This window comes from Haemorhous mexicanus, chromosome 14 (genome assembly GCF_027477595.1).
Source record: "Haemorhous mexicanus isolate bHaeMex1 chromosome 14, bHaeMex1.pri, whole genome shotgun sequence".
NCBI classification, from domain to species: Eukaryota; Metazoa; Chordata; class Aves; order Passeriformes; family Fringillidae; genus Haemorhous; species Haemorhous mexicanus.
Window position 1 is genome coordinate 2,043,248 of NC_082354.1, and position 55,536 is coordinate 2,098,783.

Here is a 55,536-nt window from a genome sequence, read left to right on the forward strand (position 1 = left end):
TGGCAGCGCTGTCCAAACCCTCCTGGAGCTCTGGCAGCCTTGGGGCCGTGCCAATTCCCTGGGGAGCCTGGGCAGTGCCAGCACCCTCTGGGGGAAGAACCTTTCCTGATCTCCAACCCAAACCTCCTCGACACAGCTCCAGCCATTCCCTAATTCCTGTCCCTGCTCACGGGGAGCAGAGACTGGAGCTGCCTCTCAGGAGGAGGTTCCAGACCCTTATGAGATCTGACCTCAGCCTCCTCTTCTCAAGTCACCTCAGCCACTGCTCCTGGGCTTCCCCTCCATCCTTCACCACCTCTTAGGCCTCCTTGGGATGCTCTCCAACACATTTATGAAGGGAGATTTGCCCGCTCTGGTTGGAATGCCCCTCCCCATCAGGAGGCAGGATGGAAGATTAGAGGTTCATGGCATTAAATCCTGGACTGGAACTCCTGAGGGCAGGAAGATCTCCCCGAGGCACTGAGATGGGATGATTCCTGTGCAGGGATGGATTTTTAGCTGATGGTTCCTTGCTAAAGCCAGCTCTGCACATGTGCACTACATGCTCTTCCCACCTCTCCTTCCAGGATTCCCTTGAAGCCGCCAGGGAATTAAAGGTGAGACACTTGTCTTCCTCAAACGTTTCTGGAGACACTGATCTCAACAGCCAGTGCCTGACCTGGAGGCAACTGTCCCAGGCTGTGGTGGGGCTGCCAAACTTCAGGGCTCTCACCTTCAGTAGGAGACATCCCCTGGCAGGATTCCAACACCCCTAAAGCAATTTCCACACTTCCTTTCATTGTCTCTCCGGGGTGGCTCCAGTGGGCAGAGCTCTAAAACTCAGCTGGTTCATTCCAAGCCTCCTCCAGGTCCCTGCCGGAGGTGCCCCTGCAAAACTCATCCAAAAAGGCTCAGATCTTCTTTAGGCAGCAGGGACTCCCAGGGCCAGGGATTCTGCCTTTTCTTGGATGGCATCCATGTTTTTCTCTTCCCGCAGGGCCCAGGCTCAGGGGTGAGTCTGAACTCAGCAGTGCCCAGTTGTGATTTTGCCACCACCTGTATTAAATTCTGGTTTTTCCTGGCTCATCCCTTAGCTGGCCACCGAGGTGTGGAAGTCATCTGGCAAATCCCAGAGTGAGGGCAGCCTGGAATTCCTGGCTGTTTCACCCTCCTTCCCCAGGGATAACCAAAGCCCAGACCACGGGAAGGATGGGTCCTCTCCCAGATGCCAGGGAGGGGATCCCCACTGGTGTTTTCCTCTCCTTGCTTTCATTCCCAAGGTACTTTTTCCACTGCCAATGAGGCATTTTTCACTTCCCCACTGCCAGCTTTCTCTGCGAGCATTGAGGGGGTTCCATGGGCTGAATATGAGGAATCTCAGCAGTCCTGCCTTTCCCAGAACTTTGAAGACTCCAAATTCCACACTGTTTACCCAGCCTGTTTCCTGCTGCCTTTCCTCATTCCCGTTTCCTGGAAAGGTCAATAGCACTTGAAGCTGTCGGTGGCTCTTCGAGGAGAGGCCATTAATCTCTCTATAATTATCTGCAATCATTTCACGAGCAATAACCCATTTGTCCAAGCTTTTCTCAGAAGCTTGTTAAGCAGAAGGAGGGAATGGAAGGTGGGAGACACTGGGAAATAATCCAGGGAATGTCCCACTGAACTTCTGGGTGCTGTGGCTGTGGGAGCTCCAGTGTTGGTGTGGTCCTGACAAAGCCACTGAGGATCTGCCCCAGCTCTTCAGCCACTGGAAAGATCTGGAGATCTCCCCAGATCTTCCTGGGTTTCACATGAAGTGTCTGGATCCACTCCAGTACTGACAGTGCTTGGATTTACTTCAATTGCAATTTTTTAGGAAGTTTGGCCCTGAAATCAAAATATTCACAGTTCTGGAGCTGAACTACTTAAATGAAGTAGATTTACCAAAATGAACAAAGATAATAAACAGCGCTCAGAAATTAAAAAGCCCAAATGCACTCCCATTTTCTATCAATTGATAATAATATTTTTTACATACATAGGTGTATGTAAGCAAAGGATTAATTAAAGGTTAGAGCAACTACACAAGGCAGGGGAGTTTGCTCAGGTTTAAAGCCCACAGTACTTAGGATTCAGTCAAAGATCTGCTAAAGAGAAATTAATGTAATAATTCTGTCCCAGTTCTGCTGCAGGAGCCAGTAGCCCACCTTTAATCAAGCTCATTAGCAAATGGCATCAGTGCTTCCAACGGAGGGAGGTTTGTGGGAGACCTCCTCAAAACACCTCAGGGAAATGCACCTTGTGACACATAAAGCCCGGGCAGAAATCCCATTTCTGTGTCCATGGGCCTCGCTCGCATGTCCAGCCTGGCACCAGATCAGCTGTGGAGCAACCTTTGGACCCTGAGGAGCCACAGTTCCACATCCAGGGGAGCAGGGACCTTCTTGGGAGCCGTGGCAGAGCTCAGGGTGAGGAGGGACAATTCCACCAGCACTTTGGGGGATCCTCTGTTACTTGCAGTCACCAAGTGCCTTGAGAGCAGTAATCCTGACCCTGTGAATACCTGGGAGGTGCCTCCCCTCTGCCTCTGAGGAGCCCTTAGGACTTGTGGAGTTCCTGGAGAAACCAAGGAGGGAGCAGCCAGGTGGGATTGGGCTCTGCTCCCAGGGAACAAGGGGCAGGATGAGAGCAAACAGCCTCAAGCTGTGCCAGGGGAGGCTCAGATTGGAGACTGGGGAAAGATTCTTCACAAGAAGGGCTGTCTGGCCCTGGCACAGCTGCCCAGGGCAGTGGTGGAATTCCCATCCCTGGAAGTGGGTTAAAACCACATGGATGTGGCACTTGGGAACAACGTTTAGCAGCGCTCGAGGTGGTGGCTGATGGTTGGACTTAGTGTCCAAAATGTCTTTTCTACTTTAGCAGTTCCATAATTCTGAGATGTTAATCCCTCTTCCCACCAGGCCAGGATCAACATTCTCCCATCGCTGGTTTCCACATCTTTGGGACACAGAGCTGTCCCCAGCCCCTGTGGCTTCCTTAAGGCTCCTGCGCCCCAAGGGACACAGCCACCACCCATCCCCAGCCTCTGATCCTTGCCATCAGGGCCATCTGCAGACAGCACGAGGCCCAACAGAAGCCCCGGTGTACCCGGTGTGGGGCAGGAGCCCAGGCACGGCCACCGCCGAGCGGTGACACGGGGACAGGACGTGCGACCCCCGGCAGCAGCAGCGGCGGCGGCTGGCCCGTGTCCCGCCTGCTGGCCCGAGCTCCCCGCGCCGCCCGGGCGGGGCTGCGAACGCCCCGTCCCCTCCGAACAGCTCCAAACAGCTCCAAAGAACTTGACTTCCCTCGGCCCCGGCTGATAAGAAAGTTATGAGCAAAAAAAAACCTTCAAGTACGGGGTCAGCGCGGGCTCGTGGGAACAGCGGGGATCTGGCTGCGCTTCCCGAGGCATCCCCTCCCTCCTCTAGGGAAGGGAAAGTCCCGTGGGGCTGAACAATCCCGTTCCGGCACCCACCCATCCCGGCTGCAGGGAGGGATGGGCTGCAGACACTGCAATAATCCCTGTTTCCCAGCTCTTTGCACAGGGGAACATTCCCGGGTTGGGGGATCCAGCCCGGAGTTGCTGGAGGTTCCAGTGTTAAATCCAGGGAGCATTCCTGGGCTGCTGGGGCTGGATGGGCAGCAGGGCAGCAGTAGGGGACAAATGGGGGTTTGCACCCCACTGCTCCCATGTTTCCCAAACCACCGGGACATTTTTCCTGGCTCACCTGAAGGGCAGCTCTGAGGCTTCAGGCTCAGCTCTCCATAAGATAGGAAAGGAAAGGAACAGAGGGCAGGGCAGGAACTGGCACCACCTCTTGCTCTCCTCACTCTTCCTTGCTGCGCTGCTGGGTCGCTCCAGGAGTTAAAACCGGGCAATATCAGCCTGGAGGGGGGAAGGAGAAGGGGAAATTCAGAGACCAGAACCTGATGTGAATGAAAATATTTGCACTGCTGGAAAGACGCCAGAGCTGTTCTCCAGCTCTCCAGACCCCTCTGGCATAAGAGGCAGGTCAAAGGGAATCCTGGCAGCAGGACTTGAGGAGTATGACCAGAAATGCGGGCACAATCTTTTATTTATTTATTTAAAGTGATGCCAGGGGAGGTGTTGGGCTGGGAGGCAGTTTCTGAGCTTTCCACTTCAGCATTCCCAGTGCCCCAGAACTAAACCCAAGCCTTCCCAGAAGATGCCTGAGCAGAAACACACCCAGCATCTCAATCAGATGACACCAGGCCTCCCAAAAGCAGGATTTGCCAGCTGACAACCCTAGAAAAACATCTTCCTGAAGGATTTGTCCCTGCAGATCCCCAGCAGTCACTTCTCTGTAATGTTTTACCTGTCTGAATTCCTGAGGGACTGTCTCTGAGTTTTCCTGCTCAGCTCCCAGAGGAGAGGCTCTGTTTGTGGTGCCTCCAGGGATGTTCCCTCCTGCCAGGCATCCCTGATTTCCCACAGCATCTGGGATAACACAGACCCACACCTGGGCACTGGGGCTCCTCCAGCTGAACTGAAATGGGGTCTGGGGCCAGGCTGGGGGGTCAGGGCTGTGAAGAGCAATTAGTGCCCTAATTAGTGCCATAATTAGAGCAATTAGTGGGGGGTCTGGGAGGTGCCTCCATCCCCTCCTGTGCCCATCCCTGGGCACACAGCTGCATTCCCCCTGCCGTGGGGTGAGCACCCAGATGTTGGGAGGGGACAGGACAACCTCCCAAATGATTCTCCCCGATGTTTCTCTGCTCCATGGCCACACCTGTTGTTCAGATTCCTCTCAATCTCCTCAACCCAAAGCAGAGCCCAGCTGAGCCTCTGTGGGGCAGCTCCACACCTGTCCACTGCAGGTTAAACCCTGTGATTCCAGCTGGGAGCAGCAGCCATTTCCCTTCACCAACCCCTGTCTGGCAAAGCTGTTCCCGTGACTTGGACTACAAAGCCATTGGCACATTCCCACAGCTGGCAGAGAGATGAGGGATGGATGCCCTGGGCTCTGGCTCTCCCCAGGCCTCAGGGATCCCTGGGCTCCCCAGAAAGCTGTCCTGCTTTCCTGCTGGAACACAAAGCACGGGACATGGCTTTGGGGTTTCATTCTCACCATTGCAGTGACTCAGCACCAGCCTCGGACCCCAGTGTGTGTCAGGGCCACTCTGGCTGGCCAAGGTTGGGTTTTCCTGGGGGTCTCCCAGGGCTTGGAGCCATCCTTTGTCCCCAGCACAACAGAGAGAGCCATTCATGCCCTGTCCTGTGCAGGAACGTGACTGGCCCAGAATAGGCTGCAGGACCCCCCCGGGGGCAGGGAGGGTGCCCCTGCATGCCCCAAACCCCTCTGTTTTGGGAAGAGAGCCCAGGAAAAGCTGCAGCTCCTCACAGAGGCCAAAGGGTTAAAGGGTGGTTAAATCATGGATTCTGCCCCGGGCAGAGGAGCCCTTTGAGGGGCTGCTCCCTGCTCTGCCTGGGATGGGGCAAGCAGAGGGGACAGGGCCAGGTCACCTCCTGCTGCCCTTCAGAGCCTCCAGCTGGCAATGGACTCGTTTGCTCCCACATGGGCCAGACCAAAAGTCCAGCCCCAGAGTCCCAGAAATGCACCAAGGTGCAGGAATGATCCATTGAGCTCCAGAGTCAACTCTGGGACACAAATTTCAAGGTGGAAACAACTCTGGGTTTTACTGGACAAAACGGGGCAGCAGCTGAGTGTTCCAGGCAAGGCTGGGGATGGGCTGTGTCCTTCCAGCCCAGCCCAACCCAGCAAACCTGGCTTTTCCTGCTGTCCTTCCCACTAAACCTGGCTCTACCTCTGTGTCCTTCCCACTAAACCTGGCTCTACCTTTGTTTGCTTCCCACTAAACCTGGCTTCATTTCCATGTCCTTCCCACTAAACCTGGCTCTACCTCCGTGTCCTTCCTACTAAACCTGGCTTTATTTCCATGTCCTTCCTACTAAACCTGGCTTTATTTCCATGTCCTTCCTACTAAACCTGGCTCTTCCTCTGTGTCCTTCCTACTAAACCTGGCTTTTCCTGCATATACAGATGATTTCTACCCTATTTACAAACCCTGCCACTGAGTAAAGACAGGCTGGTCCAGTTGTCATCAGCAACTTTGAATAATTCTTGAGATGAGAATCCTGTCACTCATGGAGCAGACAGTGCCACCCCCTGTGCTGCTTTATTTGTTTATTATTTTCACTCCTTCCCAGAGCTATCCCGTGTTTCTCCCGCCTTTCCCTGCTCCATCCCCATCCCGCCCTCAGCCATTGGTCACAGGGGCTGTGCTGGGGGAGCCCTGGGATGTTCTATAAAACCACCCACGGGAGGAAGGAGCATTCTCCGCAGCTCCAGCCCCCTCACAAAAGCCAACTCCAGCATCCAAACCAGTGCAGCTCCCCCAGGACATGCCAAGCGTCCCGGGCAGGGGGAAGGAGCCCTGAGGAGCAGCTCCCACATTCCAGGGTCAGCAGGAAGGTAACGACTCCAAGGAAAGCTTTGCTCTTCTGTGCATTAATCTGCAGACAAAACGATTCCTTGTGTCTGGGTGAATTTTTGCAGCCCCCTCTGGGGAAGGTGTTGAAGGGACCACAGTGCCTGGACCAGGTCCAGGATGTGGCAGGGAGAGGAGAAATCTGGAACACCTGGGGTGGGAATTCCTCCTGCTCCTGGAGCAGGCTGGGCTCAGGGCAGGGAGCCCTGAGGATGGGATGTGCCACTGTCACCTCTCTCTCCTCTCCTCCTTCCACAGAGATTGTGCTGCAATATTTATCCACAGAAAATCTGTGTTTGGTGTCTGGAGAGATGAGTCTGGAGAGGTGGAACTGCTCTGGAAGGGAGGGAGAGGAGGAGGAGAAGGAGGATGGAGGGAGAGGCTGCTGGATGTGAGGATGGAGGTGCTGGGCTCTCCTGGGCTCCCAGGGAAGAGGGATTCCAATTCCACTCATGGCACCTTCCAGGCAGAATCAGGCTCTGGAGGGCTGAGGTGACAGTTTTCAGTCCGAGTTTCCCTCTGGGAGTCTCTCACTGATTCCCTGAGTCCATGTCAGGATTCCAGTGGCTTCAGCTGCCATTTGGGCTCAGCACAGTTAAAATTCCCCCTGGGATGGGTGAAAGCAGTTCGGGATCTGGGGTTTAACTGTGCTGGTGCTGGTTTCCCATCTGAATAAGCTTTTTGATGCCCCGTGCCTCAGTTTCCCTCAGCTGAGGAAGGGCTGTGCTTCCAAGCACTCCAAGATGAGAAGAGCAAGGAGTACATGGGCAGTTAGACAGGAGAAAACAGTTTCTCTTTGACTAAATTTTGGGTTTAATAACAGATTTGATTGAGTTCAAGGCGAGAAGTGGAGGAAGTGTTTTTCCTCTCAGTGCTTTGCAGCTGTGCCGTGGAGGGGCTGGGCAGGAGCCCTGTCCTTGTGATCCTCCCTCACATGAGCTCCTCTGTCAAGCCCCGGGGTTTTTATGCTTCTACATTTTTCTTTACCAGAGCTCTGAGGTCAGGCTGGGCTCATAAAACAGCCCAGGGCTGTGGGGGACTCTGGGCACCTTCCCCGTTCCAGGGGTGCTCTGGCACTTTCTGCCAGCGCCACCTCTGTCCTCCATCCAGGAGTGGCTGTGCCATCACCCAAAGCTGTCCCTGAGAGCCCTCAGGGACCTCGGGCAGGAATTCTGAGCCGAGTCAGCCGAGAGCTGAGCCCTCTCCTGAGAGCTGCAATCCTGTGGCCATGGTGGTGAGGAGAGCTTGGGACACCCCCAGTGGGCACCTGCGCCCGGCGTGGCTGGGGGAGTTCAGTGAGGCTGAAATCCCTGGAACGGGTCAGAGCAGGGATTTGTGCCCAGGTTTGTGATCCTTTGGGTATTTATCCACCTCTCCCTTCCTTTCTTCACCCTTCCCAGCCCAGCCCAGGCATTTCCACAAAGCCTGAGCCCCTGGGGAGGCACAGCTGCTGTCCACAGGAGCTGTGGTCAGTGCTGGGGGCTCCTGCCTCGCCTGGCCACCTCCTCCCAGGGTGGGAGCTGTGCTGGGCCCGGGATTCCCCTTGCCATGGGCAGGGAGAGCCCTGCTACAACTGGGAGTGCCTTGGCTGGCTGCTCCTGGAAGCAGCTCCCGGGGTGCAGCGGGTTTGGGATCAGATCCCAGCTCTGCCTGGAGGAGTCAGAGCAGAGCTTGAGACCCTGCTCTGCTCCCAGTCAGGCTCCCTCGTCCCTGCCTCACCTGTTCCCTGGAGCAGGGAAATCCAGGGACTCTCACAAAGGCTCCAGTTCCCAGTTCAGTCTCAGCAATTTCTTCTTCCTTCAGAGCTGGGAAATTTCACAGTTTGACAAAAGTGTTCCTTACTCACTCCAACCAGGAGCCCCCAGATTTATCCCTATTTGAGAAACACGTTGGAGTTTGCTCCTTCTCTGGGCTCATTTCTCAGCCTGGATCTCCCAGACCCCCTTCCTCAAGCCCACCCCCTGGGATGGAGCCACCACCACCCTCAGCTCTCTCCTGTGGTTGTGGTGCAGCCCCTGGGCTCTTCCTCCCTAGTCAGAGCTGAGCAGAGCAAAACCACTCTGGGAATATTCTCTGGTGCTCCAGCCCTGGAGACCTTTCCCTGTGTCAGCAGCCAGGGCTGGAAAGAGCCCAGGGAGAGTTACAGCCCTGGGCAGGGAGCAGGGCAGGCAGGGGGGTTGGGGAGGAAGGGGTTCAGTTGATGGGGTGAGGAAGGGCAAGGAGGGGCTGTGCTGCTGCACATTGATGGGGTGAGAGCTCGGGAGTCAGTGTGGCACTGCTGGAAAAGCCCTGCAGTTTTTCCCAGTGTTTTCCCAGCAGGGCTGTGCTGAGCCCTCCCTTTGCAGGGGCAGCTGTGGGACCAGCTGGGCAGGGGGATGGTGGTGAGGCTTCAGTTTCCCCCTGGAATGAGCTGGAAAAGTTCTGCTGGTTCTCTGGACCCCGAGGTGGGACTGCAGAACTGCCCAGATGGGCAGGCATTGACAGAGGTGCCCCAAAACTGCAGCCTCAACCTGTCAGGAACTAAATGCCCCAAAACTAAACCCTACAGCTCCTGCCAGGAGGGGACAGCCAGGGGTCAGGCTCTGCTCCCAGGGAACAGGGACAGGAGGAGAGGCAACGGTCGCAGGCTGGGCCAGGGAAGGTCAGGGTGGACACCAGGAGGAATTTCCCCATGGAGAGGGTGGTCAGACCTTGGAAGGGGCTGCCCAGGGAGGTTTGGAGTGCCCATCTCTGAAGGTGTCCAAGGAACACCTGGACTCAGAGCTCTGGGCTGGTGACAAGGTGGGGATTGGGCACAGCTTGGACTCAATGATGCTGGAGGGCTTTCCCAATGTCAGTGATTCTGGGATAAGTGAGGAGTGGGATGGGCACAGAAGGGAATTGGGACTGTCCACACGAGCAGCAATGCAGGAGGTGCAGTCCCTGCTCCCACAGTCACTGAGCACAGACAGGTGTCCCAGCCACTGCAGGGCCACGTCAGAGGCACAAGGGACAGTTTGTTCTCCTTCCAGTTTGTTCTACTCAACTGTTTAAATTTAGCAGCACAAACCCCACCCTCAGGGTCAACAGCTCTGACCTGGTGGGATCCAATCTGGCATCGTTTATGTTTGCTGGGATGATGGAGCTCTCCAGAAACTCATAAATAGAATTGAATCATAAAATAGAATATCCCAGCTTGTAAGAGACCCACAAGGATCATCCAGTCCAGCCCCCGTCCCTGCACAGACACCCCAACAACCCCACCCTGGGCATCCCTGGCAGCGCTGTCCAAACCCTCCTGGAGCTGTGGCAGCCTTGGGGCTGTGCCCATTCCCTGGGGAGCCTCGGCAGTGCCCAGCACCCGCTGGGGGAAGAACCTTTCCCTGATTTCCAACCTAAACTTCTCCTGATACAGCTCCAGCCATTCCCTGGGGTCTGTCCCTGCTCACAGTGAGCAGAGATTGGGGTTGCCTCTTGTGAGGAGCTTTCAGACCCCGATGAGGTCAGACCTCAGCCTCCTCCTCTGCAAGCTGGACAACTTTCTTCTCTCCAATATACCATCTCTCCATCCTCTGCTAAACAATTTCTCTCCCTGGTCCCTTTCTTCACTGGCAGATCCCAGCAGGACCCCAAGGACATCCCACAAGCACCATGAGGACTCCTCCTGTCCCCAGCTTCACTGTCCTCTCCTCAGTAGGACCGATCCTGTTCCCAGCCACCCTGGCCATTGTCCTGAGCTGCCTCTTCTCTGGGGCACACAGCCAGACTCCCGGGGCCTTGCAGGAGAGCACGGTGCCCCTGGAGGAGCTGGGCCAGGAGCAGCCCCAGGGCCTGGTGCGGGCCGTGCCCGTGTCCAACGCGTCGGACGCTGCCGGGGGCCGGCCCTCAGAGCCGCCGCTGCTGCCCGTGTGTGCCCGGCCCGCCGACATCCGCCACGTCTTCAAGTACATCAACACCATCGTGTCCTGCACCATCTTCATCGTGGGCATCATCGGCAACTCCACGCTGCTGCGCATCATCTACAAGAACAAGTGCATGAGGAATGGCCCCAACGTGCTCATAGCCAGCCTGGCCCTGGGGGACCTGCTCTACATCCTCATCGCGCTGCCCATCAACGTCTACAAGGTGGGCTCCGCCTGGCACGGCTGCCATGGGGCTGCTCTACATTCTCGGGGGCCTGGGAGGAGCTCCTGCACGAGCTGTGCCTGCCCCTGGATCCCTGGAAGTGTCCAAGGCCAGCTTAGATGGGGCTTGGAGCAGCCTAGGGTGGTGGAGGGTGTCCCTGCCCATGGCAAGGGGTGTGATGGGATGGGCTTTGAGGTGCCTCAGAAACCTTTCTGGGGTTCCATGGTTTGTGTTGCTGCTGAGGCCCAAGGAAAGAGCTGTAATGGGTGGCTGGTTCCGGGGTAGCCTCAGGAAGGGCTCCAGGGGTCAGGGGGACAGAAGGGTTGTGAACTCAGTCCCCTCTGGAATGAGTGGCTTGGATTTCTCCAGATGTCAGGACATGTTGTCCCCACCTCTGCTTGTTCCAGCTGAGCGTGGGGCCACAGAGCCCATGTTCTGTCAGGAAGGTGAGTGTGCTTGGGGGTCAGACCCTGCAAAAGGCTTAGGACACACGGCTCTGGTGCTGGCCAGGCTGAATTTTGGCTGTGTCAGAGCATGACTTTCATTCTTGCTTTGAAAACAATCCAAAGCAGCCTAGAGTGGAGTTTAGGACTCAGATCCATTCAAAACCCCCCAGGGTCTGGAGTCAGGAACTGGTGTCTGGACCATCCTTCATCTCTGTGTCCAGTTAGGGAAATGAAAGTTTCCCAGTGTCAGCAAACCGTGGGAAAGTGCCCACATTCCCAGTGGTCAGAAGCTCAGGGAGCTCTCCCTGCTCTCCCTGAGCTCCCCACACCCTGTGGGTGCACCCACAGAGAGGAAGCTGGAAGCACATTCCCAAAGCAGCCTGGTAACCTGTGGATCCTCCCCAGCTCCTGGCCAAGGACTGGCCCTTTGGGGTGCAGGTCTGCAAGCTGGTGCCCTTCATCCAGAAAGCCTCCGTGGGCATCACGGTGCTCAGCCTCTGCGCCCTCAGCATCGACAGGTGAGACACAACAGCCACCCCTGCCCTGCCCAGCCTGCCCTGTCCCTTGGTGGGAACCAGAGGCAGAACCAAAAGCTCGTTCCCACGCCAGTGCCAAGATGGGGACAGACTGCTCTCATGTGGAGCTGCAATCCAGCAGGAACTCTCTGGTGACAGAGCTGAAATCCTGCTGGGAAAGGCAGAGGGGAGGATCATGGTGTGGGTGGGGTGGTGAGGAAGAGTGGCCAAGGACAGCCCCCATCCCATCTGAGCCCCTGCTTCCCATTCCCACACCTGGGAAGGTTCAGAGGTGGAGGAGGAAGGTGTGAGGGAAAGGACCTTCGGGGACAATTCTAACCTGCCCCTTCTGCTCCCCTCTCTGGCTGCTTTTCTCTCTCCCATCTGCTCCTGTCTCGTTCCCACACCCGGGCAGGTACCGAGCTGTGGCGTCCTGGAGCCGGATCCAGGGCATTGGGATTCCCATGTGGAAGGCTGTGGAGGTGCTGCTGATCTGGGCAGTGGCCATTGTGCTGGCAGTGCCTGAGGCCATCGCCTTCGACATGGTGGAGCTGAGCTACTGGGAGCAGCACCTGTGGGTGTGCATGTTGGCCTCGGAGCAGAAATCCCGCTTCATGAGGGTACCTGTGCATCCCAACCCCAACCCCAATCCCGCTTCATGAGGGTACCTGTGCATCCCAACCCCAATCTCACTTCATGAGGGCACCTGTGCATCCCAACCCCAACCCCAATCCCGCTTCATGAGGGTACCTGTGCATCCCAACCCCAATCTCACTTCATGAGGGTACCTGTGCATCCCAACCCCAACCCCAATTCCACTTCATGAGGGTACCTGTGCATCCCAACCCAACTCCAATCCCAATCCCGCTTCATGAGGGCACCTGTGCATCCCAACCCCAACCCCAATCCCACTTCATGAGGGCACCTGTGCATCCCAACCCCAACCCCAATCCCGCTTCATGAGGGTACCTGTGCATCCCAACCCCAACCCCAATTCCACTTCATGAGGGTACCTGTGCATCCCAACCCCAACCCCAATTCCACTTCATGAGGGCACCTGTGCATCCCAACCCCAACCCCAATCCCGCCTCATGAAGGCACCTGTGCATCCCAACCCCAACTCCAATCCCGCTTCATGAGGGTACCTGTGCATCCCAACCCCAACCCCAATCCCACTTCATGAGGGTACCTGTGCATCTGAACCCAACCCCAATCCCAATCCCGCTTCATGAGGGTACCTGAGCATCCCAATCCCAACCCCAACCCCAATCCCGCTTCATGAGGGGACCTGTGCATCCCAACCCCTACCCCAGTCCCAACCCCAACCCCAATCCCAATCCCACCCCAAATCCCGCTTCATGAGGGCATCTGTGCATCCCAACCCCAACCCCAGTCCCAACCCCAACCCCAATCCCAATCCCACCCCAAATCCCGCTTCATGAGGGCATCTGTGCATCCCAACCCCAACCCCAACCCCAATCCCAATCCCAACCCCAACCCCAATCCCAATCCCAATCCCAATCCCAATCCCAATCCCAATCCCAATCCCAATCCCAAACCCAATCCCACTTCATGACGGTACCTGTGCATCCCAACCCCAATCCCAGTCCCAACCCCAATCCCAATCCCAACCCTAATCCCGCTTCATGAGGGTACCAGTGCATCCCAATCCCAACCCCAGCCCCAGTCCCAGTCCCACTCCAGGAGGGTACATGTGCATCCCAAGTTTCCCCTGCTGCCCTTGCCCCATTTCCAGCTGCCCTCTCTCCCTGTCCCCCGCAGTTCTACCGGGATGTGAAGGACTGGTGGCTTTTTGGCTTCTATTTCTGCCTGCCCTTGGTGTGCACGGGCATCTTCTACACCCTCATGTCCTGTGAGATGCTGAGCAAGAGGAACGGGATGAGGATCGCTCTGAATGACCACATGAAACGGGTGAGAGAACCAGGGAGGAATGCTGGCATTCCCAAACAGGAGGGAGTGCTCTTAGAGGGGGGACACTTTCCATCCCTCTGAAGGACAGGATGAGCGGGCAAAACCTCACAATGGATCTTGGCACATTGGTGCAGGGATTACACCAGGGAAAAGGGCCTTCAGCTCCATAATCTCCAGCCTTGGGGATGACCCCAAACCCTTCTGGCTTCATTAGAGCTCTCCTGGTCATTTATCCCAGCCCACACCACACTGGACCAAAGGCTGGATGTGCCAAATCCCAGACAAGGGGTGCAGGGAAGAGTTCACTGTCCCCTCTCACACTTTGGGAATGATTCCCTGAGGAGCTCCAGCTGGTTGCCACATTAGCAGTGTGTTGGATGGGCGGAGGAGGCCCTGTGTCCCAGGGAACACCATCCCAGCAGAACCACCAGGAGTGGTGGTGGGAAGGGGTCTGGTCCACATGGAGCTGCTGCTGCCCTGCCCCTTTCTGCAGCCTGGACCTGATGCAGGGCTCCAGGAGCAACCTGGGCTAGTGGGAAATGTCCCTGCCCATGGTGGGACGAGATGAGATTTAAGGTTCCCTCCAATCCAAACCATTCCATGATTCTAATTTGGGACTTGCTGCCCTGTGCTCATCCTCCCCCCTGCCCCTGTCTGGCAGCGCCGGGAGGTGGCCAAGACCGTGTTCTGCCTGGTGGTGATCTTCGCGCTCTGCTGGCTGCCCCTGCACCTCAGCCGCATCCTCAAGAAGACCATCTACGACCAGATGGACCCCAACCGCTGTGAGCTGCTCAGGTAGGGCCCCCAGCAGGTGACACCAGCCTGGGAGCCCCACTGGCACCAGCACAGACCCTGTTGGGTTGGGCCAGGCTGGGGGAGCTGCCTTCCACCTCCTGCTTTCAGGAATTCCTTGCCCGGACTGCACCGCCCTCCTGATGGGCACGGAGAGGGCAGGGGGACATGGGAAGGGTTCGATTAAATTTTGGAATGTCTCTGTGAGGCTGAGGGCTCCTGGGTACAGGAACATTCCCAGCAGGGCTGAGGGCTCCTCGCTTTCTGCCAAGTGGGAGGTGCCCATCTCCCTCCCCTTCCACCCATCAGCCAAAATCCAGCCCCAGTCCCGCTTCATGAGGGGACTTGTGCATCCCAACCCCAAACCCAATCCCGCTTCATGAGGGCCAGGGGTTGCTGCTGTGCTGGGGTTTGGGAACATCAGGAGCACCAGGAGAAATCAGAGCTCCTGTTCTTGGCTTCCTCAGGGAATGCTCTGCACAAGGAAAAGTGGTTTTTCTTAGGGAAGGATGTATTTGTGCCTAGCTGTGTTATCAGTCACTGCTCCTCCACAGAAGCAGGATCCCAGGCCAGGCAGTTTGGAAATTCCCTCTGTTCTCCATGAGCTTCTGACACATCTGTTCTCTCCCTTCCCATCTCAGCTTCCTCCTGGTGATGGATTATTTTGGGATCAACATGGCCTCCCTCAACTCCTGCATCAATCCTGTGGCTCTGTACTTTGTCAGCCGGAAATTCAAGAATTGCTTCCAGGTAGGAATGACCCCCGGGCCCAGGGGCACAAGCTGTCTTATTCCTCATCCCAAATTTTCCCTGTTAGACAACTCTCTTCTCCAAGTACTCCAGAGCTCAGTGCCCTGCTGGGGGGAGGCTTTTGCTAGAGCCGGATTTAGGACAATCCCAAAAATTCCCTGTCACTCTGGAACAGGAACATCCCCACAAACCATCAGACCAGGCACTGGGGCTGCTGCAGAATTTGAACCCAAGATTTTGGGAGATAATTGTCAGGAGTAGTGAAGCCCTGAGAAAGAAAGGGAAGGAGAATGGGACGGGACGGGACGGGACGGGACGGGACGGGACGGGACGGGATGGGATGGCATGGCATGGGATGGGATGGGATGGGATGGCAGGCCAGCCCAACTGTTGGGTTGGAAGCTAAGCATCACCTATATTTTCTGTCCCCTAATGATGAGAACACACAACTACAAAAAATGCCCCAAATTTCAGTATCCTCATTTCCCACCCTCACCAGCTGTATCCTGGAAAAACTGCTCCCAGTAGAGCTGCAGGACAGCAAGGCTCAGCAATTCCCAGCCTGGCTCTGTGCAGGCACACTTGCTGGCACAATACAGGAATATTTCCTCCTCTTTTCCCATATCCCACATGTGTGACCTCTCCCCCTTGTGTCTCCCCAGTCCTGCCTGTGCTGCTGGTGCCAGAGGCCAGCCCTGAGCATCACCGCCACGGATGAGAAGGGATCTGTTGGGAAGTGGAAAGCCACGGGGCAGGAGCTGGGGCTGGACCGGAGCAGCTCCCGTCTGAGCAACAAGTACAGCTCTTCCTAAACCCGTGTCACTGTCCCGGACAAGGCACGGGAACAGCAGGACCCCTCCGATCCTCCCCCAGGCTCTTCCTGGCTGGGCCTGAATCAGCTTTACCGTCGTGTCCTCACCCAGCTGGAAGGAGCTGGAGCATTCCCCAGGACCAGCTCCAAGCCCAGCCCCTGACCCCAACGGTCCCCTCTGCAGGAGAGGGAAGGGCATTCACATCCTCACAAGATTTTTATTTCCTTGCAGGAAAACCAAGGGACTTCTGGCCATTGCCTCGGGGTGGAACGGGGGCGGGGGGATGCATGTGGGAAGGGAAGGAACATTGGGGTGGTCACTCTGTGGGGTAAGGAGGAGAGGGAGAGTGACAATTCCCAGCTGTAAAAGCCAAGCAAAGCCTGGATAAATCCCTGTGAGGGACAGAGATGTCCTTGTGGTCATGTGGAGGTGGGAAAGGCAGTGGAGAAGGTCCAATCTCAGCTGGAAGAGCCACTAGAACCAAGTAAAAAATGGGAAAAGGCTCTCTCAAATTTATTATTGGCAACAATTCCTTCCCCAGGTGATCTGCCAGCAATTCTCAAAGCCAGGTTGGACAGGACTTGGAGCACCCTGGGATAGGGGAAGGAGTCCCTGCCCATGGCAGGGGTGGGAGGAGAAGGAGTGGGAGTCCCTCCCAACCCAAACCAGTCTGAGAATACATGTGATTCCATGTGACTGAGAATCCATGTGATTCCATTCTAACGTTCTTGCCAGAACTTTCAGAAAAACTACACAGAAAAGTTGTATTTATCAGGTTTTTTATAATTTGTTGGTTTTCCCACATCTCTCTTTTCCCTCTCTCTCTTTTCCTTCTTTCCCCCTTCTACCTTGTCATAGAAAAAAATGGAGAGAGGAAAAGGTGAGAAGAGACGAGACCTGCAATTAAAACATTCTCCAGGTGTTGGGGTGGGCTTTTAGCTTAACTTTCACTGAAATGTAAATGTTTTACAAATAAATCATAAAAGACAAATGGGTTTCAAGGAAAACAGAGACTGAGGAATATCAAGACCAGCCCATTTTCCCAATGGGCTGAAATGGAGCAGAAATTTTTCCAAATTTCCCAATCTCTGGGAAATGTTCCCAAATTTGGAAAATTTTCCCAATCTGTGGAGCAATCTGTCTCCACGTTCCGTGACCTTCCATCCCTGTGCTGAGCAGAACATATCATGAGCTCTGCAGCATCTAAATGAATAAACTTTATTATTAAAGAAAATACATTTTGCAGCAAAGTAATAAAAAAACAACAAAAAACCCTCGTTTGGACACAGGGAATTCAACATACAGAGGTTACACATCCATGCCATTCCCAAAGGCTACTGCATCTCCTCCTCCTTCTGTGCCCTGAACTCCTTCATGCTCCTCTGAAACAAAAGCAAAGGACAAATGTCACCAACCTGTCCCTGGGGTGGCACAGAGCCACCACCCTGCTGTGCTGGGACTGCTCTGGCCGGAGCCTGGAAAGGCTGGGAAGTTCTGACAGAGCTCCAGGTGCTTTTGGAAGTGACCCAGCTTTACAGTCACTCCAAGGGAAAAGGAGCCAGGCCATACCATGGATCAGGCAGAGCCTGGCCAAAAAAACACCCAGGTTCTCCTGCCAAAGGCGTCTCCAACAAGTGGCCTCAGCCTCCCACTCTGGGATCAAGGGACAGAACTGACCCTGAACTCCCCAGGAATGGCTCAAGGGACAGAACAGACCCTGAGCCCTCCTGGAATGGCCCAAGGGAAAGAACAGACCTGGAACTCTCCAGGAATGGCCCAAGGGACAGAACTAACCCTGAGCTCTCCAGGGATGTCTCACCTCAAAGGTGTTGAGCACATGTTGGCAAACCCCCATCAGGTCATTCAGCCCTTTCCGGAATGGCTCCACAGCAGGAAGGGCCCCTTTGGGAAAAGATGGATTAGGGACATGGGAGGTGGCTTCCCAAGGGCAGTCTTTACCTCCCAGGGGTATGCCCCCTCTCCAGCCCCACAGCTTGGGGTGCCAGGGCTGCTCCCAGCCAGCCCAGGTGCCTGGAGCCAGGGATGCTGCTTCCCACTGCAGCTGGAGCAGAATTCTGGGAGCAGCCTCTGAGGCTGAGCAAAGGGGCTCAGCACTGCAGTTCCTGGCAGAAGGAAGGAAGAAAGGGCTTTTCTTTATTTAACAGACTCCTGGGAAGCTGGCATGAGTAGGGGGAATTCCATGAGAACAGGGCCCCAGCCACAGAGGGACAGCCCCAGGCTCACCTCTGGTCTGGATCCTGAAGTTGATCTTGCTTTCTGAGGGGTGTGTGATGCAGTAGCCACAGAACTCCACATCAGGGCTGCAGGAGGGCAGAGAGGAGAGGGAGCAGTGAGACCCAGGCCAGTCCATGGCCAATCCCAGGGAAGCCAGAGGCTCAGGGCATGCCAGGCCTGCTGGGGCTCTGGATGCTTCCAGAATGACTTAGGGGAGGCATGTGCTGAGGGGAAACACCCTGTGTGTCCTTGTTCCCTCACACCCATCTCTCTCTGAGCTGAGCTGGAGCTCTGCAGGGCAAAGACACAGCTGGCACCGTGCTGGCACCAGAGCCAGAGCAGCGCCAGCTCTGCAGATCCAAACATGAGATCCTGGATGCTTGCAATTCTCTCTGTAACCAAACCTGCTGCTGCCAGAGGCTGAGTGGTCCAGGGCACTGGAGGAGCTCCCAAAATGTTGCAGGGCCTCTCCCTCCAGCTGAGCTGAGTGCTGGAGCTTTGCCCCCAGCTTTGGCCAGCAGCTTCTTTTGTGTTGTCACAGTGATTTATCAGAGGGACCTTAAAGGCCACCCAGTCCCACCCCCTGCCATGGGCAGGAACACCTTCCACTGCCCCAGGGTGCTCCAAGCCCCCTCCAGCCTAGCTTGGGACAGTTCCAGGAATGGGAAATGAACAGCCTCTCTGGCCAGCAAATGGAGTCCAGGATCTAGTTACTCCTCAGCTCAGGAGGAACTGAAAGCCCTGGGCTGAGCTTAACTGGTGTTCCTAGGCAGGGGAGGGTGTGGGGGAGGCTCAGGAAAGGCTGGTCAGTCCCTTTAAGGGCTGTTGGTGCTCTCAAGAGTCCTGATACAGCATAAGGAAAAGGAGGAGCAGCAGGTGGGAGCAGGGCTCCATGTCTGACAGAAAGGCTGGATGGGTGTGCACAAAGGGGATTTGGGATCATTTGTCTCATCTCAGGACAGCTGAGGTGTGGATCAGGAAGGAGAAGGCCAGAGCAGGGCACGGAGGTCCCTCAGAGACCCCACTCACTTCTTCATGACCATGTAGCGCAGGGAGTTGCCCAGGGTGTGATCCTCGTCGTGCAGCACAAACGTGACACAGTTCCCGTCTGTCCCGTCCGCCTGGATCTGTCACCAGTGGGAGAGGAGAGAAGCTGTGACCTCCCTGAGGTCGGGGACACCTGAAGGGTGACGATCAGCTCCCGTGCTCAGCTTCCCAGAGTAGCTGGGAGGGCTGTAGGTCTTGCTGGGCCACCTCTGGTGCTGCTGTTGGACCAAAACACCTTCAGAGAGGAGGAAAAGCTCCAAAATTCCACCTAGTTTTAAACTAGGTTAGTCCTGACCTTCTGCTGTTCACCACAGGATGACAGGGTGTCCCTTGGAGCCACCCTGAGATGATTTGTCCTGATGCCGAAGCCACCCCACCAGCCGAGGGGGTGCCCTACCACTAATCACGGAAGCATGGAATCATTTGGGGTGGAAAAGCCTGCAAGAGCACAAGTCCAACCATTCCCCAGCACTGCCAAGGCCACCCCAACCCACGTCCCCAAGTGCCACACCACACGGCTTTGAAATCCCTCCAGGGACGGGCACTCCAGCACGGCCCTGGGCAGCTGTGCCAGGGCCGGGCAGCCCTGTCCACGAAGGAATTTCCCCTAATAGCCAACCTGACCCTCCCTGGCACAACGTGAGGCTGCTTTTCCTCGGGAGCAGGGCCCGACCCCTCGCTCCACCTCACGGAAGGGAGCGAGCAGGGCCCCCCGACCCCGATCCCACCCCCGGCTCCCGGTGCCCCCTCACGGTTTCCAGCGCGGGCCCGCTGCCGCTGCCGGCCATGGCGGTTCCGGGCTCCCGGCGGCCCCGCGGCCGGAAACGCGTCGGGGCCGGGCCGGGCGGGGCCGGCGGGGCCCGGAGTGCTGGTGAGCGCGGGGGGCCGGGGCGGCCCGGAGTCCCGGCCGGGCCGAACTGGGCCGAACTGGGCCGGGCCGGGAGGTTTGGGTGCGGGGGTTCCGGCCGGGCACTGCCCCAACCCCGCGGGCCGCAGGCGCTGCCAGCGGGAGGAGGCCGCGCTCGGCACCGGGAGCGGGGCACGGGCACGGGCACGGGCACGGCGGGTGACCGGGGATTACCGGGGTGTTATTGGCGTGCCACGGGAGAGCTGCAGGCCTGGTACTGGGGTGCTCTTGCTGTGGTACCGGGGTGTTATTGATCTGTTACTGGGATGTGTTACCGGGGGCGTTACCGGCGTGGTACTGGGATGTGTTACATGACTGTTACTGGGGTGCTATTGCCGTGGTACTGGGCTGTTATTTGCGTGTTATTGGGCTGGTTCTGGTGGGTTATTGCCGTGTTACTGGGATGTCATTAGTGTACTATTGGCCTGTTACCGCGGGTGTTACAGTAACACCCCCGGTAACTGGGGTGTTATTGCCGTGTTACTGGGGTGTTGTATCGCTGTGTTTCTGGGGTGTTACCGGGGCTGTTCCAGTATGTTGTTAGGATGTTATTAGTGTGTTACTGGTGTGTTACTGGGGTGTTACCCGTGTACTACCCACGTGTTATTGAGGTGTTACTGGTGTGTCCGGAAGTGGATGGTGTTGTGGATGTAGCACTGCATGGATTAATTAGTTAATTAATTAATTAAGCACAGGTGTGCTGGCGGGGGTTGCAGGGAGGCGGGAGGAGTCGGGCTCTGCTCCCAGGGAACAGCGACAGGATGATAGGATGTGGCTGTGCCAGGGAGATTTAGGTGGGATTTTGGGAACATGCTGGCCTGGACAGGGCTGTCCGGCGCTGGCACAGCTGCCCAGGGCAGTGCTGGAGTGCCCATCCCTGGAGGGGTCTCAAAGCCATCTGGATGTGGCACTTGGGGACATGGGTTGGGGTGGCCTTGGCAGTGCTGGGGAATGGTTGGACTTGTGCTCTTGCAGGGCTTTTCCAACCTCAACAATTCCCTGATCCCATGCTTTGGGCTGCACGTGTTCCCTTTTTAGAGAGCTGCTTACTCAATCACCGCGGCGTTGGGTGTCCTTACCCCCCTCCAATCCCTGCAATGCTGCCTCCGGGAAAGGTGATGGGGCTGGAAGAGCACGTGGATTGATTTCCTTGGTGATTTGTTTCCGCAGTGATGTGGTGGGGGGAAACTGAAGTAAATTCTGTGTGCAGAAGGGAGGCTGAACTCGGGATAAGCTGGAGCACAAATGTTGCAATTCTCAGGTTCAAAATGACCAGGAGAGCCGCAGGACTTCACGGTGGAATATTCTGTAATGAAATAATGATTATTCCAGCTGCCCAACAGAGGTTAAAGGGAAGCCTGGGCTGCTTTCTGCTGAGCTCACCCTGCTCTAACGATCTCTTTATTGCAGCAGTTTGCAACTTGCTGGGTTGCAACACCTCCCCTTGTTCCCTTGTTCTGTGCTTAAACAGCAGCGTGGTGCCCTTTGCTTTCTGTTAAGAGGATTTCTGTAAGTGCAGGCAGGGACCTCCATGGCTCACTGGCACTAAGCTGGGAATCTTCTGGGCCAGAAGAGTCGCTGGAAAATAGTAAATCATCCTTACCAGAGTTCTAAACATCATGCTGAGACTGAGCCTGTGTTTCTGATGTTCCTTAAGAGATTTTTCTGTGCCCTTGTATTGGGAGGGAATTGTTCCCTGTGAGGGAGGGCAGGCCCTGGCACAGGGTGCCCAGAGCAGCTGTGGCTGCCCCTGGATGCCTGGCAGTGCCCAAGGCCAGGCTGGACAGGGCTTGGAGCAGTGGGAGTTGTCCTTGCCATGGCAGGGGTGGCACAGGATGGGCTTTGAGGTCCCTCTTAACCAAACCCTCCTGTGTTTCTAGGATCCCTCAGTTCAGTCCCCAGAGGGACCTCAGAGAGCAGCTCGTGCATCTTGCAGGGTCTTTTTGGAAGGTTTGGTCTTGGCTGCTTGCGGCTGTGTAATACTGTAAGTTTAGATAGAAAAAAGCTCTGCAGAGGGGTTGATTTGAAGGGATTTCATTCCTGACTCCTGTAACTGCTGAGGAAGGACGTTCTGTGGCAGTTTAACAGATTTGTGTTACTAACAGGAGTAACACAGGGCTGGTACCAGGCTGCTCAGGGAGGAAAATGCTCCTGGTTAATCTCTTCTACTTCACTTAACCCCTACTGCTCAGAGCTAAGGCTTGTCTTACTGCCTGGCACAGAACTCCTGTGTCCTGAGCACAGTGAGGGCCGGGAATCTGGGGAGTCAGGGCTGTGAACTCGGGGAGTTGAGGGTGTGAATCCAGGGAGGTGAGAGCCAGGAACTCAGGGAATTGAGGACTGTGGGTCCTACAGTGCCAGTGAGTGCCACCTCACTGCTGCTGAGGTGTCACCTCAGGTTCCACCAATATCCAGTATTAAAAGAGCAGAGATTTGTAGGAAATGTCTAAACCACTTCACCGTCCTCAGTTTGGGGCTGCATTTGTTCTGCTCAGGGCACTGAGGTGTCTGTGGGCTCTGTACCCTGAGTCTCAGCTGTCCTTGCAAGGCAGGGGCAGGGTTTGGGATGTGTTTTCTGCTACAGCTGCTCCTTTCTGTGGCTCCTGGGTGACTGCAGGAGTAGACAGTGGTTTCCTGGTGCTGGACACTCAGCTGATTGCGCAAGAGGTGTTTATGATTCCAGGCTGTGCCCTGGTGTTGCTCCACAGGCCTGGGCAGCCTCTGTGTCCAGTGGCTCTGCAGGGACTGGAGGGTGCAGTGAATTCCCTGGGCTGAGGTAGCTCACAATATTATTTAAGACAGGAGCATTTCAACCTGAAAATGAGCCAAAGTGGAGATTACTCAGAGCTGAAACATAAAGGAGTAAGCAATTCCTTGGAAGCTTCCTGCAGGAGCCAGCATCTCTACCTGAAGAGCAGCCAAGGCAGAAACCAGACCCTGCAAGTTTATGAGGATGAAAGAAAACTAAACCTTGGATAAGTCACATTAAATGCTGCTCACAGCAGAGGGAAGGGCAACGCCCACAGCCAGAGCAGCTGTGGCTGCCCCTGGATCCCTGCAAGTGCCCAAGGCCAGGCTGGGCATTGGGGCTTGGAGCAGCCTGGGACTGTGGAAGGTGTCCCTGCCCATGGGGATGGTCTTGAGGCACCTTCCAACCCAAACCATTCCATTGTTCCGTTCCCCTTGGCAGTGCTCCCAGGTGGTTTTGTGGAGTCTGTCCTGTGAGTAAATCCATGACTTTATCCTTTTCCCCTCCAATGCTGAACTCAGACCTGTGGGAGGTTTGGACATGCTCTGGTTGGTGCTGGCCAAGCCTGAATTTGTGGGGCTCAGCCTGCCCCAGTGAGCCCTGCTGGGGTGGTGGTTGGATCTCCCTTCAGGGCCTTGTTAATCCAGAAGAGATCCCTAATTCTCACCAGGTAGTGCCAGGGGGATGGAAAATCTGGATCCAGAAGCTCAGGCAGCCCTCCTGCTCTGTGGCTGTTCCCAGAGAGCTCTCTGGGGGGTTCAGGAGAGGTCTGTGATCTTGCCAGATCTGTTGAGGCACAGAACAGAGCAGGTAATAAGTAGGGCCTAAGTACAAAGTGAAAAATGAGATTTTTTGGGTTTTGCAGAGTCCAAAGTCGCCCTAAGTCCTTCCTGAGCAGAAAAGAGGCTTATGGATGTGGAGGATGAGCAGGGCAGCTGTCCCAGCTGCACTCTGACATGTCCTCCATGTGTTAGATCTGGCTCTGGCCATAGATTATTGTGCTGATACTTGAGCTGATTAAGAGTGTCCCTTTCTATGGCAGCAGGTATGTTTTTCCAGCTCTGGAGACTTGGAATCCTACAATGGTTTGGGTTGAAAAGGAGCTTGAAGCTCATCCAGTTCCAACTCCCAGCACCTTCTGCTACCCCAGGTGGCTCGGAGCCCCATCCAGCCTGGCCTTGGCCACTTGCAGGGATCCAGGGGCAGCCACAGCTGCTCTGGCTGTGGGAGTTGCCCTTCCCTCTGCTGTGAGCAACATTTAATGTGACATATCCAAGGTTCAGTTTTCTTTCATCCTCATAAACTTGCAGGGTCTGGTTTTTGCCTTGGCTGCCCTTCAGGTAGAGATGCTGGCTCCGCAGCTTCTCTGGACAGCTGGTGACTTTGCCACCCTCACAGGGCACAGAGGTGATAAAAACCTTTTTTCCAGAGGGTTTTGTGTCGTTGGGAGCAGAGCCTAAAAGGGGAGATGAGAGAACTTTGTGGTTGTGGTGTCCTGGCTGCGTCCTGGCCCCGTCCTGCTCCCTGTGCCGGGGGACACTGTGCAGGTCCCTGTGGCACCCTGCAGGTGCCCCCACTGCTGATGTCACCCTGTTCTGTCCCAGGCAGGAGAGCAGCCATGGCCATCCTATTTGCAGTGGTGGCGAGAGGTACCACCATCCTGGCCAAGCATGCCTGGTGTGGGGGGAACTTCCTGGAGGTCACTGAGCAGATCCTGGCCAAAATCCCATCTGAGAACAACAAACTGACCTATTCTCATGGCAAGTGAGTAACTCTCCTCCTTGGCTCTGGGGGACTTCTGGGGATGCATGAGGGCAGGGAGAGACTGGGTGTGTTTGGGGGTTTTTCTATGATTCTGCAGGTTTTTTCCATCCAAATTCCCATTTGATGGAATGTGCAACTAGCTCAGTAGGTACTTCTGTCCCCCAGAACTCTGCAGCATAACCAGGATTTGAGTTCAACTCCAGCAGCAGCACAGAGCAGTTGATACAAAATCAAATTTTCCATTTTTATACAATTCCAAAGTGAGCTGGAGGGTGCCCTGCTTTGGAATCTTTGGAGTCGGCCTCTGGAAGCTTCCCCTGGATTTTCTGAGGCTTGAATGTGGCTTTAGGTGAAACTGTCACCCTTCTTGGGGGGCTTTGAGAGAAGCTGTGCTCACAGATCACATGGAGTTGCCCCAGATCTAGATTGCAGGATGCAGGGGTTATTCCCAGGATTTTCCCAGCTCTCTGAACCCTTGGCCAGTGTTGGTAGGACAGGGAGTAGCTGCTTCATCACCTGTGACTTCCTGCAAGTGGGGAGTGGGTGAGTCAATTGGAACAAACTAGAACAACTGTGGAAAAAACAGATTTAGAGGTGTTGGAGCCCATTCCAGCTCTTTTTTTGGAATTGGCAGCATGGCTGGATCCTCTCTGGGGCCCAAGCTGTTGTGTCAGAGCTGTTCTGAGGATGCAGAAATGGGCTGGGCTTCCCACATGCTCAGGAGCACAGCCAGTCCCTGTAAGAGATGTTTTGGAGGCAGTGCCTGCTCTGGAGTCTGACACACCTTGGATGCTGCAGCTCTTCTCTCCTGCTGGAATTTTAAGGATAAATTTTAATATTTTAAGTTATTCCTTTAAGTGAGAAGAAATAACTTTGCCTTGAGTGCTGTTCAACCAAGTGAAAAGCTGAGTTTCAGGAGAGCTGTGGTGCATTTTTGGAGGTAACTGGGCAGAATGTGGGAGCTGTGAGGCTCGATGAGCACTTGGAGTTGTTCCTCCTGTCTGGAGCCTCCCAGGGATCCTCTGCCTCCCAGCCTATAGGCTGAAAAATTCCCTGGGTTCTGTCCAAGATAATTCATCCTGTTCTGAAACAGGAAGAACTTGAGTTTCTTTGAACTTTGAACTCCTTAAATTCATTTAATGGGTTCTTTTTGTTTTTTGAACTTCTGTGTCTTTTGTATAAATCTCCAAGGAAAAGCAGCCCTCTACCATCAGGAATTCTTGGATGACTCTCTCTCTGCCCTTGGCTTCTCTGAGGAATCTACAGGGTGGTACCAGACAAGTTTCACCTCACTCCTTCCAGGAGAGTTGTGGATGTGCAAGGATTTTTGAACTTTTTTTATAGGAACAGACCTTCAGGGCAGAGACCTATGCCCCAGCCTCACTCCCTGGACATTTACCTTGAACATGTTTATCTGTCCCAGCTCCATAGAATAACTGGGATTTTCTCTTGCCAGCCTCCAAAGGCCCCACAGGCAGCAGTGGCTTCTGGAAAATGAAATTCTGGAAATGTGGCAGCTTCCAATGATGTTTTGTTTGTTCCTTTCCATTCCCTACAGTTACCTGTTCCATTACATCTGCCAGGACAGGATCATTTACCTGTGCATCACAGATGATGTGAGTACTGGGAACACAGCTACAGCCCTGGGAAACTGGGGAGTTTTGGTTTTGATGTGGCAGTTATTAGTGAGGGCTGCTCTGAGGTGCCTTTTCTCCCACTGGAGCTGCTGTAACCTCAGTTACAGCTTTGAACTCAGCCTGGAGCTCAGATCCGAGTTGTGGAATGGTTTGGGTTGGGAGTGACCTTCAAAACCATCCCATTCCAACCCTGCCATGGGAGGGAGCTTCCAGTCCTGTGGGTTGGGAATTCTGGGGTGAAGTTCTTGGCTTTGCCCAGTTTCTGTCTCAGTGCAGTGGGTTGGTGGTGCAGAGACCACTCCAGTTGCCAGTGGAATTTGCCTCGTGCCCCTGAATTCTGGAAATGCTGCAGGAAATCCTCCCCCTGAGTGCAGGAGTGGAGCTGGCCTAGCCCCCAGCCCTGCAGGCTGCTGTTGCTGACGCTGTGTGCTCTCTGCTGCAGGACTTTGAGCGCTCCCGAGCCTTCACATTCCTGAACGAGATCAAGAAGCGGTTCCAGACCACGTACGGCTCGCGGGCACAGACCGCCCTGCCCTACGCCATGAACAGCGAGTTCTCCTCTGTGCTGGCTGCACAGCTGGTGAGGCCCTGCTGCTCCCTGCCAGCCCTGCTTCCCCAGAAAGCCTCCTCGGGTGGGCTTTGGGGGGTGTCTTGGTTTAAACAGACAGGTGTCTGCTAAGGAGGGCAGGAGCCTCCCCTGAAATGGAGAATGCAAACCCCCTCCCTCTGAATTGCTGTAAGTTTTAAATTAAGGGGCTCTCAGGCAAAAAACATGGGAGCAGGGAATTACAGTTCTTTAATAGGGAAGAAATTAAAAAGATAAAATAAACAATGCAGTACACTAGAACAACACTGACAGAGTCAGAACACAGCCTGACACCCTGTGGGTCAGGATGAAGGGTGCAGTCTGCCTCTGAAGATCCAGGGGCAGAGGCAGCTGCTGTTCCTCTGGGAAATCCAGTGGAAAAGCCGTGCTGGTGTTCCAGAATCTCCAGAGTATATCCAGTTAGGAATGCTTGGCTCCTCCCTCTGGGCTCACATCTCCCAATGGGATGCTGTAGTTCTTATCAGCCATGCAGGGACATCCAGTAGCCTCTTATCAGCAGGTGTCCCCCAGAGGGAGGAGTGGGTGTGGAAGAGATGAGGAAAACTGCCCACTGAACAGAAGACAGCTGCCATACAGATGGCAAATAGATACAATGTGCTTGGCAATCCAGGACAGGTGGGGTTTGAGGTGTCACTTGGATTAAAGATGAGGTGTCCTGGGAATGGTGGCTTTAGGGCTGTCCCCAGCCTGTGGTCTGTGTCCCCAGGCTCTCAGAGCTCTGCTGGGGCTGTTCTCCAGGGAGGGCTTGGCTCTTTTGCTGCTTATCCCATGGAAGGTCCAGTTTTGGGGGTGTCACAGCTGCAGGAGGAGGGGCCCTTTGTGGGGACAGCAGAGCCCTCCCCAGTGCAGGAATTGTGGAGCAGTCTCAGCTGGACCAGCTGTGTGGTGGCTGCAGGGTGAGGCCAGGGCTCTGAGGGAGGATTTGCATCTGTGCTACTCCTGCCTGAAGTTTGCACTGGAATTTGGGGCTGTGCAGGTGGTTTGGAGCAGGCAGAGTCACAGGAGTTCATTCCAGGAGCTGCTCCTTGCCCTTCACATCAGGGAGAGAGCAAGGAATAACAATGCCAGTGCATAATGAATAGGATTAACTTCCTGTGTGTGAGGAAGGAGCTTTTCCTCTCCACCAGGCTTTGCTGTGTGGGGACTGAAACTACCCATAGTGCTGACTCATCACTTCATAAGCTGTTCAGGGCTGGAATGAGCTGGAATTGCCTTATCAGAAAAGCCAGGCTGTCTTTGGAGCCATGGGGCTGATATTCCTCTAAAATCCCAATCTTTCCATCTCCTTGAGCACAGGAGGAGCTGCCTGCCTGAGCTTTTCCACATTGCTGGGATCCAGGATCAGCTCAGGGGAGTTCAGTGCTGACAGAGCCCTTCCCTCCCCCTGATCCCATGGGATGTGAGGGCTGACATTCCCTGCTGGGATGTTCTCCAGGAGGTTCCTGTGTGAGGCAGAGATCCAGCCCCAGCTCAAGTGCAGCACTCATATAATCCTGGAGAGGGAGGCCGTGCTTCCAGTAAAACCAGTGCCCAGCTTTGACTGTGGCCAGCCTGAAACCTCCTGGGAATCTCCCCCTGAGGAGAAGGTGGAGGTGGAGGAGCTGCTGGATTTGGTGCTGTCACCATGAGTTGTGGCTGCCCAGGTGGGGGTGGCAGTGTCAGACTGCCTCCCTGTGCTGTCAGAAATTGAACTCCTAACCAGAAGAAAATCAGGATTTAAGCAGCTACGTGGGTGATCATGGAGCAGAGCTGTTGTGATGTGAACAGTGACTGAAATCCATGCAGGAATAGCAGAGCTCAGTTCCCTGATGCTGACTGGGCCTTGGATCCTGCAAGCACTCAAGCTCCTTTAACCTGGAGTTGGATTGTGGTGCTCTCACCCACCCCGAGCTGTGCAGTCACCAGAGGACCCCTGGGATCCCCAAACTGGGGGAACAGTCTGACAGAAGTCCCTGTCACTTGTGAAGGGAATGGAGGGGGAGGGATGACAGGAATGATGCTCAGGATAAACACCAGAGGGGCTGGCAGCAGCAGAGCTGTCAGTGAGGGCTCAGAGGGCTCAGCTGTACCCAGAAGGTGACAGGGGAGATCCTCTGGGATGGCTCTGAGACATGGGATGGCTCCTGGCTGCTCCATTCCTTTGGAGAGAGCAGTCAGGCCACTCAAAGTGGCCACCTTCAACATCTGGTGTGGTGTTCCCAAACTGTTGGCTTCTTGAGGCTCCTGTTTTCCCTGGCTCCTGGTTTTTGATGCTCCTGTTTTCCCTGTCTGTTCTTGTAGGAACGTGCCCCCTGTTGATGAAGTGACAAAATTATTCTTTGCTTAAAAAGCCAAAAAGCCCAAAAAGTTTCTCCCCTCAATTTAGTAAAAAGACACCTCATAACACTTTTAAGACTTCACCTCAGACCTAGAGCTACCCAGCTAGAAGAAGAAAGAAGCCAAGAGGTCCTGCCTAAGTAATTCACTAAAAAAAAAAAAGAAAACAAAAGAAATAATTGCTTTTACAGAATGTTTTAACAAGAGTACAAACCTCTTACCCCTAACTCAAGTTTTTCTCTAAAAGAAAAAGTGGTTTATTTTGCCTTTTGTTATTTTGTTATTTTGCCTTTTATTAAACTTTTTGAAACTATTTTTTATTATCTTTGTTATTTTGCCTTTTATTAAACCTTTTTCTGTTTCCAACACAACCTCAAAAACCATCCTACGAATTTGATACCATTCCAAGAAGCAGAGCTATCTCAAGTGTAACAAATTCCTCTTAGAGCTCATAAGACCTAGCTCAAGGAGTACAACACGATGTTCTCTGTTGCAGAAATACCACTCTGAGAGCAAGGGCCCAGACCAGGTGGCAGAGACACAAGCCCAGATCGATGAACTCAAAGGGATCATGGTCCGGAACATAGGTACTGCTTCCCTGGGAAATGTTCTCTGCAGCTGCTTTCATTTGGGGTTTGGCTCTTGCCAAGTCTGACCACTCAAATGGAGGATGAGATCTGGAATTGAACAGAATTCAGTCCCAAAATGCAGCCTGTGTGATGTGAGGTTGTTCCCTAAGGCCCTGGTTATCCCAGGAAGGCTGGAGGCTGCAGCCGGGAGCTCCTGGCTTGGCCTTGGGTGTTGGGAGCAGCTTTTTGCCCTGGGATTTCACCTTCAGAGCTGAAATTTTTGTCTCTTTACTCCAGACCTTGTGGCACAAAGAGGAGAGAAGCTGGAGCTGCTGATTGATAAAACAGAGAATCTCGTGGATTCGGTGAGTCTGGGGAAGTCCTGGAAGTGGGGAAGTTGTGTTACTGCACCAGGGAGCAGGGAGGTGGGGACAGCACCTGGAGATACTTAAAGGACACAGAGGATTTGAGACCTGCAGGGGATCCTTTCCCCTCCAAGCTGTTTCCCAGCTGCTTCCCAGTTTGGGAAAGCTCCAGCTTCCCCCTGCTCCGTGTGCCACAGCCAGCCAAGGGTGACACATCCCTGTCTTCATCCCTTGTTCCCAAGGTGGGGAAAACCCTCTCATTATCTGCAGTGGTAGGAGAGAGAAAATCACAATTTACACTTCCCTGGCTGCCTGGCTGAAGGCAGCTGGATGCAAATAAACTGGAAAATGTGCATCTGTGGAGTTGTTCTTCTACCAGCAGGGAAAGTATGGCTAATTTAAAATTAAAAAAACTGAGTTGTTGCATCTAAATAGTCTTATAAGACTCCAGAGCTTCTTGGAGTGTTTCTGAGGAAGTGAAGACTGAAAAAAACCCAAATAATTGTAATTATAAAGCACAGTTATCTAGCAAAGTGCTGTGCACTCTGGAAGCTTTTTGTCTTTCCTTTGGGAATCTCTGGCCCTGGCTCAGCATCCTCCTCTGCAGCATCCTGGCTTGGTGCCCAGCTCCTGTGGCATCCAGTCCTCAGGCTGGGAGAGTGCCAGGAGCTCTTGTGTGTGGCTGTGGGGATCCAAACATCCCTGAGCTGTCCCAGAGCCCTCCTGCTTTGGAGAGCAGCAGAGCTGCTTGGAGTTTATCCAGCAGGGAGCAGTCCTGCAGCTCCCAGGGGTTCAAACCTTCCCCTGTCCTCAGGTGGTGGCAGGGCTGAAAACTCAGGTAAAGCTTTAGGGAAAGGGACTGGAATTCCTTCAGCAGCTGGGCTGAGCTCATGGAGGACCCATCCCGGGGAGTGTGGGCTTTTGGAAAGCACAGGGAGATGGAGGGATGGAACATCCTTCAGTGGGAACGTCCCACAGCCCAGGAGGAGGCTTCCCTGCAGATCCAGGGCTGGTGTTCCCCATCTTGGGAATGTGCCCCAAGGCAGCACTGCAGCTCCCAGAGATGTGGTTCCTGCCTGCTGCAGCCTCAGGAGGGTGGTTTGTAGGAAAAGCTGGCACTACCCAGTGGGAGCTGCTGGAGTGGCTGCTTCCAGGGGCAGGTACATCCTGCCTGAGCTGTGTGGGGAATGGCTGTGGGAATGGCTGCACAGACCCATCCTGGGGGGAGTTGGGGTCATTTGGGGCCCAAACCCTGTTTTCAATGCATGAAATTGCAGGGTACAGAGAGGACACTTGGGATGGGACAACCACAAGCTTTCTATAACAGGTTACCCAGAACAGCTGTGGCTGCCCCTGGATCCCTGGCAGTGCCCAAGCCAGGCTGGACACTGGGGCTTGGAGCAGCCTGGGGCAGTGGAAGGTGTCTGGGCCATGGCAGGGTGGCACTGGATGAGCTTCAGATCCCTTCCAACCCAATTCATCCTGGGATTTCCCTTGTTTTCCCTTGTAGTCAGTCACTTTCAAAACCACCAGCAGGAACCTTGCCCGAGCCATGTGTATGAAGAACCTCAAGCTCACCATCGTCATCATCATCGTGTCCATTGTGAGTGTGGAGCCTGGAGCTGCTGTGCCAGGCTGAGCCCCTGGAAACTCCAAACCCCTCTCACTGTCCTGGGATCTTCGTGTGCCCAGCTCTGCCTGAGAGGGCAGAACCAGGGCAGTGCCTCCTGCTGAGCTTGTATGAGGAGAGGGTGAAGGGCCTGGGCAATCAGTACTGCAGGGAGTGGCTGGGGGGGCTCAGCCTAGAGGAGGCTCAGGGAGGACCTTCTGGCTCTGCAAGCACCTGGAAGAGGTTGTGATGGGGTGGGGATTGGCCTCTTCTCCCAGGCAAGTGGGGAAATGGGCTCAGGGTGCATTGGGGGGGTTCAGGTTGATATTAGGAAAAATTCCTTCCCTGACAGCCCAGGGCAGTGCTGGGGTCACCATGGAGGGGTTCAGAAAACAAATGGATGTGGCACTTTGTGACATGGATTAGTGGATGTGAAGGGATTTGATGAAAGGTTGGACTTGATGATTGTGGAGGTCTTTTCCAACTTTTGTGACCGTCTGAGAGGAGATGGAGGCATCCTGTCCAGGAGCTGCCCCTGCTTGCCCCAGGAGCAGCTGAGGAGCCCTGCTTGACCTGGGGTGGCTTTTGAGCTCTCAGCCCTGGTGGGATCTTGTTCTGTGACTCTGAAGTGGCTTTTTTGGTGTGACAGTTCCCCTCCAGCTGTGAGGACTGTGGATGGAGCAACTGTAGGGTCAGGGTGGGAAGCACTTTGTCACCTCCATGGGGACACTTCTCAGCTGCAGGGGTGTGGAGGGACAGGAGGGTGTTAGACAGGTTCTTCAAGGCTTTGACCGTCTGGGGTTTCCATGTCTGTGCTGTGGCAGTCAATGAACCTCTCATTCCCTGTGGCATTCCTGTTCTCCCTCCCCAGGTGATCCTGTACATCATCCTGTCAGCTGTGTGTGGTGGGCTGGCCTGGCCCAGCTGTGTGCAGAAGTAACTGGAGCTGGAGCTGCTCACCAGGAGATGAGGCAGAGTGTGAAGAAGGAACCTCCAGAGTGACTCCTGCCTGTCACCACTGCCACCTTCCACCTCCCATCCTTCCAGGACTTCAGACTTTTTGCCTTATCACCCAGACAGACCCAGCTGGTTGCTGCTCTGCAGCTGTGACCTCAAGAGTGGGCTGGGTTAATTACTTGAAAGGATTTTTGTGTTCCTTTTGCTGTCCCAATGCCACCCCTGGGAGGGTTCTGTGCATGCTGGCCCCGTGTCTGTGTGGCTTCCCCTGGGTGGGGACAGGAGTGGCTGCAGCTCTCTCACCTGGATGGAGCTCTCCCACAGAGGAGGTTCAGGGTGGGCTGAACCAAACTAACAGGGACAGGTGGGCTTGGGGTCCCACAGAGCCTTTCCTGCACATCTGGTGGCTCCCAGTGCTGCACCATGGGGAGGTCACTATGTCACCCAGGTAGGAACAAAAGGGGTGTGGGCTTTGTGCACTCATAGGTGGAGGTGCTGCTGCTGGGGTCACCTCCCTGTTCCTGCAGTGATCCTGCAGGCAGAAGGAGAGTGTGGGGTCACCTCAGCATGTGCAATGGCTGCCTCTTCATCCTCACTTCTTCCTCATTTCCCCCTGGGCTGGAGGCTGAACGGACACAGCAACGGGGCCGGTTGCACACGGTTCAGGATCTGCTTCCTCACAGATGATTTCTCTTGCTCTTCTTTGGAGGGTGGACTGCAATGAGTATAATTCTGGCACTGGCTACGGAGAATTTGGGGCCAAGCTGGTTTGCTGAGGTGCCAGGGAGCTGCTGTTTGTGCTTCTGGAAGGTGTGCACTGAAACTGGAGGACAGAGAAGTGATGGAGTTGGTGGCTGGTGACTTTCTCCAAGGTCTGAGGGAGAAAGGCTCTGCCAGAGGATGAACGTTCTCCTGTGGGAGGATTTCAAACCAAACCCAAGGCTGGTAACCAAATGCAGGCTCAGGGGTGCTGTTTCTGTGCCAGCTGCACATCTCCATCCCAAGCCAGGCCTGGCTGAGGAGCTGGAGCTGCTGGAGCCTGGGAAAGTGCTGGGAGCACTTCTGTAAAAAATGGAGACGCACTTCAGGGGGTAAGAAAACTGCTTTTGGCCCAGGGAAGTCGAGGGATGGGAGGCTTCTTTTGGTGCCTGAGCTGGAGGATGGAGTTGGTGCCGTGAGGTCCTGGTGACAGTGGCAGGGTGGCTCTGTTGCTCCTTCCTGGGTGGCACTGACTATGGAGCTTCCCAGCAGGGCCCAGGTAAAGAGTTACAGTCTCCTAGGAATAGTAGCTCCTTTGGATTTGTCTTCTGCTAGGCTGAAGTTTCACCACGGGTGATTGGATCTTGATATCCACAAAGTGCCAGTGGCCACTGGCACCTGCTTCTCTTTCTGTTCTGAATGTGAAGTTGGAGTCCCCTCCCTGCAGCTCCTGCCCCTGCAGCCCCAGGTCCAGCTGCGCATGTTTTAGGGATTGTGCTGTACCATGTTCATTTGGATGATTTCTTGTCTTATGTACAAACAATTTTTAAAGAAATTCCTTCCTTTCCTTCTGGAGGATGCACTGAGGCATTAATGTAAAAAACCATTACCTTGATTTCAATAAAATTCCTGTACAGAAAGCAGAGTTCCATGTTCTCTGGAACACCTACCTTAGGGATGCTCTGTGCTGATGCAGGGGGAGGTTTTGGAAGCAGGATCATGCTTGGGGATGAGGGAGTTGGATTTCCTCTTGGACTTGCAGAAGTTGTTGGGAGTTGTTGATTGTTATATCAGTTTGAGGCAAAGCTGCATTTTAATGGTATCAGCCAGGGCCTGGGATGATAGAGAATATTGGGAGCTGAAGTGAGATCACTTGTTGTGAGAACAGCTCAGAAAAACGAAAGGATAAAATTAAATTAACAGCTCTTGAGTGTGATGGTTCTGTCAGAGCTGTGCTGTGTTCCCTCCTGAAGTGGGACAGCCTCTCCCAAGTGCCTGTCAGCATCAGGTTTGTACTGGAAACACCTGGGAATCCCAGCAAAATCCAGCCTCAGCACCTTCCTTGCTGCTCTGCCTGGAACTGCATCCAGGTGTGCATCTCCACAGCCAGCCAAGCTGGAAAACATGGAGACAGTCCCATCTGCCTGAGAGGCTTTAACTGGGGTGCAGCCTCTAACTAGTTAATATCTGACTCTTTCAGGAAGTTTCTGTTTTTCACCTACTGCTACATGTCCATGGAAGAGCAGCAGCGCTTGGCTCAGGTGGGTGGAGAAAGGCAGTGCCTGGAAAATCCCCTCTGGAACACAGGGCACAGAAAAGGCAACAGGAGAAGCCTCCAGTAACAGAGAAATCAGATGTTGCTGCTCTTTTACCTTTCTGTGCCCTGGGACGATCAGTGTGAACAGGGTCCAGCTGTGCCAGCAGGGAGAGGTCTCAGACTAGAATGTTCTGGATGAGGGAAGAGCCTCAACAGGGCACTGCTGGCACCCCATGGAACTTTATCAGGGTGGGAGTGACAGCCAGGGACAGAGCAGCAGCTCTAGCTGAGCCTCCCGGGCCCCTTCTCTGCCCTGTGCTGCTGGTGCCAGCCCTGGCCTGGCAGGGGCTGGGTGGTGGCACAGGAACACTCCTGGGCCCCTCACAGCACTGGGGGCACAACTGTCTCTTCCTCTTTTCCTGGATCACAAGAGATCCCTGCAGTGCAGGAACTTCCCCTGTGCTGCTTCCTGCCTTTGGTTCTGCTCAGGCCACGTGTGGATGTTTCAGAAATGGCACACACTGAGTGCCTTGTCCTTCTGATCTCTGAGGAATAAAAGGTAAATCTCACTCCTTGCATCCTACCAGACTTTACTGAAGCCCTGTTTATCCTTGCAGAGCTCTTTTCTGTCAGGAGAGGCCTCATTCGTGGCACAGAACTCACTGCTGGAATAAAGCAGATATATTTCAGCACCATAACATTTTATTAAACTACACTATCAAAGTCACATTGATGGCAGGGAGAACATTGCTATCAGTGCATATTTCCTGAACTAAGACTGTATTTGTAGCATCCAGCACTTGCTGAGGAAAAGGACACTGGAACAGAATCCTTAAGAGACAGTAGAAAACTTCTACAAAAGTCAGGGCAGTTGGGAACCAGCTGAGATCTCCAATACTTCAAGACAAAGCTGTGAGGGGAGGGGATTTTTAAAAATTTACTCTTAAGTGGTGTTGAGCTGACTCAGCTGAGGTAAGGTGCTGGTGCTCAGCAGTTTTTAACTGGCATCCCTGTTCCTGCCTGTTCACACCCCACACAAATATTGTGTACTGCTCCTCGTGACCTGTGCTGACACCTGGATACAACAGCTCACTGTTCTACAGTTGAAAAAACCTGCTGCAGCTCTAGACCAAACAATAAAAAGTAGCAGAAATACATTCTATACAGAAGTAAAAAAACAAAACAAAACAAAACAAAACAAAACCAACAAACCAAACCCAGTTGAATTCCAGACAAATATCAGAGTACATCAGGTTGGGTTTAAAAAGTCTCAAATCTAACACCTATGTCACTATTTCTACTCCCCACGAGCTCTGCCACAGCACCAGCTCAGAGCTGCTTCTGGCACTGAGAGGACACCCCCAGCTCTGCAGCATCCCTGGGAGGGGATGGTGACAGACCTTCCCCAGGGCTGCAGCTGGGGTGTGGATGAAATAAGGCTTTTCCAGTCTTCCTGGGAAGACTCAAGGTTCAGTGAAGGGTGGGAGATGTGTGTCCCAGCCCCGGCTCCTGGCAGAGCAGAGGGAGGTGGGAGGTGTGGAGAGCACAGAATGAGGGATATGTACAGCAGTCTGCAGGGACAGGGGCTCAGGGCCTTTCCCAGTGAGGTCATGCCCAGCCAGCTGGGATCTGCTCCACAGAGGTGTTCTGGGCTGTCAGTAGCACCCATCCTTCCAGGAGTCATCCTCGGGGGCCTGGGGGGTCTGTGCTGCCTGGAGGAACCTGGGGGACAAAACAACACGTCAGGGACAGCTCCAGGGAAAGGCCTGTAGTGGACACAGGTTTGGGGTTTGGGTTACCAACATCTCCCTGTCATGGTTGAAGTGCTGGGTGATGCCTTGAGCATCAGCAAACACCAACTTTAGGCACTTTAAGAAATTCAATGGCTGTTACTGGATGCTTAAACACTGATACCTGCCAAATTAACACTGTTGTGACTTCAGCCTGTGACTGAGTCCAAGAGAAATATTTTTCCACGCAAATACAACTGAACACGTGAAAAAAAGGTATGTAGAGTACTGATATAAATTAGAAGATTAAAAATTCCCTTTTTCATATTTTTAAAGTAAGTAGGTACATTTCAATGTAAGGCTCCAATAAATATCAACAAGCACTGGTTCCTTATTAGTTTGATATCAGTCATATCATAATAACTCAATCACTTTAATTTCCCTCAATAATGAATTGTAGCATAACAGCTGTTAAAAAAGCAGCAATAAGAACAAAAACTCTAAGTGTTGGGACACCACTCCCCATACCCTGCTCTCACCCATGAACTTCATGGCACGGAGTTACCACAATGCTAAAGAGGTCTGCAGCCCCACTCACCTCCTGGACGGGGGCAGTGCCTTTCCCTTGGGCAGGGCCACCCCTCCCACGCCCGGCCGTGCTTTCAGGGCAGAGGCTTTGGCCACAGTGACCATGGTGGTGCTTCTGGAAGTGCAACTGCTGCTGGGAGAGCCCGTGTGGAGCTGTGGCTTGCGGACTGGGGGGACAGGAGCCGTGTAGCTGCAGGGCTTCCCCACCTGCCTGCTGGGCAGCAGGGAGTTGGCTCCCGAGGCTGCCTTGGGCTGGCGCCCCGTGAGCGGGGACTGCACGGCCCCCGAGGAATACCTGAGCTTGCTGGGAGTCAGACCTGCAGGGACACAAGAGCACCTCAGGGCTGGCTAAAGAGAGAAGGGAATGGAGGCATGTGGGAGGTGAGGCATGAGGCACTGACCTGCTGACCGCTGCTGAGTTCTGGGGATGCGGCTGCTGGGCACCTGCAGGTCGGACTCCAGGCTGCGGCTGCTCCGCACGGCCTCGAGCGTGCGCAGGCTGCTGCGGGCCAGGTTGGGCATGCTGTGCCTCAGCTCCTCTGAAAGCAAACACAGCCTCAGACCCCTGCTGCTGCTCTAAAGCTCTGGAGAAACCCATGCACTTCAAAGCAGAGCAGTCTGTACCTAGTTCTTAGCTTCCAGTGAACAGCAGTGATTTTGTAATCATGGATAAGGAGGTTGGAAGAGACCTTCAAGACCATCCCATCAACCCAGCACCACCATGATCACCCCTAAGCCACACCCCCAAGTGCCACATCCAGAAATGGTGACTCCACCACCTCCTGGGGCAAATCATTCCAAGGCCTGACCACCTGTGTAGGGAAACAATTGTTTCTAACACCTAACCTGGAACTCCCCGGTGCAACTTCAGGCACTTCCTCTTGTCCTTTCCTTGGAAAGTGGCAGAAGAGACCAACCCCCACCTAGCTGCACCCTCCTGTCAGGGGCTGTAGAGCGCAGTAAGGTCTCCTCTGAACCTGCTCTTCTCCAGACTGAACAACTGCAGCTCCCTCGGCCACTCCTGGTGCTCCAGCCCCTCAATGTCCTTTTCGTAGTGAGGGACTCAGAGCTGGACACAGCACTCGAGGTGTGCCCAGCAGAGGGGGCAATCCCTCCCCTGGTCCTGTGGCCATCCTACTCTCGATCCAGCGCCCGTGTCCCTTGGCCTTCACCCCTGGGCACGTGCTGGCCCACGCCCAGCACCGCCAGCTCCCTTCCTGCCCAGCAGCACTCCCAGCCCAGACTCCTGCAGGGGGATCCGTGTGTGCCAGAAGCGCCGTCCCTGGCTCGGATCGCCCTCACCTTCGCTGTTGGCGTACTTGAGGCGCTCCTGCATGGGGCTCTGCACCGCCCTGCGAGGGGCGCGCAGCCGCGAGGCCGCGGCCCGGCCCAGCTCCGCGCCCGAGGAGGGCGACTGGCAGCGCGGGGAGCTCAGCGGGGACGGCGAGTAGCGGTGGGCGCTGCGCAGGGACAGCGAGCAGTCGCAGTCGTCCTCGTCCTCCAGGCTGTAAGTGTCGAATTCCTGGTCGCTGTAGGTGCCGCGGCGCAGCGAGTGCAGAGAGGCGCTGGAGCTGCGGCGGGACACGGAGGCGGAGCTGGAGGCGCAGTCTTGCCGCAGGCCTGGGGACACGGGGGACACGGGCAGCACCAGTTCCAACAACACACCCCAAATTCCAAAGCAATGCTTTGGTAGTGATTTGTTTCACACTGGAAGGAGAGTCAGGTTAACACCTGTCCTCCCCAGAATCCATCAGCAGGAACAGCATGACCTGCATCAGCACTGGTTAATTACAGCACTGGTTAATTACAGCACTGGTTAACATTCAGGGGACCTGCAGTGCTCCCTAATCCCGCCTGAGATTGTGGACATTGCCATCAAGCTCCAGCAGGTTAAGTAGGTAGAAGAGTCCAATCTACAGCTATGGGAGTCTCATTTAGAGGTTAAATCTTCTAGTTTAATTCAGTCTGCACCCACCAGCATTTCAAAGGTGGAAACAAAGATTTCAAGTCTGCCTCCCATGAAAATGCACCTGCCTGGGTGGCACCTGGGTTATTTACAGCTTCTCACCAGCTTATGCCTTTATTGAAGTTTTCCTGTCTGACAATATATAAGCAACTTAAAAAAAAACCAAACAAAATCAAACCAAATAAAACCCCCCAAAAAACCCAACCATCCAAACCAAACAAACAAAACTTACTCTCTTCCTGCAGCCGTGCCATGACCTGGACATCAGTGAGGTCCTGCAGTTTGTAGCCCATGGAGATGGAGTCGTCTGAGGTGCTCAGCTCACTGTCCACCGAGGACTGGGAGCTCAGGGCCGAGTGCATGCTCAGGTACCCTGGGGGAGAGGGACACAAACCCAGTCAGACATTCACAAGCCCATCAGGAGCAGCAGGGATCTATCCCAGGAATTCAGCAGTGCAGCTGGGAGCTTCAGGTCCAGCTGTGAGAAATAAGAATTTAGGAATTCCAACGCTCAGTTTTTAACCTGCAGTTTTCAGGTGCTTTTCAAACAAGGAATGTGAGGCTGACTGGCAGGAAGCAGCTTGGTCAGTGCTCATGTAAGAAATTAATTTTACACCTGAACTTCACACCTGTGCTTTCCATGTCAGCAGTTAGTTCTCTTCCAAGCTGGTTGAAGAAATCATGTTGGGAACCTGCTGCTTTTTCCTGCCTGGCTGGATTTGATCACAGTTGGAAAGGGCTGCTCAGCTTTGCTGGGAAATGGTTTCTTTTAACATCATTGCTGAGTATTCAGGAGGTGTCCTGCCTTCAAATCCTCTCAGAACATGGCAGGAAAACTGTGAGCTTCAGGATGCTGAAATAATACAGTGACACAAGTGTGGCTGTACCTTAAAGGTGCATCTGGGTGTATGCTGCACAAATACACATTCCAAGTCAAGATACTGCACTATAAAATCTCATTTCTTTCCCCCTGGTGTCAGGAAAAGTCTGTAAGAGTTGAAATAAATCCATCCTGAGCTAGGCTTGCACCTGTAAGATGTGGTGGAATGAACAAGCACAGGTTTCCTGCTGTAATTAACAGCACCTTCAACACTGATTAAAAATCCAGCTGGACTTGAGACCAGCTTTCTAAAAGGCAAAACTCCCAATCCAACTTTGTTTAGTTTGGCTGTTGCATTTCAAATTTAAAGTCTAGTTAAAAATAGCCAAGGAGGGGAAAAAACTGCTCCTTCTTCCATCAGTAAAGCTGAGCTGACGATGGTTTTCAAACAGAAACCACATCTGGGCTTTGTCAAAGGGGTTGGTTTGGTTTTCAAGGGAAATCAGTTAAACATTTTCCATTTGAAGGGTAGAAAAACTGTTTTTTCTTGGAAATAAAATAAGATTTGGGTCAGTCAGGTTGACAAGAAACTTTAAACTTGTCTTAGCACCTGCACAAGGCACAGGGAAGAGGCACCTGAGATGAAGTGAACTCATCATATGCTCTGAAAGGACAGAGCCTGTCCTGGCCCTGCCCTTCCACCCAGCACATTTGCAGAAGCCAAAGACACTTTGGTTTTACTCATCAGGAGCTGCTTCTGGGTAAAAAAGGGGCTCAGACACCTGGATTGCCGCCCACCCTCATATGAAAAACAAGAAATTGCCTTAGAGATGTTTCCCTGCAGAGCTCAGCTGGCAAAAATCCTCAGTCCTACGTGCATCCTTTTGTTTGCAAAACAGAGATAAGTGTTAATTTCTATTTATAGCAGAAAATCAGACCTATTTCTATTTATAGCAGAAAAACAAACCTGCACCTGTGAAAACAGCCACAGGCAACCTTCTTCTTTTTTCAGAGGGAAAAAAAGTTCATTTAACATCAAGTTTGGAGGCAGAGACTGTTAAACATACTTTGTGTTTTGAAACATGCAAAGTAGGGTTTAGCAATTTCCACACAAAACAAACAAACAAAGACGAGTCCTTTGATAACAGAGCCAAAAGGCAAAGCCTTTGTGCTGGGAACAGCAGGAACTGCACCAAGGATAAAAAATGGAGCTCCTGGAAGGGTGTTCCTGGCTCCTCAGGCACACGGAGGCTGCAGGCCACAGCATTTTGGAGGAGCTTCATTATCAGGCTGTAACAAGAGTCATGGTTGAGCTGCCTCTAAGGTAGGGAATCTTCTCCACACACAATTAAGGCTGAAGGAAAACTTCTGGTATTTTGTTTTAGCTGCAGACTCAGGCAATTGAAGGCTTTACCCAGGAGGCTTTGGCAGCTTTTTGTTCCCGGCATTAATCAATATTCCCAAGAGAAACCTTCCCCAGAAAACTGAATCTAAGTGACTCTATAAAGATCACATCTACAGTTTACAACATTATTCAAGAGCAATATATTTTTGCCCCAACAGCTGTCTTCTATTTTAAGCCACTTAAAATTAGTACAATTTATAAAAATATATACATAGAAAGAGACAGTAGAGAAACCCAAACCAAGAAATAACTACAGGACATTTAGAATGCAAGGAGGTTTTCCCCCACACAAATGAAACCTGGGTGAGGAAGGGAGCAAATGAAAAGGGGAAAACACTTCAAGTGGCCATGAGAACTTTTCCCTGTGCCAATCCCTACACCTCCTTGCATTTTAAAGAGCCCAGTGCTGCAGTGCCATGCCATACCTGAGCTGCCACAGGTTAGTAGTGCTTTGTTAGTCGATTTGAGGTGCCCAGGAGAGTTTAGTGCATTGCTACAGGAGCCTGCCTCGGAATTCAGGTTATGTGCGCTGGGAGATGCCAGGGGGCTGCAATACAGGTTTTTCCATCTACTGGCTAGAAGGAAAAATACAAAAAAGCCACAAGGGTTAGCAAATTATTTTGGAAACAGAGAGCAAGATCAAGAACAGGATTCAATTCTGCAGCAGAGGTACTTGGTGCTCCCTGCCACGCTGCAGGGAATGCAGCAGTGCCCAGGCCCCCGCCCGTGTCCTTCCAGTTTGTCCCAACTGCTTTTGTCTCCTCTTAAGAGCTCCAAGAGGAACTCCTGACAAGCCTGGCTTTGAAGAAGCCATACATTTCACAAAGTTCCAGTGCTGGATGGATGACTATTTCCATCAATATCTGCCACCTCTACACCCCCTCGTTTTAGAGAGCTCTCTGAACTTTATGTTAACAAGCGTGTTATTCTGAATTTTTGTGATGGAACCAAGACAGTGCTAAACCACAGAAACAATGCCAATCCAATAGAAAAACCAACTCTTTGAATTAAACTCATTCAGCTCACACACACTCACATGTTCATAAACGAACCAAAATAAGGCAGGTGGCAAAATCAAGTGCCCCCATCCTTACTGGAGGTGGAAAGAAGCAGCTACAACACTGAGGAAATTACTCACACCATGATCTGGAGATACTCAAGGGGCTGCTGAACTGCCCACAGAACTCAGTTCTCCCTACTATGAGAATATCAGCTAAGATTATAATGAAGATTCATCATATTAAGTTTTCTTTTTTTATTTCTCCCACAAATATTACCAGGTCAGACTAAGTACAACTGAAGCCTGATACATTTCAGAGAGAAAAGAGGTAATCAAAGAGATTTAATTCAAATTTCTAAGCGCAGATGGTTTAAGAAAGCAAATTAAGTTTGTTCTCAAAGTCTATTCAGTTATCTCCAATCAGGAATGCCAAGGTTAAATTCAAGAGTTGCCTGAGATCTCAAGCAGTGCCAAACACTGCTAGAATGAAAACTAAAATAACCCAGACCAACCCCCAAAGCAGTGACCTCAGACTCCAAACCACAGGACTTGAATTGTTGGTTAAAGTGAAATCAGAATTTCTGCATTCCCATGGAGACAAACCCTCAGACACCAACGTGGGGACCCAGTTGGGGCTGGATTCCAGAGCTCAGGGATACCCCTGAACTTCTAAACATTGACTCTCACCACACACAGCTTTTGTGTCTGAAGGTTCCTGAGTCCACCTGGACAGAGGAGACTGCAGTACATGTCTGCAATAAACCTGCAGCTGCAGCAAGTCCTGACCAGGAGAGCTGCATGAGAGGGAATCTAGAGAAGGTAAAAAATAGTTACTGATTCCTTTCCAACCCCTCAGGGTCCAGGCTGTCAGGACATCAGTGTCCAGCCCATTTTACATAAACCTGGGGGCCATTTGGACTGACACAGGCAGGATATGCACCAGGTGCACTGCAGGTGATGCAGGACAGAGGTAGGAGCAGAATAAATTAATTTTTGTCCTGTGACCTGCATCTGTTGTGAGAACATTCCCACCATTGAAAGCCCAGGTGGAAAAGCAAGGCCCCAAAGCCAGGCCCCAGAACACTGCCTGTGATCACAAAGGTCCCCACTGCACACAACATTCCAGGTTTTCACTTCAGGCAGATGAAATCAGGGATGTCCTCTCAGGATTAACACAACCCACAGCCAACGGGAAGTGCTTTTAGGGGATGATAAACTGGAGGAAAAACCTGGTTTCCAAGTGACACCATTCCTTCAAGTTTAATATTTCATTGTTGTAAGCTTTGAGCAGCAGACAATTTCTTCATCCAGGTAAGAGCAGCTGGAAGATCCAGCAGGAATATCCAGTAGGATATCCAGAGGAGGAATCATCACCACTAGGAACACTCAGCACCAGGAGTTCTTCTCCAGAAAGAAGCTGCAAGAACAGTTTGCCATGGTTCCAGTCCCACTCCCCAGCAGCACACTTTTTCCTCTACACATTTTTTACATTTAAAAATATTTAAATATGAACAGAACTTAAAAATTCAAGAGCCTGACAACACTAAGCTCAATTTTCCTGCTTAGAATGAGGTCTGCACGGGAGCCCAGAGCAGCAGAGGCTGCAACTGCCCTACCTTGGTCCAGCCTGTTGATGAGGGTTCTGCAGGCAGCCTCAATCTCGGGGCTGGGGTTATCCAGCACCTGCCGGCACCACTTCAGAGGAGAGGCTGTTTTCTCATCCATGGATTTCCTTGGAGACACATAGAGCCTTTGCAAGGATTCAAAGGAGACAGGAAGAAATGCTCATTAATTCAAAGCACACAGCTACCAAAGTGCCATTTGCTAGAGTGCAGCCATGAGGAACCAACAGCTACCCAAATTTAAAAATTCAGGTTTAAATCACATATGACTCAGAAAGAAAATGTACTGCCACAACAGGAAAATCCATGGCTTCACAGAGAAACCCACGGGCTCGGCGAGGCAAGGTACAATCCTAGGCTGCTGCAACAGTTGTTGGAATACTCACTTGTCTCTCCCTTCACTCCCCTCTTCCAAAACACCTGCTGCAGAGGCAGTGAGGGTGTGAGGTGCTCCTAACTTGAGCTGCAGGGTGATCTCCTCCCAGGAGTTGTGGTTTTTGTTTAAAACCCTCTGGATGTGTCCTCTTGGCAGCTCTGAGACAGCCAAAGGTGCATTCCCAGATTCCAGGGATAAACCCTTTTGCTGGAGGATTCAGACATTCCCAGACAGGCAGGAAGTGTGGCTGTGCTTTATCTTCCCTGCAATGTCAGGTAAATTCTCCTCCAGCCTAAGTGTCTGCCACATCTCTGACACCTCCACTGCTTTGCATGGACACCCAGGATTAGCCTTGTGAACAGACAGATTTAATCATCCTAAACTCCTGGATTATTTACAAGGGATTGGGTGGAAAGCAACATCTTCACCAGACTTCCAAAGCAGAACATTCCTCTGAGGAAAGGTCAAAGCTGGAAGAGCCTTTTCTATAAAAGTAACTCAAGTATTTTATTTACACATCCCACATTTGTATTTTTAAAAGCAAAAAGGAGTTCCCTATTTTTTAACGTTTTTGCTGTTCAGCAACACATTCAAAACTTGCAAGGGGAAAGAAGAATCAGTCCTCTGTACCTCCAAAATTGAAACTGTTTTTAATTCTTGCAGATCACTTGGAGAACACCCTGGTGCAGAGGGCAGTGCGACCTCGACCTAGATCTGGAGCCTGATGGTCTTCAAGGTCCCCGCCAGCCCAAATCCTTCTGGGATTCTGTGATTTGTGGACATCAGGTTTGGCTCTCAGGTTCCCCCTCTCCTGAGGCTCTGAGAAGCTGCTGGCACAGCCTTCAGCTGCACCAGAAAACCCCCAGCAGCAGCTCCAGGCGCTCCTGGGTCAGCTGGGAGCTCTCCCATGCACACAATCCCACAACTGCTGCTTTCCCACCAGCACCTCCCTCTCCTGGTGCTCCTTCACCTCAGCAACCCAGGTGACAAAGAACCCTCCTGGTCACCAGCAAACCACCTACAGCCACACCTGAGCATTTATGGTGTACCAAAGCTGGCTTCACCTCCTTCAGGTCAATATCCAGTATTTAAGCATAAAGTAACCCTGGGGATGGAGTTAAGATTTCAAGAGCTGTGCTTCAGTTGCCTTCTCCCTTCTCTGCCAGCTTTTGCCACTCCTGCAGCAAGGTACACAGAGCCTTTTTGCTCCAATTACTCACTCTCACAGATAGCTCAGATCCAACCCATAGAACACTGATTTCCACAACAAAACTGCTGTAAATCAGCAGGAATGTCAGTCATTATCCCACTCCTTCCTAAAACCTAGGTTTAAAATACAGAGAAACATTGTGGGACTCTCAGCTGTCAAGTGTCCTGGCTATTACACCAACACCTGGCCAAGACAGAACATAAACAGCTGGGATATTTAAAATATTGTACAGGTCTGCCTGACCTACTGCCCTGGCTCCTGTCCCAACCCTAACCCTGATCCAGGCAGGGCTAACAAGGAATGCAGAAAGTAACACTCCCCAGACATGGCCGTTTTGGGGGCTATGAGATGGAGCATCACTGCATGCAACAGCTCTCAAAATACTGCCTGTTACCTGCAGAAGGACATCATTCTCTATTTTTTGACACACCACTCCTGACTTGCCAGCCCTGCCTCTGGCCAGAGCCATCTTTTTCAGGGAATAGACTCAGCCTCTTTAGTCACAACTCACACAGAAGCTCTTCCCACCAAGGTTAACACAAACCCAAATGCAAATAAAAAAATCCAAAGGCTAATTTGTTATTGACAAAATAAATGCTGAGGAATGAATGCAAATATTCCTGACTCTCCAAAGGTGCCTCTCAGGGCAGACCCCTAGCCAATCTTGCTGCATTTCTGCATGGATAAATGAGCATTACAAGCACTCAAATCCAATCAAACCCAGGAAGCAAAGTGCTCCCTCTCCCTGGATTTACTGTACAGCTCAGACCACAAAAGGAGCAGTAAAACTATCACATAAAAAAGAGGCCAACAGCCTCCTCAGGGCAGGTCAGGCTGCTCTGCACACATTCTAGGTTAAGGGAGAATCCTGCCCTGCTCCAGCAGTTGTTCTGCCCAGCTCCTTCCCTGATCCTCACCCAGGAGCATCCCAGCTGAGGATGGCAACACTTGTTTGCTTGGCAAAGCCATTCCCATGTGGAGCAAAGCTGTGGAGTCCTCTGGGCTCTGCCAGAGGACTCTGATTTTTTTCTGCTGACAAGTCCATTGGCAAGAGAGGCTCTCACAATTTCCCCAAACCCAATTAAGTGAACACAGCTCAATTCTTCAGAGCACTGGCAGGCAACTTACTAAAACCAAAGGAATTCTGGTTTGATTTCACAGCACCAGGGTTCCCATTTTCTTTCTGTAGGAGCTTTGGGAAGGGCTCAGCACCCTGACTCCTCCAAAGGTGCTGGCACAGCACTAAACTAAAAGCAGCAGCCCCTCAAAAATGTGAATGTGAATGTTTCTCTGGACATACTAAGAGCCAGAAGTCACCTTTTCCTAGGCTCAGGAAAATCAAGTGACCAGTGTCACCCACCAGAGGCTGACTTAACCCAGCCTCACATCCAGGAAGCTAAAACCTTGGAAAAAGGGGGGTGTGAAAAGCTAAAAACTCTTGGCCTTGTTTAAAAACACTCAGATTTTTTTTCTTTCTGGTACTTTCAGCCTCCAGGCTTCTTGATTTGCCAGGTGAACTGAATCCCAGAAGCACTGGAAAAGCAGGAGCCACCCCAGAGTCAGGCAGAGCTGAACACAGCCCTGCTCAGGACCAAGCCTCACCCTGCAGTTTGTTCCTCCAGCTCAGCAGTTTGGGTGTTCTCTCTAAATGTCTCTGAATGTTTTCTTTTGTCAAATTGCAAATGAAAATTGGTTATTTAGATACTTACAAGGCCTCATACAAAATGCACAAAGTAAACATTTGGGCAAATATTCCCAGTTTGATGTATTGGGGGTTTGTTGTATAAATTATTAAGTACAAATGAGATTTTCTTCAACTTCTGAGAGGAAACCCTTCAATAACAAAGTATCTTTACTTTCTGCCTACTAATGTTTGTGTTTACCCTGTAAAACAGAGTATCTTGTGACAAACATCTCTGGTAAGGACCCAGTGCCACAAGGATTTTTCTTCCATTAAGTTGTAGCCATTCACAAATAAATTTGTGATACACTCTGCACTTTATTCCAACATAATCCAGAGCACAAAAACCAAGGAATATTCCAGAGACACTACTTCCCTTATGGAATCAATGTCACAGAAGGATTTACAGGAGTTAATGGCCACTATTGTTGGATTTTGAAATTCCTGCTTTAAAAAAACCCAAACCCCAAGAATGCAGGAAACACAACAGCTTTCTCAACATGCACAATGCACCAAGAAAAAGCATCCTCACACTGAAAAACTGATCAGAGCAGCTCTAAGAGTGAAATCCTGGGAATTTTAGATCTTGGTCGTGCAGAGGATCCGCAGCAGAAATCTATAAATTGTAACAGCAGAATTCAGGCTGCAGAAGGCTCTAGAACCGGTGCCTTAGGAAATTAAACTGAGCATAAAGCAAAGGCCATTTCTGAAGACACAGCCTGGGTTATTATCCATCTTCCAAAGCACTTGGCACCAGTGTCTGCAGCAGCTCCAAAAATGGCAATCACTGCACTGATTAGCAGACCTTTGAGTTATACACAACAGAGCAAGGAGAAGGAGACCTCAAACAACTGAAAGGGTTTAGAACAATTCAGGTGTATGAGATACACCTCCTTCAAGTGCTAAAAGGCAGCTGAATTTCTCTCCAATGCATGGATTTCAAACAGGTAATACATTCATTTTCCCTTCCTTTACATATCAAACTTCAGGGAGCTGATTTTCAGATTTAGTACTCTGCTTAGGCTGTGCTAATCTCAAATTTAAACACTCCTGCTGAACAGAAATCCTAACTCAGACAAGACTGGAGTAGAAAGTCACAGTGAAACAATATCACCCAGGTTCTGAAATGATAGCAACATAAAAGGAAAAAATTGGAAAAATCCTGTGGAGAACACTCCACACAAAACCATTCTGCTGTTAGCCCAAGGAGAGGACTGAGCTTTTTTCCAAAGAAATTGCAAAGAGAGGAAAAAATGACACTGCAAAGACACTTTCTCATGTCTATTTAGGGACTAATCCTGCTGAACAGAACACCAAAAATCAGTCCCCAAGCCAGAGCAGCTACAAAGCTCACGTTAAATGGATCTCCTAACCCAGCCAGCAGTCCATACAGTGATGACAAGGCAGCTGGGGTGCAGCTCAGAGTGCTGCTGTGAACACACACACACCCCAGCACTTTTGCAGCAGCAGGGCCAGCCTGCTCCCCACCTCTCTGGCACCGACACTGAGGAGTTGCCTGCCCACCCCTCCTTTCACAGAAACGTGAGGAACAGGAGCCACAGCCTGGAGCACTTCCAGCCTCAGCCAGGGGAAGCCAGGCTCTGCCATCAGAAGCAGTTCTCCCTCCCAGGCCGAGCTCTGCACGCAATGTCACCACCAGGCAGGTTCTGCCTTTCAGCTCTGCCACGCAGGGAGGTGCTGGGGACACTCCCACCGAGCTGCACTGGGCTCTGAAGCAGCTCCTGTACCCAGAGATTGTCCCAGCAGGGCAGATGTCACCCAGCACAAGCAGGTAACACTCGCCTCAAACCAGTCAGGAAAGGTATGGAGAAGTCACTTGTGCATTATTTAATGCAACGGGGGTAAAAACACCTGATAAAATGACCAGTCTGAGCAAACAGGACCTTGCAAATCGCTGTCTCTAAGTCATGTAGATTTTGTCAGCAGCACCCTGTCACCAGGAGAGATCCCAGGGAAGCTACACCACAGCCTGTGAAGGGTATAAATGGATTACACAGAGACCCTCTGTAAGTAACCTTCTCCCCCAGGCTGGAGGCACAAGGTGCCTCACTGGTAGAATTCCTGGATTTTGTGCAGCATCATATCCTCACTTGCTGGAACTTCCCCAGAATTTCTCTCCCTATGTCCGATAGCACAAGTAGCAATGATTTCCTCCAGTGCACTGAATTAAAGGCTCAAACACGAATGTAGAAGAAGGTCACTGGACACAGAGCTAAGGCTGAGAATTGCATACCCAGGAAACTCCTGCACTGGCATTTCTGAGAGCAAACCACACTCCTGCTCCCTGCAAACACCAATTCAAGGGCACCCCACTTGCTGTGCTGAGCACGGATTCAGGCAGCAGACAACACAACGCTGAGGAGAAGACAGCGTGACCCAGTTTCAGTTGAGAGAGAGAGACTTTTGGGAATGAGAGCAGCAACTCAGGGATTCACCTGAGTGCCAGGGATTCCTTCTTCTCCCCACCCCATGGAAAAACCCCAGAATGACAAACACTGGGGAACACAACCAGTGTAATGCTATCAGCAGCAGATCCGGTTTGTTCCCTGGGCAAGAGGGAATTTGGATAAAAGCCTTCCCAAAACAGCTCAGGAGCTGCAAACTGTGCTGGAGTCCAAGGTGAGCATCACTGAGCTCCTCAGTGCCAGAGCCCAGCTCCACGGGATTGGTCTCCAGGATATTTACAATTTTGAGCAGCTATTTGAGAAAGGGAGCTGAGGGAGCAGCCGAGGCCAGGCAGGCCAGGGCAGAGTTACAGCAGCTGGGAGTGGGCTCTGCCTCGGGTTTCACACAGCTCAGTCGCTGCAAGCACAGCTCCAAAACACAACCTCAGAGCTGCTGAACCAGGGGAACTGCACAGACACTTCTGCAACTTCCAGCTGAATAAAGAGAATAATTTCAAAATAGAGAAGGGACTGAGACTCCACCTGCACCTGCAGAGAACAGCAAGAAACCCTCTGAGCACTCCATCCTCCTTCCAGGGAAGAAGGATGCACAATATTTTAAAAAGGATTGCAAATACACAATACACTCAGCTATTCCTTTTGGATTTGCTCAATCCAGGCAGTACTAAATTCCGCCCATCAGCAAAGCCACCTTGTTAGAGCTAATCCTAAATTCACAGAGAATCAAGGACATTTGTTGGGTTTTCTTTTTGTTTGCTTTAAGAAAACCCTCCCTCCCCTCCAAGCAGTTTACTGGTTCTTGCTGTGGGAAAGCACAAACACCAGCAGGGGCTGTTATATGGGATGTGTTTATGGAGACAGTTTGGGATATTTGGCAGTGAGCACAGGCTCCATTGATTGAACACAGGATTCAGTCCCCTCTTTCAGAATGAGCTCCAGAACAAGAAGCTACCACTAAAAGCAGCTTCCTGTTTCAGCAGGTTTGTTTGACAAGAGGAAAAGGGAACAGATGGAAGTGATGCAGCACAATCAAAGATAATTTATGGAAACAGTACTTGCACAAGTGCTCTGGATCACCACCCTTACCCAGCTCCTCAGGGGCCTCTTTGCCACAAGTTACCCTGTTCCAACCAAATCTGGCAAGAAAACAGTGCAAACAAAGCCACAAGGATCCTACAAGGAGCAGAGTGAAAGGTACCTGGGAAAGAAGGGCCTTACCAGCCACCAACTGAAGGAAAGGTCAAAGAAGAGAACTCCTGAGCACAGAATCTCCCCTGATTCACTGGGCAGCATCCCCTGCCTGAGTAAATCTCAGCCTCTGAGACTCAACAGAATTTGAAGACTCTCCCTTGTCACAGGCTCTATAAATGTGAATATAAACCTGGCTGCTTTCATTAACATGGAAATAAGCTCATCTTCCATATGCAACCTGTTATATATATTCCTTTATAAAGTTATAAGAAACCTGCTCAAAATGCTGTTTAGGTACATTGAAGAGTTCCAATGATCAAGTCAGAACCAGTTTTTGGGTTTTAAAAGCACACTTGCAAAGAAAAAAAAAAAAAAATCACATTTTAAATGTAACCTCAAATTCAGGCTGGAGCTGATGCCATGACCTCATTGAGCTCCACTCCATTAACAAAAACTTTACCTCCCTTCTAACAGCTAATGAATGTTTGGAGCTGAAGGTTTGGTTTGTGTTCAGCTTATTAATCTGGCTACACAAATTTGAAACCCAGTTTGCAGAGCCTTGAGGCTCTTCCTCTCAAGTCCTACAAATTATCAACTCCGGGTAAAATCTCAAGTCCCAGCTATTGCAGGAGCTGGAAAAAGCCTTAAATTTTACATTTCCCTTGCCCTTCCAAAGGTTGTTAATCTACTGATTCATAAAACAAGCTCTAAACAAGGCTGCTGGTGGAGGGGAGAGTCCCAGAGAGTCGGGTCAGTTAAGGATTACATCATTGATCTGGTTCAGTTCATGTCTCTGAACAAAAGAGGTGCTTAACTGGAAAGAAACAGCCTCCAGGAGCTGGGAATGGTTTGTCTCCTCAGGTCCTAGCAAAAGCCATAAATTCCAGATGCTCTATGGATTCTTACTGACAAAATTGTTATTAAAATATGGTATTTGAGAGTTGTGTAAAAAGGTTTAAAAACTCCATTATTCATTCATCTGCATGTGCTATATATAACTAAACTTGGAGGGAAAGGAAGCTGCAGCAGTGGCTGGAAGGAAGGGGGAAAAAACAGCACCAACAGGTAAACTTATTTTTTAAAACATAATGGTCTGGCACAATGGATATAAAAATAAGAACAGTCACTAATGAGAACTGCATTCTTGCTGCTAAAAATCCAAGTCCTGTACAGAAATCAGTTTATAGCTTTAAAGGAATTGCTCATCTGACCACAGCACATCCCTCTCCCCCAGGCCTGGGGGTACCTACCAGCAATCCTCCTCTTCGGGGCCATTTTCCAGTTCTAACACTTTGACTTCATCCAGATCCACGTGACTCGGAAGCCCCTCTAGATCTGCACCCTTTTCACTGGGATTCTGTTCATGGACTGCAGCTGGGGTGTGGATCCCTGCCATGAGCAGGCTGCCCAGGAGCTCGGCGCTGTCACTTGTATCCACAGGTGAGGGACACTGGCCATTGCTGTGGCTCTGCTCCCCATTAGGAGACACCTCCTCGGGGGCACTGTTGCAGCTGTATTGCATTGGGGCATCCAGGGCTCTTCTGAAGTTGTTCTCTCCTTCTTCCTGCCTCATCTTGCTCAGCTGGCTGTGCAGATCTGCCATCAGCTGCAGCTCCTGCTGCTCGGCGATGGCGTTGATGCTGTTGTTGATCTCCATCCCGTTGAGGCCAGGCTCACGGTTATCCACCCTGGCATGGATGTCCCCAGGCACATTTGTCCCCAGCAGGGTCCTGCTGCTCCTGCTCCTGGCATGCTGATTGTCCAGCTCCAGCCTGCGGACCAGCTCGCGCAGCTTCCGCACCTCAGGGCCCACGTCCTCGGGGGGCTCCGGGCCCATGGCCGAGTGCTCGGGGGCGTCTCTGCCCAGGGCCGGCTCCAGAGCGGGGTCCTGCTGGATCAGCGGGGCATTCTCGGGCACCACCATCCTCCAGGACACCCGGTCCCACTGCAAGGCACCAAACACAGCAAAGAGCCACAAGAGTTTTAGCCAAATGGAATTAGACACCCGGAAATTCTGGCTTTTCTAAGCATCGGCTAATTACACTGGGGTGGAAGGTGTCTCAATTTCATCCAAATCCAAAAAGAATTAGGGCTGAACATTGCAAAGCCCACAAATTCTTCTTTCTGAACTGCAAGGATGTGCACTTGTTCTGCTATTAATGAGTTTAATAGAAGGAAGCTGATTTAATCCCCCACAATAGTTTAGTTTCCATCTGTTTACCAACAAAATACTTGAGAAAAGCACCGATGGTGCAAAGTCAGGAAACATCATTAACAAGGTGCTGACGTCAGACAACAACAGTGTCAAGAAAATGGTGAAAACATCCTTTGTTCATTACCAGGTTTATCCTGGAAAAGCAGAAAAAACTTGGAAAACTTTCTGTATCACCTTATGCCAAAGTAACAACAGGAACTGCAGTTACAGTGGTACATCAAAATAAACTTAAATAATGATTTTACTGGCGTATTTTCCTGTTAAAATTGAAAAGAGAGGGGTGCAAACAGGAAAAAATAAAAAAAATTCCAACTTAAGATTACACACTCCCCTAAGCCAAAAAACCATAAAGTGCATTTCACACTAGTTTTACAACATGAGCAAATGCTGCTTTTCCCTCCACCTGATTTATGTGAGCTCTCAGTTTCACTGGGCAAATTCATTTCCAAACTGACTCTTCACTGAAACCCCCTAATACTGAAAATTGACTGAAAAAATTAACGGTCCACGGAGCAGTAAAACAGGTTAAAAGTCAGAAATCCTCTCTGTTTTGCAGAAGGAGGGCAACCAGACTGAGAGAAGAGGGAGTGAGTCAACACAAAGTTTAAAAACTGATGCACTAGTTACAACTGCAATCAAACCCTGACTTTCTGTGGCTGTGGATGTTCTTCTCCCTCCCTCTGCTGCCTGAAAATGTCATCTGTTTGTAAGTGCCACTGGGCAAAGGAAACCACAAAAACTCAGCGTCACACAAAGCAAGGTTACAGACACCCCCACAGGTACCTCAGCATCTCTATTATTTAGGCACTTGCAACAGCAACAGCTGGGTACATTTCTTTTAAAATACATTTTGTTTTGTTGGGGATTTTTTACCTGATTTTTTAAATTATTATTTTGGTCCTCTATCTGCAAGATGTAAATTTTCAACTTCCCCTCAATTAAATAAAAAACATACAAACAGCCCTTAGGAAGAGCTGCGAGGAAGAGAGCACACTTTCCACCCATATTCCAAACCTGTGCTTGTAAGCAGCACTGCTGAAGGCATTTTGCCTTGGAGAAAGGAAATTTACTGTGGAGTTACCAAGCAATCCCATTCCCACCCATGTGCCAGCTTCAAAAAGCTCCTCACGTGGATTCCCACTCCCCCAAACCCACAGGATCCCCAGGGGTAACTACATGGTGTGATTTCCAAAGAGATCTCCAAGGAAGGAGCAGTGTGATTCCCAGAGATATCCCAAAGCGCAGCAACTCAGGACGCAACAGTGGAGCCTTCTAGGAGCTCCACTGTCCAAGCAAAACAGACTCAAGGAGGCAATTAAGGAGATGGGTCACCCAAAAAACCGGTTCCCTTCCAAGGGTCAGGAGCTGCAAAAAAACCTCACGTGAGGAAGAAAGACATTTTGAGGGGGAAGAGCAGCTGAAAAGCGTTGAGTCTTCCCCACAACGACTAAGCCTAAAAACCACCCAAAAAAAAAACCAAGACAACCCAGCAAACACAGGCGGGGGAAGAGATACAAACCTGTGAAAGTTAATTTCATCGTGTAACGGGGTGAAGAAATAAAACACGTTTAGAAGAAGGCAAAAAGGCGGCAGCCGTGAGCGGGTCGGAGACAATAATTCGGAGTTTGCCGAGCAGACATCCGGGTGTCTCACCGAGGGTAACGGTCCCCTCACCCCGCGGGCTGCCAGGGCCAGGGGGGTTCGGAGGGCTCCGGGAGCTGCAGGGGCTGGGAAGGGCGAGCAAAGGGACGGTGGAGGGGCTGGGGGGGCTGCCATGGGGTTGGGGGGTGGTCTTAGGGGCAATGATGGCCATGGGGCTTACGGGGGATGCAGGCTCTGGGGAGGCTCTCGGGAAGCTCTAAGAACCAGGAGGAGGCTATGAGGGGGCTGTGGGGGGGCTCCGGTGGCCATGGGACTGTGTAGGGGGTTCCGGGGTGCAATGACGGCCGTGGGGCTGCAAGAGCCAGAGGGGAAGCTGCGAGGGGGCTGCGGGGACTGTGATGGCCATGAGCGCTGTGAGAGGGCTCTGAGAGGCCGGGGGGTTGTGACGGCCGGGGGGCTGTAGCAGCTCCGTGCAGCTCCGAGAGCCGGGGGGTAAGGCAAGGGACGGGCTGAGGGTCTGAGGAGGGCTCTGAGCGGGCTCCGATGGCCGTGATGAGGGTGCGCGCTGTGCGGCACCGGCGGACGCGACCCCCGCGGGGGGCACGGGCGCGGCCAGTCCGCACCGAGCGCGGCAGAGCCGAGCGCGGCGGGCAGAACCCCCTCTCGGACGGTACCTGGATGGATGGACAGACGGCCGGACGGGCGGATGGCAGTCGGTCGGAGGGCGGGCGCCCTCCCGGTCGGTGCCGGTGCCGCCTTTCTCCCGCGGCTCAGCCCGGCCCGCGAACGGCGGGAGGCGCCGCCCCCGCCCCGGTGTGGGGAACGGGGGATGGGGGCGCTGCGCCTGCGCGGGGCCGCCTCAGGCGGCGGCGGGCGGGGGGCGG

The 55,536-nt window shown here is 52.4% G+C and overlaps 4 protein-coding genes across 7 annotated transcripts; 2 read left to right on the top strand and 2 right to left on the bottom strand.

Annotated features, from left to right (window-relative positions):
• The first annotated feature begins 6,266 nt into the window (after positions 1 to 6,266).
• Positions 6,267 to 16,817, top strand: LOC132333763 (endothelin receptor type B-like). Its single transcript, XM_059859182.1, has 8 exons — positions 6,267 to 6,455; positions 10,066 to 10,575; positions 11,427 to 11,539; positions 11,952 to 12,156; positions 13,319 to 13,468; positions 14,130 to 14,263; positions 14,902 to 15,010; positions 15,673 to 16,817. The coding sequence occupies exons 1-8, from the start codon at positions 6,282 to 6,284 to the stop codon at positions 15,820 to 15,822; spliced, it is 1,545 nt and encodes a 514-aa protein (XP_059715165.1). The 5' UTR covers positions 6,267 to 6,281; the 3' UTR covers positions 15,823 to 16,817.
• A 209-nt stretch (positions 16,818 to 17,026) lies between these two features.
• Positions 17,027 to 19,926, bottom strand: LOC132333765 (DNA-directed RNA polymerases I and III subunit RPAC2-like). Its single transcript, XM_059859186.1, has 5 exons — positions 19,857 to 19,926; positions 19,087 to 19,184; positions 18,067 to 18,143; positions 17,642 to 17,724; positions 17,027 to 17,204 (listed from the first exon to the last, which is right to left on the bottom strand). Exons 1-5 carry the CDS (start codon positions 19,890 to 19,892, stop codon positions 17,157 to 17,159), a joined length of 342 nt encoding a protein of 113 aa, XP_059715169.1. The 5' UTR covers positions 19,893 to 19,926; the 3' UTR covers positions 17,027 to 17,156.
• On the top strand, positions 19,895 to 34,203 carry VAMP7 (vesicle associated membrane protein 7). Of its 3 annotated transcripts, none has more exons than XM_059859183.1 (8): positions 19,895 to 19,975; positions 24,365 to 24,524; positions 26,083 to 26,140; positions 26,604 to 26,741; positions 29,581 to 29,671; positions 29,951 to 30,018; positions 31,529 to 31,621; positions 32,499 to 34,203. In XM_059859183.1, exons 2-8 carry the CDS (start codon positions 24,379 to 24,381, stop codon positions 32,565 to 32,567), a joined length of 663 nt encoding a protein of 220 aa, XP_059715166.1. In that variant the 5' UTR covers positions 19,895 to 19,975; positions 24,365 to 24,378; the 3' UTR covers positions 32,568 to 34,203. The 3 variants fall into 3 exon arrangements, with proteins under 3 accessions (XP_059715166.1, XP_059715168.1, XP_059715167.1); XM_059859185.1 differs by having other exon boundaries at positions 19,952 to 19,975; positions 24,369 to 24,524; XM_059859184.1 differs by lacking the exon at positions 19,895 to 19,975 and adding an exon at positions 20,043 to 20,225.
• Positions 34,204 to 35,500: 1,297 nt separating this feature from the next.
• On the bottom strand, positions 35,501 to 52,759 carry LOC132333762 (SLAIN motif-containing protein-like). 2 transcript variants are annotated; one of them, XM_059859179.1, is made up of 8 exons: positions 52,086 to 52,759; positions 43,946 to 44,079; positions 41,755 to 41,904; positions 39,337 to 39,477; positions 38,441 to 38,758; positions 37,540 to 37,677; positions 37,149 to 37,455; positions 35,501 to 36,542 (listed from the first exon to the last, which is right to left on the bottom strand). In XM_059859179.1, the coding sequence occupies exons 1-8, from the start codon at positions 52,757 to 52,759 to the stop codon at positions 36,476 to 36,478; spliced, it is 1,929 nt and encodes a 642-aa protein (XP_059715162.1). In that variant the 3' UTR covers positions 35,501 to 36,475. The 2 variants fall into 2 exon arrangements, with proteins under 2 accessions (XP_059715162.1, XP_059715163.1); XM_059859180.1 differs by lacking the exon at positions 41,755 to 41,904.
• Between the last annotated feature and the right edge of the window lie 2,777 nt (positions 52,760 to 55,536).

Bases quoted from the DNA above. Each gene is read 5' to 3' on its own strand.
- LOC132333763 (XM_059859182.1), top strand. From the start codon at position 6,282: ATGTTCTATAAAACCACCCACGGGAGGAAGGAGCATTCTCCGCAGCTC. The intron at 10,576-11,426 runs GTGGGCTCCGCC...GATCCTCCCCAG, and splicing joins TGCCCATCAACGTCTACAAG to CTCCTGGCCAAGGACTGGCC. The intron at 14,264-14,901 runs GTAGGGCCCCCA...TTCCCATCTCAG, and splicing joins AACCGCTGTGAGCTGCTCAG to CTTCCTCCTGGTGATGGATT.
- LOC132333765 (XM_059859186.1), bottom strand. From the start codon at position 19,892: ATGGCCGGCAGCGGCAGCGGGCCCGCGCTGGAAACC. The intron at 18,144-19,086 runs GTGAGTGGGGTC...GCCCTCCTGCAG, and splicing joins CGCTACATGGTCATGAAGAA to CCCTGATGTGGAGTTCTGTG. The intron at 17,205-17,641 runs GTGAGACATCCC...CTTTTGTTTCAG, and splicing joins ATGTGCTCAACACCTTTGAG to AGGAGCATGAAGGAGTTCAG.
- VAMP7 (XM_059859183.1), top strand. From the start codon at position 24,379: ATGGCCATCCTATTTGCAGTGGTGGCGAGAGGTACCACCATCCTGGCC. The intron at 26,742-29,580 runs GTGAGGCCCTGC...TCTCTGTTGCAG, and splicing joins CTGTGCTGGCTGCACAGCTG to AAATACCACTCTGAGAGCAA. The intron at 31,622-32,498 runs GTGAGTGTGGAG...CTCCCTCCCCAG, and splicing joins TCATCATCATCGTGTCCATT to GTGATCCTGTACATCATCCT.
- LOC132333762 (XM_059859179.1), bottom strand. From the start codon at position 52,759: ATGGTGGTGCCCGAGAATGCCCCGCTGATCCAGCAGGACCCCGCTCTG. The intron at 41,905-43,945 runs GTAGGGCAGTTG...TTTTCCTTCTAG, and splicing joins CATCAACAGGCTGGACCAAG to CCAGTAGATGGAAAAACCTG. The intron at 38,759-39,336 runs GTAAGTTTTGTT...CCGTGTCCCCAG, and splicing joins GGCACGGCTGCAGGAAGAGA to GCCTGCGGCAAGACTGCGCC.